General features: G+C 36.2%; 1 protein-coding gene across 1 annotated transcript; it reads right to left on the reverse strand.

Annotated features, from left to right (window-relative positions):
* Positions 1-29330: 29330 nt before the first annotated feature.
* Positions 29331-57099, reverse strand: LOC107189535. The gene is made up of 3 exons (XM_015578095.1): positions 57037-57099; positions 31754-31944; positions 29331-29472 (listed from the first exon to the last, which is right to left on the reverse strand). Exons 1-3 carry the CDS (start codon positions 57097-57099, stop codon positions 29331-29333), a joined length of 396 nt encoding a protein of 131 aa, XP_015433581.1.
* Positions 57100-72089: the final 14990 nt, after the last annotated feature.

Raw genomic sequence — 72089 nt, forward strand, 5'->3', positions numbered from 1 at the left:
TTGCTTGAAAACACGACGCGACGGTCTATTCTCAGAAATCCTGAGTTTCTCTGGGCACTCGTGCACTCGTATCTTGTGTACCATATTCTTCATATTATTTGAACTTTTCGCTTTAGTATCGGAGAAAGAAGAGATATGGTATGAGAAAAAGGCTAAATAAAAGGATAATAACAGAAAATATCCAGTTTAAAAACTAATCAAAACAATAAACGAACTTTCATAATGTTGTGTATACCTACATAATAATATAATATTTTTAATATTTTTAATACATTAACAATGTATGGGCTCCATGGACTCGACAAACGGAGCGGAGAAATGTACGATGATTAGTCGAAGAGTTCAATCGTCAACGACTGCCTAGAGAGCTGTCGACGAATAACATCTAGCTGGATCACCTCCACATTCACACGTATAATTTATTATTAACCGAAATGGTACACGCACAATCAGACTGCGTGGTCGGCTATAATGTAACCTATTGGTCGGCGAGAGCTTCGCAGGCGGACCACGCAGCCGAGTCGAGTGAGAAAAGAAGCTTTCTCTGTTTTTTACTGGCTTGTCCTTTTCTACGTTCGAATACTACAAAGGCGAGTGCTGAGGCTCGAGCTTCGAGCAAAAAACGTATTCATGAGGGTCAGAAGCGTTTTGCGTGATCCACGATTATAGTCCCTGCGCGGACCCGAGTTCGGGACAATAATCGAGAGAGCTCTGTAGCTATCTTCTAAGACAAAACTGTAAAAAAAAGTAGAGATATCTTTCTATTAATTTTCGAATACATTGAAGTGATGCTAATGTAACCAATTTTGAATACATATAGTACAAGTTTTCTCTGTTGAGACACTTATGCAAACAGTTTTCACACTTCCTTCTGGTATATACGGTTATAACTCAAGACTCGAATGAATTTTAATTTTTTGACGACTACATTCTCCAGATTAATCGACATTTATTGAAACGGTCACAACATTCATACCTGTTTTCAATAAAAATAGACTTGCACACAGTTATGTACATAGTTTAATTTGTATTTTAGTTATAACAATTGAACTGAAAAATTTATCGTCGTCGACACACGCTGCCACCGCAAGAGCATAAATATTAAGGATTACGAAAGCAAGATACGTAGTTCTTGTGTGAATAATAAATGTTTATTTGGAGGACTTTTACGAGATGAAAGAATATTTCTTGTAATTTTTCAACTAATCGGTTAAAAGTAAATGAAAAACTTTGACTTTATAAATAATCTAACAAGTAATTATAATATGTATTATAAATGTATTGTATTTCATTCTGATATTATCGTTTCAAGGGGAAAAGAAAGTTTTACGTGCAGATTCCTGCCATCTTCCTCCATCGTTCTCATCTCGATGACATGGACGTCTGCACTTGAGCCAACCAGCCGGCGCATGAACCTGCCCACGGGATATTAATTTTTCCGGAAGTTACCTCCGTCGCATTTTCCATCCGTCTATCTCTCTCCGTCATTCTCTAAGTTCCTTGTTTTTGTCCGGCGGTGGTTCATTTTTAGAAAAACCGCGAGGGAAACTGTCTGACATTTAGCAATGCCACCGTAGACTGCGCTGGTTTTAAATAATTACGTTCCCTCCTGTTCTCGATTATTTTAATATTTTCAAAACAAATTAGCGCGGGTGTTGTTGCATAAATTTAGCGTGCAAGAGTCGAGATATTCTGGGATGATTTTTGTAAAAATTCTGTACTAGTTGAGTTCTGTCCGAAATTAATGATCTTTCTTATGGATACGATTGGATTGCTTTTTAAACTCACCAGATTGCGTGCTTGAAAATTATTACTTGCACTAATATTCACTGTTAACAAAGGATACTAAGTATTTTTGACATTCTAAATATATGTACAAACGTTTTTATTTTAACATTAACCTTTAAATACGTATGATTGACGTATAAAGTGAATTATGAGATTTCAAAATTATTATGTACCTTGTTTCTTACAAAGGGAATATTATAAAATATTTCAAGGAAATAAGGAATTCGTGTTGAATAATTCACGTATCATACTTGTCTCGGGGGAGACCAGAAACAAACGTAACAATTTTTCTTCTTGAGTCTGTAATTTTTGAATACAGTAAAATGTTTTTTAAATTCTTAGACGACGAGAAACCTTGATTATTAGACAACATAATCAAATTTTAAAACGTAGAATATATTATGCAAGTTTTTCGAAATAAAACTTTCTTTAATATCACTTATTTCTTACTTTTGTCCCTATCCCTAAGGATAATTGTAATACCGTATGTAAATTGAAAAAAAACCAACTAAAAGGAATGATGCTTTTAAACGATAGTTAAAAGATAAACGTAACATAAACTTTAAAAGTGTTTAAAAATGCGAACATAATGTGCAAAACTATTTCCTCTTCGTTTGAGAACACCCTTCTTATCGATATATGTAGAACAAACAGCAGGTAGGCCAACCTTGAGCCTTAATAATGATATTTTTCAGATTTTTAATATGTCGAAACAATGTTATATAGCATAGTTTGATTTAATTGATTTTGAGGCGTGTCCGGGGGACACTGTTTTGTTTGTAATCTCTTTTGCAGCTAATTTATATAATTCTGCAGAAGGCAGCCCATGGGCTATTTTCTGTTTCCGAATATTTTTGGTATACTGGAATGAACCTTAATTCCTTACTTGTTATATGTAATAGCATACCCGGAAATCCAAATGGCATAAAACAAAGTCGATAGCTTAAATCAGGCCACAAAAGTAACAGCTTGTTACTTTTATCCGTACTAGCGCTATCTCTCATGAACACGTTACTATTTCATATGCAAACCTAACGTATTATCATGAAAAATGTTATATCTACCTGAAAATACATTATTTACTGAATATAACAAAAAGACTTTCAAAGGATTTGACGGAACTGAAACGAAAAAATAGACAATTGAAAGTTATAATGCAAACTCCCTTTTGGTATATTATTTCAATAGGATAGTCGTGTTGGGAAAACTGCTTACTGCTGCGTGTTGGCGACAACTGAGGTGGAGGATAGATGGAATTTGTGTATAAAGATGGGAGGGGAGATCTGTTGGTCAGTTGGCAGTTGTTTTCTAACAGTTGTTACTTTCGTCCCGTGTAATAGCTTTATTTTTGTTAAAACCCGTTGATTTTATAAATTTTTCGCCAGCTTTCTATTTTATATTTTTCAGTACATTCGATTCCATTACTTTAATTAATAATTAAGTTTCAGCGTATTATTAAAACAGGCAAACCCTCTTGTAATTAATGTATATTCATAATTTAAAGATATTTTCTTGTGATTACGATATCTATCAATAAGTAATGCAATATATGTATTTTGTCAATTTAGCCTTTACTTGATGAGAGACCTGATGCTTTTGTTGCTTCAATAACCTTAACATAGAAAAAAATGGGTACAATAATGATACAAATTCCAATTATGTATTATGTTCCCAGCCTATCAAGCAAACAGTGGATTTACTTATTTGTAGAGACAATAATTAACCTACATATTTCTACTGTGCTTCTCCGTAAACGAGGTGGAAAGTTACAATGTTTATGACTTATTTGCTTTTACAATTTATTCATTTACATAATATTAGCATTCACCACGAAATAATGGTTATGTAAAGTGTAACACTACACTCCTGTGCACGGCATTCTTGGCAGATTAATCGTTTCGTTATATCACCCCTGAACAAGACCAAAGACGGGACTGCAGCTGCATTGTCAACGACTACGTCCAATCAGATAAATCTACCCCTGCATCGGGAATCGGGAACACAAATATTCTACTGTGAAATTCAACACGCAAACATCCGGTAGTTGTAGATGATTATTGAGATTCAACAAAAAGTACTCAAGCTCGAAGAACGGATACGATGGCATCGTACGAAATCAAAAAAATATTTCGAAATAGATAGGAACGAAGAGTGGAACATCGCCTATTTCTGGTAGGTAATTAGTTGTATAAAATATTTAATTATAGTATCAAAAGTGGTAAAATATCAAGTTTCAAAATAATAATGTTAATTTCTTATAAGAGGAAATAATTAAACTTAGTGATTGTAAAAGTCTCATTGTTGACATGTCATCCATAAATACAAGCATAAGGTGTTAGATGTCACTAGTTGAAATTGAAATATTTCCTCAATAATGACTTTTTGGCATAAATAGCTTAATACAATTTATATGGAGTGACGAGTAGCATCAACTGCTCTATTAAATAATACACGATTCCGTTTAAAAAAATACAAATGTGACCATCATAGGTATGTTCTCTAATCGTTCACCTACGAAAATACTACTCGCATCAAATTATTTGCCCCTCGAAACCATTTAATTTTTATCTGAAACTTTCTTCGGTATCGTCAACGGTTTCGAAGATATTTGCAGACAGCAGTTCAAATTACCCACCTTGTATACATATAATTCTATCGGGATAGATAGGAATGGTGCTCGGCTATGTATTTTCCACTTAAGAGCAACATTATTCCACAAATTGTCGGAAACGTGCATTACACCCTCGCGAAGAGACACGCGAGCGTTGTCCGTAAGGAATTCTTATTTCTCCGTTCTGAGAAAAATATTAGTTTGGCTGCGTTCCCAGTTCCCACAGTCACTGCGGGGGCCTCCCGCTATTTCTCTGATCCGAGCGCTCACGGTGGCGAGACAAACGATTGAAAACAGTGAGGAGCGGGTGCCTGCGGCGCGCGAGACTACAGGACCGCACGACGAACGAGTACGCGCTACCCTTTTTTCTTGGCCGGTGCTCGAACTGCCTATACAAAGCAGGTCGAGGAACCGTAACCCCCGTCGATGATTCGTGCAGATTGACTTCCTCGACCGACCAAATCTCACCACCTCTGACCTCCAACATCTTTTCTTACCCCACGTTCCCTATTCTCCATCGTCGTCTCATTTATCGCGCTATAGTCTTCCCCGTGTTTGCGGGTGGTCGCTACTGGTTCTCATGATTCGTGTCACAAATCTGTAGAGCAGACCCCTCTAGTTCACATCTGATTTTCGACACTGAACATATCATATGATCCGCAATACTGTAGATTTTTATGTAAAATTACACATTTTATAAGTAAAATACATATAGAAGCAGGTAATCAAGCACAAAGGAAAATGGTAGAAATTGACCAATTTTTCATCTCCTTGTCAATGATATGTGTTTACAGAATATGTTTCTTCTACAGGTTTTAAGGAGTTCGGAATACATAATCATGTACAGGGTGATCCACGCAACTTGTTCAGCCTGAATAACTTCTAAAGTATGCATTGTATGAAAAATGATTTTTATAGAAAAGTTGTATGGTTTGGAGGGATACATTAAGAAATGCATATATCTTTTTTGTAAGTGGAAGCGTTTCAGAGATTTGAAAGTCAACTTCGTTTTTTTTTAAATGGAATGCTATATTTTTTATGCCAAAGTATCGAAGAGCGTTAACTTTTGAGTAAAGAAGCACTGACCCTTATTATCCATAATTCTAATAATTAACAAATAATTTCACTTTGTTTCTTGAAAATGGTCTGTGCGTAATATCAAGTTGGAGATTCAATACCAGCAAAGATTTCCAGTAAGACTTCTTCCATCTACTAACGTAAGTGTTCGACATTGTATTCATTCACATTAATACACTGATGTAATCTATTAATCAACGAGGAAACTGCACTCTGAATTGTTTCTGTAGCAAATGTATGCTACACGAATTCGTTCTTTCATATTCTCTGGTGTTGTTGTTGGTTCACGATATACCATATCTTTCGAGGTACCCCACAGAAAGTAGTTTAGCGGCGTTAAATATGATGAACGTGGTGGTCACAGAAATTTTCCACCTCGACAGATCCATCGATTGGGGAATTGTCTGTCCAGCACTTGCCTTGCTACATGTGCATATGCATAATATGCGGGGCAACCCCATCATATTGGTACCAGATGTCTGTGCGGATACTTAATGGTACATTTTCTAATAAAGTTTGAAAAATATAATCGTTCATTAATAACACATGGTCAAATTAATTGATTGCCGAGTATGCCACACCACACATTAACGCTCCATTGACGTTGATGGTGAACTTCTTTCATTCAGTGAGGATTTTCTGATGCCCAGTAGTGCATGTTTCTTAAATTAATTTTCCCGCGATTAGTAAATGTCGCTTCGTCGGTAAATAACACTTTTTGTAACAAAAAAACCTCATTGTACATTTGATGCAAGAACCACTGGCAAAATCGAACGCGGTATTCATAATCCGATCCACGCAACTCCTGATGAAGTATTAGGTGACATGGATGATATTTTTCATTATGAAGAATTCGAAGCACAGTTGTTTTGCTAATACCAGAACCTCGTGAAATCTGTCGTGTACTGATATGAGGATTTTCTATTACCGCTGCTAGGACCTCAATAGTATTTCCTTTAGAAGTAGCAGTTTTGGTTACGTTACCGTTAAAACTTCCGCTTTTTCGATGCGATGTACAAAGTCTATTGAATATCAATCGGTATGGTTGATTTCATTCAGGATAAATTTCGGCATACATAGTTATAGCTCTTGTTGCAGAATCGGTCATATTGATAAAGATTATCACGTAAACTCCGCAGTCTTACGGAAATCTTTGCTGGTATTGAATCTCCAACTTGATATTATTACGGCTAATAAAGATCGGTACTTTTTTACTCAAAATTTAACGCTCTTCGATATCTTGGAATCCGAATCTTTTCAAATTTCCGAAACACCTCCACTTACAAAAACATATATGCGTTACATAATGTATCCCTCCAAACTATACATCTTTCCTACAAAAAATTTTTTTATACAATGCATACTTTAGAAGTTATTTAGGCTGAACAAGTTGCGTGGACCACCCTGTATTTGGGATCTGATGGGGAAATTACAAAAAATACGCATATTGTTTAGAAGGTTGCCATCAGTAAGATTTCTCTAACTAATTTATTTCACCGTTATTTTCTTCGGACGATGATCCATCTGCGAAATAATTGTTCGCAGCGAAGTCTAAAATTAGCAAATTTTTACCCCATTGTTCTATATTTCTTCTCTTAAGGATTCAATTAAATTAAAGATAAATAAAGTTATTCTGAAATTTATATCGTAATTGTTAGCTGTACACCGACCAGCAAACTCGGCTTCCGCTGAAGGAAAATGTAAGGTACGCGAAGAGCCTCCTACCATTTGGTATTTCGAATTACTGAAATGTATGCCAAATTAACATTCGATTTAACATTTATTTTACTACCTCGAATAAATTATTATTACCAAGTAGTAGAAGACTTTTCTTCTACGCCGCTTTTTCCTCTAGCGGGGCCTAGCGGAAGCCGAGTTTGCTCCCGAGTGTACAAGTTTTTTATGTTGGCTACAAGGAATTCTATTATGTGAATTCATTAGTATTGATTTATTCCTTTGTTCTGAATAATCTCATTTAGTATAGTATATTTCCAACAAGAAGTGTATTGTAAATGTTTTCAAGTACAATAAAAGACAAAACTTTAATCAGGTCCAACGAGTTTCTATGTTCTTCTGAACCCAATAAGATACTTAAGAGAAGAAAAAACTTCCTACATTCACTCTTGTCTTTATGAATTACTTCAGAAAATGTTATTTTGCATAAAAATCCACAGTCCAGTTATTACGATGCCACTAATTCACCGACAACGACTTTGATCGACGTTAGGTATTTACAGTACCTAAATTCATATCGGTGAATCAGTACAATGTAATACATACATAACTGTCACTGAAACGATTTTTCGGTAAGTTTAAGATGGATTTTCCGTGGTTTGCACTGACAAATAAGCGTAGGGAATACATGGCAATATGGATCACTGTTTTATTTTAGAGAAAGTAATTAACTGTACATATACCCATTATGTCAACAATCATCAGTAGCGTTAATCAACATATCTCTTGTCATGTATTATTAATTCGTACGATACAAAATAAAACTGTTCGAAGAGTATAACGGTTTGTTTTAACATAGTGCAAAATGTGGGCTTATGGAAACAAAAAACTTTTATTCTTTGTTACTATAAGTTTGTTATTAAGTAAACAATCTTTGTTCTGCAAAAGTAAAAGAAAATCTTACTTTAGAAATTAAAATACAAAGTACACTTCATAATAAAGAGAAAAAACAGAATTCAAATTGTATTCATGTTCTTGATTACCAGGAGTTATAAAAAAAGTGTTCAGTATCACAACCACTGCACAAATTATGAGCCCAATCCTGACATATTTCGCACTCAATCAAAAATTCTCCAGATTTTTGCGTCTGGAACGTCTCACCACATTATTATTACCATTCGATATTACAACCAACGCCACTTACAGAATTATCCAAATAAACTTCAACAAAAGAACATTTCCAACGAACTAATCCTGCCATATTATACGTTCACATCGACGTAGTATAGATAATGTTTTATATTTCGTAATAAAGATAGTTAAATCATTTATCAAACTTGCTTTATGAAAAGTTTTGATTTTCGAAAAACGAGACGTTAATAGGATAAATGACCAACTGAGGACTTAATAGTTATAGCGAAAGAAAAAAAACACGAAGCAAGATATCTTCAAGCCTAAAAAGCCTGTTTCACTCGGACCCACGATACGTATTGCGCAGGTATTTGTGCCATTCGTCTAGAGAAGGTCTTGTCGGCGATCCCACGCGGTGCCATGCGATAGGTGAAACAATGAGAAGAGGAAAAGGAGAAGGGAAAAGAAGAAGAAAGGCGATAGCTGCCCCGTATGGTACACAGACACAGATAGCATAGGAACGGTAGTGATTGGAGATTCCCCGTCGACAGGCACGTCGAACTCTTTTTGACTCTTTCGAAGTCGGCGCCTACGCTTGCTTGGTTGGTTGGTTGGTTGCTTGCTTGCTTGCTTGCTTGCATGCAACGAGAAAAGCCTTTGTGATTCTTTCGTCTGAATATCCCTTATAGTTTTCAGAATCCACAGACACATGTCCGTACTGGTGTGTGATATGCACTGAGTATACGCATTGCGTCACAGGCCACGTCGATATTGAACCGGAGGGTAACAAAACAATGGGGTTCCTACTGCGCTTACATAGGTACGCTTTTGTACGTGAGAACTCGCTGCTTGATTAATATTGCCGAATTAATATGGCCGCAGTGGGAGAGCGAAGAAGGAATCAGAGGAAGAAAGATTCCTTGGTTTTTTCTGCTCGTCTTTTTTTTTAATTAATATTTTATTACATAACACAATATTTCTACAACACTGACATCTTGTAATCAAATTTACGTTTCTGCTAATGATACAAATGGAATAGTGTAGTTTTTCCGGGTTTGGAGTACGATCCAGCTTTGTTTGTAGTATACTTTTATAATTAATATCATAAAAATTCAGTTTACGTAATGCGAAATGTGGTTACAAATTTCCAAAGTAAGATCACTTGTGTATGTCTGCATGGTTTCGTCACAAAGAGTTTGATATATATGGTATAAATAAATTGCAAATAATATAAAAAATACAATTTCATCCATTTGAATCTTCATCAGTGCGATCAAGTATAAAATGGTATCTTCTGAGTTTGACTTCTAAAATTACTTGAGTCATTATTTAAACTTTATTAGATCCTAATTAAGTGGATATGTAAAATTGTTTGTTATGTATTCGTTAATTATTATCGTATGATAAGTGGAACGAACATAAGAAAAAGTGTAACTTCAAAACCAGATAATAAAATCATATTCAAGTATAAACCAAAAACTTTTACATCTATCCAAAATAACATACATAATAATACATAAATCAATATATAAATGTAAGTACTATACGAATTAGGGTTGCGACGAAGGATGAATATAAAAGACTGTTGATTGTCAAGTAACTTACTTGAAGTCTGAAATGTAAATCGAGAGTATTGGGTCAACTGACGAATGAAGTCGTCTGCTATTCTGCTCGCATGACGATCATAATTCAATCGTCCGTAGTACGATGAACATGCTTTGCTGATTGGGTAATATTACGTAATGCCTCCGGTGATTGAACTGTATACTAACGACATAGTGTCTTGTGTAATTGATAGCACACCGGGAGCTCTACAACAAGTATTACGCACCTATCAAGTTTTTCTTCAGTTTTTGTAATGTTTGTCTGTCTTTTGTGTTTATTAGAGAAATTCTTATGTAAGTTTGTCCCCTAAACTCAAAAATCAACATGAAACGAAATCCTAAGGATACATTTCTGAAATATTGCCCGTTGAATATTTTGGTCTTATCTTTATTTATTCTTAATGTTATTCGTCAATCATATTTCGAATTTGAACTACTGAAGTGTTTTTCGTTGAATTGCTTTTCAAAAATAAAGTAAAATAAAAGAATAAATTTGTTTTCATTCAAGACAAATACGTAATTTGCCAAGAAACAGGAAGAAATAGGGAAAAAGTTTAGAACAGGCACCCCCACACTATCGCCTATAACTTCCTTATTTATCCATGGATTTTGCACTGGTTGGGCTTCTTTTCTTTGTAAAGGTGTGTACTCTATGTAAAAAATAAATAACTGGACGTCACATAATAATTTCTACGTTTTCCAGACGATCTAGTGAATTTTCGATTTCAATTTCGGCCCCAAAAAATTACATTTTCCTTAAGATTCGCTCGATTTCGCCTAAATTATTGGTCCGAGTGCAAAACAATATATTAAAGAATTGCATATAATGTAATTATCTTTAATTTAAGAATTGTCGCGATCAAATCGGTTAACTCTAACGCGAGATATGGCCAACAACGTCGGGTCGTCTTTTTAAAAAATGTCCAAAATATTCAACGGGCAATATTTCAAAAACGTATCCTTAGGATTTCGTTTTATGTCGATTTTTGAGTTTAGGGGACAACCTTCTATAAGAATTTCATAGTGGAGTCTCGATCACCAAATGACTGTAAACTAGTGTAATTAGAATTGCCATTTAATTTCTGTGATGTTATAGCTGCTTTCTCATTAAAATGCGTGTACTGACAATGAGAGACAATGTACACCAATTTTAATGCTGCTGAACAAAGTAATTAAATTGAAAATTCTTGTTTGTAAAAGTGTGTTCTCAATTATCAATTTCTCTTTCAAATACAATTTTTTATATTTATCATTTCATAACGCGTCTGTTAAAAAATATTTGATGTTTGCCAATAATTCTAATAGCTTTTTCTAAATTGTATAGTATCTGTATCAAGAACGCTAATCCGTAAAGGAGTAAACTGAAGTAATATAAAAGTATGTGACACGTAATTTTGTTTAAAAAAAATGTATTCATTATCGTATAGACGTATGCAGTGACTACAGATATATTAAGACTACGAATGCCGTTGTTGTCGAGGGATCATGAATCTGTGACTCGAAAACGAGCGCCATTTGCTCTATATTTCCATAATAGTATGGAACACATTCAACACTGCTGCATACATGTAGAATATATGTGTATGGATGTATGCGATAGCACAGACAGACGAGAATCTGGTCTGTGGTGATAGAGACCTAATTTCACTCTGGGTTCCTCAAGCAACCAAATCCATGTCCACCTCGACAACAATAGCATCTGTAGTCTTATTATATCTGTAGTCACTGACGAATATACAGGGTGGGGCAATAACTATGTCCACTTTGAATAATGCCGTTATTTGTAATAATATGAAAAAATGTTATATACAAAACTTACACGGTACAGAGGGCGGCATATTGTGATAGAAACATTTTCTGCGTTGGTGAAGGCATAGAGGAGATTTCAAGGTCATCTCTTTTTTTTCTGGAATGGTATGTTTTTTTATCGCGATGTGAAAGCCGGTGTTCAGACGACTTCAGCGAGCTATCAGTGAAGGTCATGCAAGGTCAAATGTGGTAGTAAAATAAACTTTCTTACATTACTGGACATGCTCGAAGTGGTGACCATTTGCGTCAATGCAAAATTGCAATCTTCGTATCGCTGCATCACGTGCATGTCTTATCATTTCTGAAGTTATTCTAGCACATGCTGTATTATTTCATAGACCCTCACTTTTATATAAACGAATGGTCTTGTAACATTGTTTATGTTGTGGCAGTACATCGTGTATAGCTAGAAATGTAAACATCTCATCAGTTCGTAACATTAACATGATTGCTAAGTCAAGTATCTGCGTGATTATCAAAATGAAGTTTTCTTTCGAAGAGCAAGTGGAAATCCTTGTATTCTGAACGATATCTAAACCGTACACATCCTTCGCACCGAACATTTCGAAGATTGTGCAAAAAATTGAAAGAAATCGGAAATTTGGGTACTCGTTAGAGCAGTCGTCGTAAAAGAGCAACTGATGAAAGAAATGAAAATGGTGTTCTTGCAGTTGTAACTCATAACCTGCAGATTAGTTCCCGACAGATTGAACATGAGTCGGTTATCAGTAGAAGGAGCGTGCTACGAATACTTGCACAGCATAAATTTCATCCATACCATATTACTCTTCATGAAAAGTTACACGGTACGGATTTTATGAATCGTGTCGCATTGTGTCAGTGGGCCCTACACAAAATACAAATCGATGAAACATTTTTTTCTTCAATACTATTCACCGATGAAGCTACGTTTACTAAACATGGAAATTTCAATTTGCATAATATGCAGTATTAGAGTATCGATAATCCACACTGGTTACGACAAGCTGAGCATCGACGACAATGGTCAGTTGGTCAACTTGTGGTGTGGAATCGTTGGTGATCAAATAATCGGACCGCATTTTATCGATGCAAATGTTACTGACGAACGATATGCACACTTTATACGAAGTAGATTGGGGGACTTCATTAGAAAATGAACCACTAAACGTTCGCCAAATGATGTGGCTACAGCACGACCGGGTGTCCAGCACGTTATGCTCAGAGAGTAAGAGATGCACTGAACGAACTTTACTTAAATAAATGGACAGGACGCGGAGGATTAGTTTCTTGACCACCTTGTTCTCCAGATTTAACCCCGTTAGATTTTTTTTTCTCTGGGGAGCATTGAAAAATGCTGTTTATCAAGAACTACCCATTACACCAGAATATATGAAACAACGGATAATTGCAGCATGTGCTAGAATAAGTTCAGAAACGATAAGACATGCACGTGATGCAGCGATACGAAGATTGCAACTTTGCATTGACGCAAACAGTCACCACTTCGAGCATATCCTGTAATGTAAGAAAGTTTATTTTACTACCATATTTGACCTTGCATGACCTTCAATGATAGCTCGCTGAAGTCGTCTCAACACGGGCTATCACAACGCGATAAAAAAAACGTGGCATTCCATTAAAAAAAAAATAGAGATGACCTTGAAATCTCCTCTATGCCTTCAACCCACGCAGAAAATTTTTGTGTCACAATATGCCCCCCTTTATACCGTGTAAGTTTTGTATATAACATTTTTTCATTTTATTATAAATAACGGCAATATTCAAAGTGGACATAGTTATTGCCCAAAACTAAATTACCAACGGAAATTATAAGAAAGTGTACCAGAACGGGATCTAATGGATCACAGAATTAAATTTTTTGTGCCCGTGGGGGTACAACGAATAATTTTCATTCACCGGTACTTGAACGAAAGGAAGGATTTATTCAACTTAAGTTAGACTTCGTCGTTCGATGTCAATCTGGCCGCAGGGCGATGAGCGTCATTTTTATAAAGTCGCATTCGTCTGAAAATGAGGTGGTAGGGGTGTCGGGGTGCCATTCGGCAAGACATAGATTTTGCTTAACAGTTTGGCACGTGTTGGTGACTCTATATTCGTTACTCGTGCCTCGTGCCGAGTGACTTCAGACGGTCTCGCGGTGTGATATGCTGATGCATATCCGGGCACAACAATTTGCTGCATTATATTAAATTCGCCACTAATATTCATCGCAATGCATTTACGATTTCTTGCACAATTTTTTTAAGTATAGAGAACAATACTATTCTGAGATTCTTAAGAAGCGTTTAAAAGTTTCTATCTACACAATGTTTTGAAAACATTTTCATGATAGCACAGTGTTTCTAACATGAAAAATGTACTTGTATAGTTACAGCTTCTTTCACGTATCTACTTTCGAAATGACACTTAACGTAAAAATTGTTATGCAATCCCTACTCCTGCGTCTTCGTTAATTTACTTTTATCATCCTTTTGTGATAAATTATTCTGAAGTTTGCAATAAAATTCAGAAATAAATAACTGTGACAACCTTCTGTGAACAAATTTATGAGTCGTTGTACATACATAGTGTACATACTCTCACGTAAAACTTGTTTCTTTTATGAAGCACGTCGTTTTCGTCCACGTAAAAAAGCACAGTTCGAACTGAAAATAATGAAGATTTAGTTAAAAGAATAGAGAAGTGCGAGGATTAACGGCAGTTAAAGCATTTAAGAGTAAGAAACGATCGGACGCCTGCACCGCGAGAGTAGCAAAAATGGAAGAGTTGGCTGACGACCCTCGGAACACAAGGAAAAAAAGATTCCAAGGGGTTGTTAACGACTCCCCTTAAACTCCGGCGCCTTTTCCAACCCCGCCCACGCTTGAAAACGCGGAAGTCGCGCGGAGTGCCTTTTACCGAACGGATCTCACGCGGCTCTCTTTATACACGTAACACGTACCCGGCATTATTCATACGCGAGTCACGTTATATTCATTCCTTACGGTGTACACGCGAAACGCGAAGGGACAGCTATCCTACACGTCGTGTGAACGTTGCCTAAAAGAGTGCCAGCAAGCTTGATCCTGGAAAGAGAAAAGTGCTACCCGTTCTGGTATGCTGAACACGATGGAAGTTTTAGTGTCGCAGGCAAGATAATTGTTAGGTCATGTAATACCTAATGTCGAATTTTTCAAGGAGGAATGAACATCATTTTTTTAACACTTTGAGTGCCCGTCACCCATATCTCGGTGACGCATAAGTTTCCTGAAGAGCTTTGTCGTTTGGTATTTATAAATGTTGAATGAAAACAATATAACCTCATTTTTGTAATGCACTGGAGATAAAAACCGTAGATTAAAAATTACCTTAATTCTGAGTGATATTCTGAGAAGCAAGATGAGTGTAGTTCTGCCTTTGCCGGACATGTTCCGCAATATGTCACCGATTTTTATACATTTGTCTCTGAACGATAAAAGCATTTACAATTGAGAGACTTAAAATAAATTGTAATCGTAACTTACGGTACCACTTTCTAATTTTTTGTTGTACCACAGGGTGATCAGAACATTCTATACCAGACTTTCCATTATTGTAGTAGAACCCACCCAATGGTTTCAACTTCTGCGATGAATGACAACTAGTAGATGCGTTATCTTAACTTATATTTTGGGTTAGTGACTGTCATGCGCAATATGCTTAACCTTCAAAGTGTTAAATACAACAAGCCATGGTTGCCAAGTGTTTTACAACACAGCTCAAGTTCTTCTATGAGGGATGACAAAGTTCGAGAAGGGACAGCATCTGCCACTGCCAGTGCCTAGAGACGGTGAAATTTAACAGACCCCCTGCAGAAAGGTTTTCCACTTGGCTTAGTTTTGAAGTCACATATTTTTTTTAAACTACAAAACGGAATTTTTTAAACCATGTCTGTATATAATCTGTTCATTGGCGGTGAACATAGTCTGGAAATTATTACAAAGAGAGATTAAAAAAGTTGCGTTTGGTTAAACAATAATATGGAGACACTTTAATGCAAATAGGTCATGTATTTCCAAAATAGCATTTTATTTATGCATAAGCCAGGTAAAAATTAAAATATCAAAAAAATAATACGTCAGACGATAAACAACTTAGATTTATTTAATATTTCATTGTTCAAATTATATTTCAGAAACCTGCCGTTCGTCCGAAATCTATCGTCCAGCCGTATATGCCATGATATACTCTTGACCGCCAGCATATTTGTTATTAAAGAAAAATTTTAGAAATAAAATTTGTATGTACTATTTATACATATCCCTGTCTTTATTGGAAAACGTTAATGAAAAAAATGGTTTTTGTCTCTTAAAAATAGTTTCGTAAAAATGCGGTATTTTTGCACACATTGTCTGTCCAACATTTTATATCATATGACCTAAAAAACATCATCGAAGCACTTTTGTATGGGTATTCCATTAACACGAATATACCTAGATAGGTTAATAAAATAATACTTGTTATATATTTTCATACGTTCGTCCTCTATGCACGCAAGTTCATCACATTTGTCATGTCATAATAAAACAATGTTGTTGATTACATATAGAAACAAGTTTACACGATACAGTGGACTCTCACTATATTGCCATGATCGGGGCTGTAGGGGAGTAAAATGGCGATGAGTTCAGAGCCCCCTCGATGCTAAGTTCTGTCCTCATAGCCTCGACTTCAGCGCCTGCGCAAAAGCTGGATTGTGCTGGTGCGCCGGCGTACGCAACATGGTGGGAGAGCGAATTTGTGTACTCGAAAATACATGTGAAGGGGAAGTGCCTTACGTGGCAAAATGTTTAGTGGCAATATATTTAGAGTCCACTGCAGTAATAATATTTTTTGGCAGAGTTGAAAGAAAACTATTTGGACTTTTATGTCTTGGAAACACAATACCATATTCACATATCGGAATTACCTACAATTTATAATTTACAGCTTACAGCCTACGTAGTGCATTTTCAGTGAACCTGGCTATTACATGTTTTATTTACAATATAATCTCATGTATCGTTTATTCTATTGCAGTAATATGATAAAGGGTGAGAACTTTATAGTGTCATTATTATATTTTCTATTACCATTTGACGAATTCTTTAATCGAAGAGCATGTAACAAAGAAGAATTTCAATAACTGCGGCTTTAAAATTCAACAAATCCATGTTTTTCGATTCTCGCTGAACAGTAGGTACAGTCGGGTTCTGGTTTCAAAACCGTATGACACAATTAACAAAGTCAGAATAAGCTTTGTATGTCCTTCGTATAAATAGCTTGAACTAAAAAATAATTTCTGTGACCTACTGATGTATTCTTCAGTACTGAAATGCACAATCTTCGTAACTTATTTACCCTCACGTTAGAGATATGGGTATGTATTGAAACATGTATAATATGTGTGTTTTTTTTTTTTTTCTTGGAAATGAGGCCTCACGTGAGCAAACATAATTAAAAAATCTGAATCTACTTTTTAATGATAAATTATTGTAGGAGCGTTGGAAACATGAGAGGACCCAAGTGGGATTTGAACCCACGACCCCCGGCGACGAAAGCCGAGACTCTACACACGCTACTCCATGGAGCCCTCCTATTTTCCATTGATGTTCTTTTGCTCCTTTTGTTGGGTATGGAGGTCCCGATCCCACATTATCATGTACTCGCTTGCGCCAGCAATTTCGCAGCTACCCATATATCATTACGGGACAGATCAGTCAAGTTCGAAGTCCATACACATACACCCCTACCGCATCACTAACAAAACGTTGGGTAAGGAAAGAGATCTCTACCACCAGGCGCCAACACCAACCCCTCCTTCCTTCTTCTTATATCCGTTAGCGGCTGGTACACTTTGTCACCCTCTCACGCGCTTCCCTCGATTGAGCATGGCGGGGCCTGGCGGACGCTAAAGCCTCAGACGTGCCAAAAAGAGTTCGTGAGAGTCGACGGAAGACGAATAGATCTTTATTGGCGCCTTTGGTGGCAAGATCGCGTGTAGAAATGAGGCAACGTGGAAGATTGATTATTGTACCGACAATTAGAAGGGGAATGTTCGGTGCTGGTATGCATATTTTGATAATTATTTTCATCGAGGCAGACTCTAGATATACTCTACTCTCATTAGAAAGTATACATTTAAAGAATGTCATATAAGTTATATTTTTAATTGTAATAATTAGTATCAAATATTTGGCATAAAGAAATCAGGGCTATACTAACAAGGGCAACTTACGGGTCGGCTAATCGCTTTTGGAATGATACTGTATGTATAGATATTAATGTTGTACTGCAGATATAGTGTTGCTAAACACTCACTGGTTTCCGTAGAATGAGCCTTCGTTTTCGAGACATTCTGGTTTAAAATTTTGTAAAGAAAATAATTAAGAAAAGTAGAAGCAAAATTTTGTTTGCTCTAAAAAGGTATTTGCAGTGCAAACAATTTTTTTTTTATTTTAGATTAATTATTTTTCACAAAAATTTATTGCCCAAAAATTATTTTCTAATAAATATATACAATGTCACAGGGTTGCACCAACGGGTTACACTTGGGCGGTATTACAGACTCCAGAAAATGAAGGGTTCCTGAGATGATTTGAAATAACTTTTTCCTTCGTAAAAATGTTATCCGAGGCATTGTTAACGAGATACATATTAATGAAAAACCCCGAGCAATCAGAGCGCGAGTTTGCCGGCCGAGCTTCCGCGATAGCGTTGGCTACAAGGTACGCTGCGGTTGGTGACCAACGCTATCGCGGGAACTCCACCGGCAGACTCGCGCTCTGATTGGTCGGGGTTTTTCGTTAATATCGCGTTAACAAATCCTCGGATAACATTTCTACTGAGGAAAAACTTGTTTCAAATCATGAATCCAGAAACCCCTCATTTCCAGGAGTCGAAGTTATTTTGGGAAACCTTGTGTACACATATGTATATGTATGTATATGTATACTGGATCGCGATTATTCATAGTCTCGATCAATTAGGATCTCGCTCGCTTATCCAGAAAGTTAGCTCACTAACCTAAAAATAAGGATATAAAGAAGATTCGAGGGTTTCACACGAGTACCCTATTATTTCCGAGTAAACCTGGATTTTGTCCTAAAAAATGATGTCAAAGAGACCACCGCACCGTGCCAATGTTGAAAATTCTTCGCTGAGGAGTGAAGACTTGGTCGGAAGAAGAAGAAAAAAAATACCTCCAAATAATAAAAGTTATATAGGGGAAACGCATTTAATTTCACGTTTAAGAGAATCTTATCGACGATAAGCAGTTAGTCCAAAATACAAGTACAATAAAATGTTTCGGGGAAGACACGTACAGAAAATCCGGACGAGTCGCGAGCGACTGGCCAATATCTGACCGGAGGACTAAAAAACATCGGTGCATCAGATCACGTATTTGCTGCGACCGCGGAATTTCATCTCCGAATTTCGCCGTGTGTTTTCCAACTAGTTCGAATGAAAGAATTTTTCCTCGACCACCGATTTCGAGATACGGTGGGGAATTCGTGATAGCCGGCGGCGGCCACTGCACCGATCGGGATGATTGCGCCGCTGTACGTACAAGAATTGCAAAACTAGAGTGGAGGAAGATGCACGTTTGTTATTTCCCACGAGTGCACCGCAAATAACGTCCGACATACAATATAGGCTAACTTTTCTCTCTGCGGATGACCGCAGAGCTTCAGCGCGTATGGTTCACCGCGAAAGCTCGCCGATGCGTTTTGCACGATCATCCACTGTTATCTTACCTATCGACTTGGTGATGTTGCGGTGGATGTCGACACGAGGATGGTTTTACTGGCCAGAATTGTTGCTTATTGTGACAGTGCAACTAATCTCTAATAACTGTTGTTTTTATTTTCGGGATTAAAACTCGCAGAAATCCACTCTTAAATGGAATTCACCGCGCGCGTAAGTTATTCGTTGGAGTTACTTTCATGTAGACACGTATAAGGGAAGTTACCTAGATGTTGAATTAGTTTTGAAAAAGTAATGGTTAGAAACTATAAGAGCCTCCTAAAGACTGAAGAAAGTGCCACTCGAAAGTGTCAAGCAGAAAAATAGCATCGGAGTCCGTCATAAGGAGCTCTGAAAACGGATATACCTAAGTAAATTTCTTTTTGTAATCTTTTTCACGTTTTACGTATTGTTGGATTCATGTAAATCAAATAACGCAGAGAGAAACGAAAAACATGAACATGGGCATTTTCTTCATCACAACTAAAGTGTCTACGCTCTGTTAGTCGGACAGGGCAAATTTTCCGGATCTTCTGCGCCACCAGACTGGTGAAGTCGACCGGCATTTTGTTTCCAGCAAGTTCGGAAAATGGACTTGGAAAAGACATGTTGGTACATTTTATTTTTTATTCAGTTGTTTTATATACATTTATTAAAAAAAAATTATAAAAAGAAAGTTAGTTGTAGACACTTATTTTAGTTCTTGGGGGGTCCAGTTCTATAATTTTCAATTATTATTTTTTCAAAAGTAATTAAACATTTGGGTAACTTACCTTGGAAGTGAATACACGCTCAAAAGTTATTCTCTACAGTTACTCTCAAGTGGACACGTAGTAATATTTAAAGTGGCGTGTAAATTTCGAAATTTACCAGTGGAACGTTTGTTCATAGTTCACCCTTTAGATTCTTAATGTTTCTCTTTCTATCGCAACCATAATGCACTGAGGAAAAGTTTAATTGCTTGTCAATTCAAACGTCACTCGTTACAATACAGTACCGAAGATTTTTTCCTTCTTTCTTACGTTCGTTTATTTTTTCGTCGAAAATTCTTTAAAGTATTCAGTGCTGAATTAAAAACTACAATATTGTACCAAAAATATAAAGAAAGTATAGCTTATATGAACGTGTAAAATAGGCATCATGTAAGAAAGATGTCCAACAGGTAACTTATTTATGATACTGAGGATGCTTATGTAGACTAATTTACAAAATTGGTAACGAAGTCTTGTAATGTCTTTCAATAAGAATGATAACATGTCGAATAATAATAAAAATTCTTACATATTCACTTATACTCTAAATGCATAAAATTGCCAGTCTACTTAAAAACACGCCGTTAGAAACAAATATTCTCGTTCTTATTTACTCATTTCGAAAAATTCGCGGTGTCTACTGGTACAATGTCATTCATATGATATAATAAAACTTTTTTTCTGCACACCATGCTCCATAAACTTGACCTGCGTGATATTAAACAATATGTAAATATCGATAAACACGAGTATGCTTTGTAATTATTGTTATCGCTATAGAAATATGCATGTAAGTACCTACATATCCTTAAAACGAAGGATCGAACCTCGAGAAAATGTGCCTTGGTTGCGGTGGAGGCCTCGTGATCACGGAACGGTCCGGTTTTTAACGTTTGTTCGGTGGCATAGATATTCATCGACGTTGGCCGTTCATCGGCGTGGACACGAAAATAAAACGGAAGACAAAGGAGTGCACTGCGTTGTTGCAGGATAACGTGGTGACGGCAGACAGGGCAGGCGGCGCAAGACGTTGCCGTGGATGGTAACCCGAGCCGCCGCGGGAGGTCAGTCTTCCAAGATTGACGAACACGATAAATCGAGCGGTAGTGTGACACTGGTTTGAATGACTTGACGCGACAACTCACTGACCTGCGAATCCAATGCATAGAGTTTCTCTGTCGGCCGGCTCTGCTGCACCGCGAACGATCCGGAACGCAACACGTTCCGCGTTAAGGAAAACCTCGTAAATATTCCGGTTCATACAGGGCTGCCTGAAAATGTTTTCTCGGCCGTTCGCAAAATCTTCTACTCAATTCTAACGATGGAAGGAACTTTTATGGACGACAAAATTTACTTCAGTTACCCACATAACTGATAATTTCGATTAATGTGTAATTGCTAATTCAATTATGAATTACTTTCTACAATCATTAATTGTTACTAACTCCAGATAAGATTTGAATTACCAATCGTGGTAAAACAGTTACGAACGTATAATTATTACATGTAACAAAAATTACAATTAATAAGACGTAATTCATCAAAATAAATAAAAATTGTTTAGTTACTTGCCTAGATATAATATTGTACATATTGGAGGAATATGTCAAACAAAAACGGCAACGGTTTAGTTCATTTCAGATTGTGTAAATTAAAAAGAGTTTTATCAAGATGGAATTTTGCAACGACTCCCAACATAAAACGTAAGTATGAAAAATGTATTTTAATGAAAAACATAATTATTAAAACTCGCGTATTTTATTCTCTATGAAATTTGTAATATTGTTTTTTATTTTTCACATATTTTATTTCTAAATATTTATTTTATCTCCAGTATTTAAACCGAACTTTTGTCTCCAAAGATCACAGTAAGCATAATGCACGAAATGCGATGATACTTTATTAACATAAAAAATGAGAATAACACGACGACAGTTTATTCGGATGGTAGTTCCGAAAAGGTCCACCCTCCAATTTTCATGAAATTCAGTAAAATTATCTCATATACGTCGAAATGAACACATGTAAAAGGTGTTTTGGCGCAACTGAAAATTAACTGAGACGACAGTAAAATAATAAATATATATTTATATTCTAAACACACGAAGTGCCGTAGCATCTACAATAGAAAGACCCACATACCTTGCAGTTGAAGTGATGACATAATACGTCTCGTGGTAGGCACTGTAATGATTTGTTCTAAAATTGACCTAAACTAATTGCTGTGTGTGTGACCCATCGATCAGTCACACAATCCGATACAAAACATAACATACTTCAGCGAGGTACAGGGAGAGGAGCTTCGTCTAAACTGACAATGTATAATTGCCCCATTATTTTAGCGTTATCCCAGTTAATTTTCAAATGCGCCAAAAAACCTTTGACATACGTTCATTTGGAAGGATATGAAACAATTTTACTGAATTTCATGAAAATTGGAGGGTAGACCTTTTCAGAACAGCAGCTCAATGATATATGTATACATACTAGTGACAATTTGTTGCATAAACCAAATAAATCTTGAATATAACCCTCCATAAAGTGAGCAACACTATCGCAAGAAACAATAGTTACCGTGCCCTCAAACATGGTGTCCAAGTCGTGCGATTTAACCTTGAAACTTTGGAGCCAACACGGCACACGGTCGCTCGTCATTTCCGGAGGACAATAAAAAGTAAGGAATCAAAACCGGTGGAGGGAAAGGGGTGGGAGTTGGGGGGATAAACCGGTGAATTTCTCCCTAAAAACTTTTCGTTTCCCCTCCATAGAAGAGGATTCAATAGCAGGAGAGATGTTACAAAAGGTATCGGAGAACCATTAATATGCGGATCGCATGTTTCCGCGTTGAGAGGATTCACGTCGACAGTCGCGTGGTGCAACAAGAAGAACAACGATGGAGGATCACGAGAAGGATGCCGTACTCGACGACAACGACCACAACGATGACAACGACCACAGAGGTTCGGTATTGTCCTGGTCGACGATAAAAGGTTTCGCATCGTTGCAATGGCGCGCGTACCTACTAGAGCAGAGAGTTCGGAAAGAAGCAGTAGAAGCAACGAATGCGGAGCGAAAGAGAAAGCCAGACCCGAACAAAAAGTGAAAAAAAAAAGGAAGAAAAACCGAAGGGAGATCGGATGCAGCAGATAAAGAGGTCGACGATAATGCTCTCAGTACACCCCGGGTTTCGTAGCAGAGAGCGTACCAGGCGGACATTACATTGTTTTACCTCTGTATCTCAGTCAGAGATCAACGAGCACGCCGCGGAGAGTGTTTTGTATATACTGTCGACGACGACGACGACGACGACGACGACGACAACCACGGTGGAAGCAGCGATGACGACAGCCGCGGCAACCGGTGTGCCGCTCGCCGGAAGAACGAAATCGCAGGGGACGAGACTGGACAATACGAGCCAAGTCGAAACGGAGCTGTAAATGCTATGCCATGCTATGCTACGCTATGCTATGCTACGCGGGTGTTGCGCGCGGTGAAACAAGAAGCTTTGCAGGAGTAGGGTTGGAAACTGAAAGACGAATATACTTACTTTGAGACATGCTGAGAAATTAAACTGTTTAACTTCTCGATGTTTGCTCCGCGATATTATTCCGTTAAGTAATTAATCTTTCGATATAATTCGACAAGAATTACTTGACGGATCGGATGCACGAATTGCATTGATTAAATGTTAGGTTGTTGTACAATAAACGTCGTCTTTAAATTATGAGATATTTTGCAACAAATATTTTTAATCGAAATAAAATCCATCAGTATTTACACACTGTTACCAACAAGTTACAAGCTTTTTTGATCTCATGTTTAACGATTTTAAGATGGCTGAAATGAAACGCATTAGAGAATGAGATTTGTTATGCAAAACAACTTAATACCTATAATTCCAGCATTAAATTATTTATATCGGTCTATAAAACATGTTATATAACTGGGTGGTACTTATTAAATTCAGTAAGAAATTTTTAATGAATAATTTGAAAAATAAGTATTATTGGAAATAGAGGTAGTTTTAATTTTCTTATCTTTTTTCCTGTTATACAGCAATATAAAATCACAGTACCAAATGCATTAAGATCCTGAACATAGATATTAAATATATTTATTAAATTATAGGTTTTTACAATTAAAAGTAGAATAAAATTTACTATGTAGGTAAAATTTACATATTCGACTTTTAGAAAAAAACTTCGTTTACGCGCATAGAAAGTAGTAGTTAGAATCAAAATTAAAAAATCACGTAAACCATATTTCGCCTTGCCATTATATCTCAATAATTCAATTTGTTTACTCTTCCATCCGATACAATTACCTCTACGTCGTTGTTAAATAGTGGTACGTATTTCGAAAGTGAAAAATCAATTTACTAAAGTTTGTAATTGGATACACGTCGAAAAAAAAACTTGTGTAGCAGAATGTTAATGAGTAGATTACAGGATTGGACCCTTCATTAATCATTACTATACATATCTCTTCGCGTAATAATGTAATTTCCCTCATCGATCAAAATTTCTTCTCATCAAACGAGATCGATAGTTAATAAGTACATCTTCATAAAATTTCTGTTCAAAAGATTTTGTAAGAAGCATCATTCGCCATCGATTCGCAAAATCCATTTTTTTTTCTAATGAAGATACGAACGCGATCGTGTGAGCGCCATATCAGGGGTATGTATTGAGATTTCGTGATGGCATTCAGGACTCGCGTTCTCTTTTCTTCCTCCGTCGTTCCCTGTCTAAGCGCCGTAGCACGGGACCCGAGAGGTGAAAAAACAATAGCCATACGACCCGAAACCCTTTCGTTTCGATCAGTATGGAGTCTCTTTGCACCCTTGTCTCCTTTCTTTCTTGGTCTCTCTTGTTCGTTCCTGCCGTCGCTCTCTCCTTTTCCTTTATCTGCGTCCTCTCCTTTCTCGTCACCCTCTCATAGAATTCTTCTACATACCGCTGCGTCCCGTTCTGTTTCGTCCCATCCCGTCCCATCCCGTCCCATCCCGTCCCGTCTCGTCTCGGCCCCTCCTCTCTCCTCTTCTTTTCTCTCCACGCCTCTCGGCCCGTCTCGTCTCGTCTCGTGCAACGGCACAATGCAACTCACGGATGCATTGTGGATCCATCTCACCAGACACCCCACTGATACCGACGACGTCGACAGCGAGTGTGACGATGGCGAAGATGGTGACGGCGAACACAACCACGATCGGGACATTAATTTGTGATTTTGTTCTTTTCGCAATAATTGTGTTACGAATTCATTAAATTTGCTCGCAGTCGCTTGTATAATTTGTCTAGCTTTTATAATGGCAGTTCGTTGCGATCAAATTAGTTTCATTTTTATAATCAGATATCAGGGCCGTTCCTGGCGGAGGTACAAAAGTTGCATCTACACCTGGGCGGCCAAACCAAGGGTCGGCCGCAGATCGTTTATTACATGTGAAATTTTCGCTAGTAAGAATAATAATCAAACCTTTTTTTATAATTATGAAAATTTTAGGCAAACAGAAATAGTTTAGACCATCGAGACCTTTAAAATCTTCATATCGAGCCAAGACGTTCACGAAGAAAGCAATTTAATTGAAAAAATGTCCTCCCGAATTTCGACGTAACGCGTCAGGTTAGATGATTGACGATTTGCTTAAACAGATTCACGGTGTAGGTTCAAACGGGCTCCTTGCAGACAGATAGAAACCTAGAATTGGTGTGATGATTGCGCCGTAATCTGCTTTCGCTTTGCTTTTCGAAAGGGGGTGCCAGTTGTCGTTTCTGATTGGCCGGAGGCGTCTTCCGTCTCTCGAACCAGTCGCTATCGAAATCGCAAGCACGAGACAGAGAACATCTCGAAAGACGAAGACGAGCAAGCGAGCAAGCAAGCAAGCGAACGAGCCCGAACTGCTTTCTAGAAGGGAACGGCGAAACCGGCGGAACAGAGAGAAACGGGGAAAACAACCCTCCTGACACGGGTTATCCTATAAACGGCAGCAACCCTGCAGCAACGCGGAGATAATCCGGCCCCCGGGGCCTGCGTGTGGTTGAACGCTCGCAACAGTTACCATATTTGATTGTACCCCTTCTACTCTACTGGAATACAAAATAATACTTCGTGTATAAGTCGGGAGATCCGATCAACCAATGCCTTGCAACTCTCCCAGCTTCAATGAATTGCTAAACCTTCAGAAAAATTTAAGTCTGGAAAAACAAATGACCGACCATTATTCATATTCTGGAATGTTATTCTATTGTACAATATATTGTAGATCGTATACACTGCCGCTCATAATAGGTATAGGGACACCTCGACTATCGAGTATACTTAGCAGTAAATGTTACAAGGCATTATGGAATTGATCAAAGTCTGAAATAAATATTGTTTAAGAGATATTAAAGCCTGAAGGACAACGATTATGCTACTATGAAGTAATAAAATTGGCTTAAAATAAATATATATATATATATATATATATATATATATATCATTTTTGCGAAACATCACATTTTCTGTACACAGATCAGATGTCTTAATATTCCAAACGGTACTGTACTCTATAAAGTCTAATCTATCATTGTTTCATAGATGTATTGTTTGATTCATGTGAAACATGAAAAATGTTTCAGATAAAACTCCAATGGTTTCAAAGGGGAAGGAATTTGAGGCGAGCAATTTTGTTGCAGGTGGACGTATAGAGGCTATATGAAGAAAAATTGTTCGTTTCTTTTTAAATAGCATTACGTACAATATTTGTTAATGCTTTAATTGATATAGTTCGTCATTCCCTATAAAAAAAACTATGAAGCCATTTATGTCAAACAAATCATTAGTTTAGGAAATATTTCAATGTAAATATTCCAAAGTGGTAGTCAATTTCGATATCGCTAGTACGCGTGACATATAATACATCATATGCTTGTACGGATGGCACGTCAAGAATTTTCTTGTACGGTCAGATCACGTCAAATCAGGCAGCAGTATTTATCGCTCACACGTAATCCAATCAGAGATATACCTAGTCTAAATTCAGACGGATCGTGATCTGACTGTGCCTTTGGGCACTGGTGTGAATCTGGCGTTAGAGACTGAGTAAATCTCTGCATTAGACTGAAGGATGTACTTTTGAAAATCAACCTGACGAATGCAAAGATCGTATTATTAGGTACTACAACTTCGCAATTTTGACAATGAAATTCGACCGGACTATGACAGGAGATCAGAAACGGATATTATTCGACAAAATTAATTTTCTTGAACACAAGGGTAAATATTTATGCATGAGTGGTGGTGAATGGTTTGCAATTAATACCAGGAATAACAGTAACGTTTATACTTCAAACCGTCATTTTTTTTCTAATCAATGCGTTATTTTACTAAACCTTGATTGTCTCGGGTAATCATTTCTGAACTCAGTGTCATTAATAAAGACCCTCAAAAATAGGCGAATATGTGAATTAAAGAATTAAGTATTTTTCCTTTTCTTGAAAGGTAAATTGTATTTCGATCTCTTTTTATTTCCATTCTCCGTGTAAATGTATACAACATTCTGTGTACAAAGATCTTGTATTCGAAATATTGTATAGGATATTGTATACACATGTATTTAAGGTTCTTTTTGTATAGGATGTATCTTAATTTGCATAATTAGCATAACATTTGCCGGCTTCCCGAATCGTGAATCGCTAATTGATTAAAAAAGAGAAGTTATTCCTTGAATCCTGTTGATTCAAAGGGTCTGTTACTATGTAAACACTATATTATATCGTTATTGCGTACTATACTTATTTGCGTTTTTTCTAACACAAGTAAATTCCGTATAATAAATCCACGTACACATATACGAAACTTAACTTAACCATCTACTAAATGGCTCCTTTTAGGATCTCTTACTTAATCAGAATTTAATTAATTTAATTTTTTATCTTGATCCAGTACCCTGATGGTCAACCTATACATGACGTAGGTACTAATCGTCATAGACAGTTTTATTCTAGACAGTCAAAATGCAGAATCTAAGCCGTTGGAGAACAGTTTACAGTCGATACTACTGGACATCCATGAATGAATACCTTTATATTGATTTCTTCTAATCGCTATATTTCCTTCGCGATTATCCAAATCATCGTTTGTAACCTACTACATATCCATTCAACGCGCCGGATCAGTAAAAAGAAACGAAACAGCCGCGTGCTAAGCTCAGTTCTTGGCTGAGAACTGTCCCTGTCTCTGTCTAATCTAAATGGTCATCACCTGCCATTGTCGATAGTTACTGACTCGACTCGTTGAAAGAGCTGAAGATCCTCAGCACGCGTCACAAACCGACACACACTTTTGGGAGATTTCCTCGCCGGAATGTCTAAGATTCAAGGGAACCCGAGATACGAAGGAGAAAAAAAAACAGCACGAAAACGCGCCCGTACACAGTTTCACGCATACATGGGGGTTACTTTTCGCTGCTCGTGACACCGACCGCCACCCTGGCGGGAAAACGCCAGGGCAAAAGAAATCGCGCGTTTGATGTACCGCCAAAGGGAACGCGTGCATGGCCGTACGATGAAAGAGAGGCTAAGGGTTGGAGGAGGGGACCAAACCAGCAGGAGAGAGAATATTCCGTCGGTCGAGGTACAATTTCGTGTGGGTTGGACGGTCGACTGCAACCACGTTTCTCTACCCGTGCTTCTCCCTCCTCACTCTCTCTCTTTCTCTCTGTCTCTCTCGTTTCGCTTAAACGTTACAATTGTTACCGGAAAAGCTGCACACGCATGCGGTAAACCGCGGGACCCACCGACGGAATTACATTGATATTAGTATCGTTTCAACCAGCAGATTAATTAATTAAAACGTGCCTCCACGTGCCACTTCCCCTATTCTCCGATCCCACCGACTCCCACCCACTTGCCCACCACCATTTCTCACCACTGGTCATCACTTTTGCCAGATGTAAACGCTCATGTAAACCGACCATGGGTCGGTTTTCTGCGTGTCCGTGCACTCAATAGATTAGTATGTAGATTTTTATGTCTTTGAAATGAGAGGTGTTGATGTGCTTCTGTCGTCAAGTGACTAAGGCGTTTTAACTTTAAGCATGGATATGGACGGTACAACGTTGTCGATTGCAAGGAGCAATTTGTATTTATTTATCTATTATTTGTAATGGTGTAAGAGGTTTCCCCTACCTTTCTTCGCGTGCAAGATATCCGCAGGATCCGGTGGCAAAGTTGTACAGTGGCTTGGGCTTAAGCTGGGTTGCAGGGATGGAAATGGACTGCCTGCTCCCGATGGATACCTAATATAAATTTGTTTCACGATAGTACGACAAAACATTTAGCAGTGACACAAGCTTTAATAATGCGAATTATAAACGGAGATAGGTATAACTTTTTCAAGTGTAGATGATATAATTTTAATTTCATTGTGCGCGCTTATGATTAAGTGATAATTCTTTGTAGATATCCTTTCTTACAGGGATACCTACAGTTTTGACGTAGTATTAGCTGCTCGTAAAGTGTCAGAAAGTCTTTACTGTTATGATAATGGCAACGTCGTGATAAAATACAATGAATCACATATTTATCCAAACATTTTCGAAATGACAATTAAGTGTAAAATTTGCATGTAATTCCTGTTTATGTATCCTTATTATCCTTAATTTGATCATGATTTTGTAATCAAATTTCCTAATTTTTGCACTAAAATTCGCAGTTTGGTACGTAACTTTGCCAAAGAAATGCGACACACTTTCCTGAACAAATCTATGAATCACTGTGAATACCGTTAAGATTTAATTATTCAGAATAAATACACCCGAGTACTAACTTTATAGCTGTTATTAGACTGTGTATGTTTGTACATCCATATGAAATTTTAACATGCAAATTGTAGGAAAATGCAGACTTTAATTCTTGGAAGGCGAATCGTATTGGTGGCGTGGATTCGTTTAGACCCTTATGTATCATTCCTTCTAAATGCATTTTTGCAAAAATTTCTTTGTGACCAAACTTTCTGTTTATTTGAATTAACATAAAGAATAACTAACTCAAATTACTTATAGATAGCTGTTGAAATGGATAAAGTTCTTGAAAACTAAGGGTCAAAGTGACCCACTCATCGCTGCCCGAGGCTAATAAAAATTAATGACATTTAAATATCACTTTCAACATAATAAGACATCTAGTACAGAAAATAAATTTCTATCTAATGTTTGCATTTATAAATTAATGTCTAACATTGTGAATTTGCATACACATTGGTGATCTAGTCATTGTACCTATTCTACTACTTTGGTGATAATTATTAAATTTACTTCCGTTTTGTGGCCTCTATCATCGATACCAATATGGTACACAATGTGTTAATCATATTGTTCGTTGATTTCCTTTCTATCATTCTCACGTTTACCAAGTTTAGGCTTAATAAGTTGAATACTAATAAGTTACTGTGTTGCTGTTTAAATAAGTGTTGTTTGGAAAGATAAATTGGGAAGAATATTCCAAAACTGTGATGATTACCGGCTAACAACATATTAAGAGTAAAATGCATTTGGCTACCCTTAAATATATTATTACATGTATTACAGATTATACTTTTTTTCGCATGAAATTGAACATCACTTGCATATACCGCTGATTTGCTTCTAAATCTCATGATTATTAAACTGTTAGAATATCCTATAAAACATCCATAATATGCTTATATGTAGAAACGTATGGAACTTGTTTGAAAGTTTAACCGTTTGATTACGCACGAGCATGGCCGTGCTCCTCGTGTATTTCACTAAAACTGCTTATTCTATTTAAAATGTCGATTATTATTGTTGCTTGACGACTCAATTATTGACGTGGAGTCAAGAAAATCAGGTTGAATCAGGTCAAGAATCAGAGTATAATAAATGTTTCATTATGTTTCATTATACAATACATTATACTGCCTTTACTGTTTTTCCTACATTAACGTAAAAATTATGTTATTATTGAAAAATAACCGAGGAAACCCATAAATGTTACAATGAATCACATTCTGAAGTTCGAATGGATGTTCTTGAGTAACAAATGCTTGTCTTTCCTCTTGTCGATTTGTACGTGTGCATAGATGGTAGTAAATTTTTGTTATTTAAAAAAAAAATCAATTCTTAATACATATACAATATCTTAATAAAATAAAATGAAAACTTTTGATCAAATTTACATAAATCGAGAGCTCACATTGCGATTTTGTCACTGCTGAATCAAAGTTTGTTATCTGAATGACGTCCGCAGTCAAACGGTTAATACGGAAATTTTTCTAGTGTCTTTATATATGTTGTATATATAATTTCTTGGTATAACGAAAAACTATCTATATGTATAATCTTCTCCTGAAGAACAAAAGGAAACTTACTAGATCTATTCAAAACAGCATGGTTATAAAGCCATGTATGATTCTTTTTACACATCGTCTTTAGAATAGCTACTGTTAATAATTCCGTTTCTCTGTAAAATTTAATAAATAGGTATTCTGGTGTCTATATAAAACTTTAACAAACCGGAACATGGATTTCATCATAATTATTAGAAGTATGTTTTACTTACCACGGATTTGGCCTCGGCCAGCCTGTTGTTTGCCCATTAAGTATCCTCAGCTTATCGTAAACACTTTCGGCCGGACTTCCAGCACCGACACCGACACCAACAGTAGACACACCTTGTTGCTGCTGTTGCTGTTGCTGCCGTTGCTCCTTTTGTGCTGCCAAATTTCTCAGTACTCTATTGATAGATGACACCTGAAACAAAACACAAGGAAAGAGTTAATACACAATGTTGAGCACATTATAATCCTGTAAAAGAACATGTATTTATCGTTGTAGTTGTAGGATTTTGTTGGTACGTGATGTACATAAAAAAATATCACCGAGTCATAACGAACGTTTATAATGAATTTTATGATTGACCATTATATTGTAATATAATTAAATGATAATTCTCTAAATATCTTTTTCACTCTTCGGTTATATTATAAGTACATACACATACTTATGTAGTATTGTCTATCAATATAAATTACGTTCATCAATTTAAGAAAAATTTCTTCGTGGCTTTATTTAAAAGGTTATTTCAACCATTCATTGTAACAGCTCTCATTACGCTTGAAGCTGAATTCATAATACTTATTAAAGCTTGGTTCGTTTAAAATATACAGTAGGTAGGGGAAAGGTGTCTAAAACGATCCCTCGGGGTAAAATGATTCCTGGCTGCCCTGTGGTTATTACTGGTGCTATATCGTAATGTCGTTCTACAATAGTTCTCCCCGCACGTTACTAGTTGTTGCTCCAAGTGCCATGTGAATATTAGTGCTCTGTGTGTTGTCCACAAGAAAAATGTAAAATTACTGCAATTTATCTAAGATCAGGTCTTTTTCAATGTGTGTAACTTTTGTCATAAACGGTTTAATGTGACAGCTGCTTCTTGCGCGGATTTAACCACAATTCAATAATAAGTTAATTAATGTTTCGTTACAGCATGTAATAAGTTTATGTTATATTCAATCACTGAATGTGAGTTGGGTGCTTGGGGTCTTATGATTCCTCTCTAGTAGGATAAAATGTTATTGTATTTTGTTTTAGTTACAACCAGAGTTGGGCAGAATTTTATACGAATAATACACAGCGAAAAGCAACAGTATCTAAAGGTGTCGTTCTGAGCTTTAAACAGTTAATGAGATTAAATAATTGTTCGACAAATGTCGATTCATTCATAAAGAAGTATTATTTTATTATAAAAATTGAAATTTCCACGTTTAAACAATTATAAATGACGAAATACTTGTTTATGTTTTATCCGTTATTCGAAACTTTTTATCTAGATGATAAGTTTGCCCATCTCTGGTTACAATGCCCCATCAGTATGAGAGAAAAATAACGCGTCAAAGCTGTTTTTATTTAAACAAAATGTAATAACTGAAATGCTTTTTAATGTTCGTCGTATTCAGTACCAATAGGTACAAAATGATCCCCGGGTATCATTTTATACATATACATTACAAAATGATCCTTAAGTATGCCTTCAAAAAAACGTGAATAAAAAATATAATTGATAGATTAAATTTTATTTAAGCCAATGATAAGATAAATAGACTAACTTACAAAAACTACTTTACTTTTATTTAAATAATGAGGCTTTGTATTTTTTATATAAATTACGCCATAAAGGGATAGTTTTAGACACCTTTCCCCTAATTTTTGTAAGGTAGGTAGTATCTATCATATCATTGACTTAAATAAAATTTAGCTACGTGATCAATTATATTTTTTATTCACATTTCTTTGAAGGCATACTTAAGGATCATTTTATACCTATTGATAGTAAATACGACGAACATTAAAAAGAATTTGACACGTTGTTTTTCTTAGATGTTCTTCTAGAGATGGGCAAATTCATTATCTAGATAAAAAGTTTCGAATAACGAATAAAAGATAAAAAAAATGTATTTTCTCATTTGTAATTGTTTAATAATGGAAATTTCAATTTTTATAATAATATAATACTTCTTTATGAATGAATCGACATTTGTCTAACAATTATTTAATCTCATTAACTGTTTGAAGTCCGCGCGGCACCCTTAAATACTGCTGCTTTTAACTGTGTATTATTCGAATAAAATTCTGCCCAACTCTGGTTGTAACTAAAACAAAAACATTAATAATAAAAATTATTAAACAATAATATAGCATATGGGTAAAATGATTCCTGGGATCATTTTATCCTACTAGAGAGGGATCATATGACCCCAAACACCCAACTCACATTCAGCGTTTGAATATAACATCAACTTATTACATGCGGTAATGTAACATTATAGAATTTATTATTGAATTGTGGTTAAATCCGCGCAAGAAGCAGCTGTCATAATTAAACCATTATGACATTTTTCTTATGGACAACACACAGAGCACTGATATGCGCATGGCACTTCGAGCAACGACTAGTGACGTACAGAGAGAACTATTGTAGAACGACATTACGATATAGCACCACTAATAATCACAGGACAGCCAGGAATCATTTTACCCCAAGGGATCGTTTTACACACCTTTCCCCTACATCTCATAATTATAAAAACTATCTTGACATTTTCGATTCCAGTATTTTGCACTTATGATTCAATTAACTCAAGTATGCCCTGTATTGCAATGTATTGAAAGTCACTATTTCACAGTAAAGAGAAACACCCTACATTAATAAACCTGAAAGTGTAGTTATTGTTTCATAGTTATTCGGTCAAAACATATAAGAATAGACGCTTCAGATAGTTTTGTAGTTTTTAAACGTAGTAGACTATCAACTGATTGGATTGACAGATACTAATAATCCAGTTCGAAGTCACAAGGTGAAGTGAGTGTCTCGCGCGAGCCAACGAATATGTTAGGAAATTATGGTCGCGAGTTAACCGATGACATGTGTTGGCTCGTTGATAGACGGAAAAACGCAATGGGCGCATAACTTATCGTGTATGTATCATGCGTATTTGCATACACGTGTTTCCGAGTGAATCGCGAGTATCGCAGACGCGCGAGTGCGTACTTAGGTCGGCAGAAGCCGAAGTCCCCTTGGAGTGACGCGAGACGGATATAATTGAAGGCGGAGGTAATTAACTCCCTCGTGGAGCACATACCGGCAGCCGCTCACCGCATCGTTTTAATTACCGCTCTCATCGCATTTCATCGGGCAGAAGCGCTCCCTTGCGTTCCGACTGCTTCGCCTCCCCCCCCCCTCTTTCTCTCCATCCGCTCACCTATAGCCCTGTCTAACCCTGTTCCTCCTGTTTCCTGTTTATAATAAATCCGATGCCGCAGAGGAAGCGCCTCTTCAGCTACTCCGCAATCTCCTAAAGGCGTCCCTGGGAACACATTCCACGGCTGAACGTGATTGAAAACAACCGAGTGTTTTGTGTCTTTTGCGAACTTCTGTGCCGCTGCCACGCTTTGGCGGCTTTTCTCTTGAGATAATGCGGGAAAAAAGCAAACATGCGCGACTGTCTGTATGTAAAGCGGGCCAATAATCGGTAATACCTCCAGTATCCTGAAAATGTCATGGCTACTGCGGTTTCATTAGACAGGATAATATGTACCCACATGTTTAAGAGAAATAAACAGCAGTTTCCATTATATCGAAGTTATAATATTATCTGTTAGATACCGGTCCGTTTATCCTGATTCATACGGTTTGTTACATTGTGTCTGTTACGCATTCTTTAGTGTTAGCCACCAAGATAGGTAATGTATAAACTCAAAAACATTTCCGTAGGAATCGTCAACCCCTCCACCTTTAGCCTTAGTTTCCAGAATGTATATTAGAGAGTTGAATTACACTCTGTCCAACTTAACCTCGTTTCACGCATGGGATGGATCTAAGGAGGCGTTGCATCGTCCGAACCCCCACTTATGCACTGTTTTCAGTGGCGTCGGTGACTTTGCGCGCTTGGACTATACCGTTAATTGGTAGGAGATCGGCAGAGATAGCGAGCTACAAGCACAGACGAGATATTATTATTATATATATATATATATATTCTTATATATTTTTATATAACGGTAGCCAGTATGTAGTGGGAGCTGTGAGCTGTGTAGATCGGTCGGAAACTGGTCCGAGCCTGTGTGAAAACAAAAAAATGGATTTTTTGAAAATTTTACATGAGAATGTACCCTTAAGTTGGCCAGAATTTAAAAAGGACGAGAGACTTAATCTGCATTACTGTATATTAATGACTTAATACACTTGTCATGCAACCAGTAGCGATCATACTTGCAACGCATAGTCCCAATTGTTCGTACATACAAATTAAAAGAAGACAATTCTCAACTCTCATCGCTTAACGTCAGCTTTTAAACTCTGGTTATAAACTGTCATATTCAGAAAATTGTCACCGAAATGTAATATATTTATTATTGGATATCCAACACATCGTCTGTGCTATAGTAAACGAGTTGAGTTTCTTCAACCGTTTCCCTGTTGCGGCAGAGGTAAATTCCACATTAGATTCCACGTTGTTCTTGCATTCATGGTTTAATGACACAATGAAAAATTTGTATACAATAAGTTATCACAAATTGTTGGAGCATGGTAGTAAAATATAACATTAATATTTGCTGTGAAGCTGGCGTTATAGGTAAATTAAAAGAAAATAGGCCGTTACAAGGAACAGACAATATACAGCAGAAAACTCTTTTTCGATCATCTTTTTGGTTTTTTCAATTCTGTCTTTGTTCATAACACCGCTCCAAATGGAATGATATAGTATTTCTATTTTGAATGCTAGTTGAAAATCAAATGAATTGACATACAGGGTGTCCCGTTTTCATTGAACTTTTGAAGGAGCGGTGATCAAGAATATAAAATGGATGAAGCTCAACAAATGAAATATAAAAACGAATATTTAATAAGGAAAATTTATTTAATAAAGGCATATTCATTAATCACTGTCATGTCGAATTGACCATTACATTAATGAAAACTGTAGTTACCTTAAACACCGACTATATTTTTACGAGATCAGTATTACTAACAGTAAGTACCTATCCTTTGATAACGTTCGTCATAATCAGTACCAAATTGTTTTTGACACCATAAGGTTTTTCCTTCTTCTCGCCTTCGTAATCACTTTCTTTAAGGAGATTACTCAGTAATTCGACAAACTGTACGTGTATGTTGTGGTTTTCGATATTACGATCCCGAAACTTGCAATTGGAAGAATGTTTGCAACGTCTATAAAACGAAGTACCTACATCGAGGACGAGTCCGACTAGTCAGGAGAGAGTATCAGTGACGTATATTTCGTGTTTGGGACGTGTCTGGGATAGTGATGGGTGCGCGAGTGCACCGAGGGGGATGACACTGCTCCATTCCTAGGTCCGAGATGTCAGCCGGCTTCAACGCCGTGGAACCCTGACATCAGGTTTAACAAACCTCGGGGAAAGGAAGTCTCCCATGGCCAATCCCAGGACTCCCCGCGTAATCCTGGACACGCGGTTCTCCCTCTTTATCTCTGTCTCTCTCCCTCTCTCTCTCTCTCTCTCTCTCTCTCTCTCTCTCTCTCTCTCTCTTCTCTCTTTCTCGATAAAACGAGTTACAGTAGAACTTTTATTACGCGAAGTAATAGTAGACATGATCATTCGATTAAGAAAATGTCCAGAAAATAAAATTATTTAACGTAGCAAATAATGCGAATATAAACTGGCAATGATTTTCAAGTAATGATACTGCTACAGGGGGTTTAGATAATATTTTTTATTTTGTTGAAACAAATTTTTTTAGATTGCTTTTGCACTCTAAATAAGCCGACTAACTCACAAGAATATGTTCATTACTCGTCTGGCTGTTACATTTATCGTATATTTAAGAGTTGATTTCCGACATTAATCGTCAAATATTAATTGCCACCAATGTATATTATAATTGTTTTCATGTATCCTTTATAACTAGCTATTGAAATGCTAAATTTCATTAGATAATACAATACATACTTCAAATAAATATTATTACTTAAAATACAATATTTAATGTAAATATTATTACTTAAGTAAAATATTATATTTGAAGTAATAATTTCACTAATTATTTTAATTACACTGCTTAAAACAATTAGAAGATCATGCATTACAGTCACTTTGCTCGCCAATACGACGTATAATCTTCGAACATTTTTTTGTATAATTATAACTAGGTATTAATAGCGTTAGTAACGTACCAAAAAGATATCAATTTGGCAAATCTATAGCATTTGTTTTGTGTCTTTCGTGTAGTAGACCAAGTGCAACTGTTGGGTCTGTATAAATGATGTAGATAAAGTATTACCCCCATGTACTGGATGCATCGATTTCACACACACATTGCAACGGATGTATTGTCGCTACATTTAGAACATAGAGAGAGGTAACACTAAGGCATCAGGTTGAGCAATTTACTGAACCCTCTGGAGATCACGGTTAATCTGACAGGTACATGCATGGGTGTAGCCAGTTTATCAGTCGGGGTTGGGGGGCAAAAATATTAACACACCAACTGCCACCGTGAAAAAGGCTATACATAGCCAGACACACATTATTTTGTTTTTAAAGTCATAAATCATTGGTCGTGTTTCAAATTATACTACAATATTAAATATTACACAATAATTTTGTAACTGTGATGGGAGGGGGGGGGGGGTCAAAATCCAAGTTTTGTCTTGTAGGGTTAGGCAAAAGCCACTTTTTTCCGTTCAAGGGGAGAGGAATGGCCCACCCCCTCTGCCCCCCCCCAGGCTACCCGCATGGATACATGCAAAATGTTTTTATAACTATCTTTAAGTAGACATATCTAAGAACTAGCTGGCAAAGTGTTGTTGTTCTAGGATACTTTAAGTCTCTGTGTATACATCGTTCGCGATCGACAGGGCCATTGTACATCATATATGTATAGCGACAACATCACCTTCAAGGTTTTCCGAAAGCAGTACTCGACTGTCGTAGATAGCTTGTGCTTCCGATAAAAGGCAATTCTCCAGAGTTATGTATCCATAAGGAACTGAAAGGCAATAAAACCTCAGTTTCTCTGTGGTTTCGATTTATATTGGTTTATTAAATGGCGAAAATTTATTGTATTTTCTGTATTTTAATTCTATTGATATCGCGATCTTCTAGATATTTTTTTTCTTATTCCTTTTTTTTTCCTTTTTTTTTCGGAAATGGTGGCACAATTCATTCGATTGGACAATCTAAAAGATATTGAAGAGTTGCAGAAAATCTTATACATGAGTCTGATAAGGAAAATGAGAGAAATGAGTTTGAAAATGAAACTGTAGATGAAATCGATATTGTTGACTTGCATTCAGAAGATTCAAAATTCAAACGACTTAAGATATTTCTAATGATGAGAACCGAAGATGAAAACGAAGATGTTATGTATTTTTGTGGAAAAGATAAAATATCAGAATAGAGAAAAACCTATAAGTAATTCTCAATTATTGTATCTCTCAGATATACTGCGACCTCCTACAGAAGATTTAAGACTACGGCCTCAGAAAGGTTAAGAATATGTGAGTCGTATGAGGTACCAATCAACTCCACTCACTATTATTTGTTGTCTTCCAGAAAGTTTACCCATTACCCAATTTACATTTACACTTCTGTTGTAAATATTTATTACCGATAATAGAAATACCTTAGTGTGCGCGCGATGATGTTTATTTTACGACAGATCTATGCACACTCGAGAATATCCGGCAGTTAGACAGCGCATAATGCTGTTCGTTTCACCATCGTATCTTTTATTTATCCTGCGAGCTGCTTTCGTCGGTTCCGTCACTTACAGCTCGTATAAATCCCAGCCAAGTCGTAAAAGAATTCCTACGAACTAAAGCGGTACGTTCTCCTGCTGCCGATAGTTCCACAATTTATTCCCTCGAGTTCTATATTTTCTTCTACGCATGGCTAGGTATTCGCGCGCTGTTCTTGGCGTGAAGTTCTCGCCGTAAAATACACAAGACCTTCGCTTCACTTTTAAATGTATACAATCGAGTGATTAGAATTGTCCGCGAGTAGAAAAAGAATAGGTCAATCGAATTTATGGAAACTGTTTGCGTTTGATTTAACCCTTTGCGGTTCAATGCCACAGTACAGGAACCATGTATGCAGGTTGTGCTTGAACTGTTTTACGTGCTGCTATCTTTGAGACTTGTAAATAAAACTTGCTTGTGCCAAGAATAGTCCTTGTAACAATTTTTGCTTTTTTTTCAGGAGAATAAAAAGATATGACATTTTTAAGAATCTTAAGAATCGATGAATTTTCTTTTCAAAATAAATCAGAATATGAGTCGTTTGTGATAATATAGGTAGGTTCCACCGTGTTGTAAGTCTCGCTTCTGACTACTAAAATATATTGATATCACAAAAACCGAAATATTGGACATTAATCGTTTTTGTTATGAGCCCCTGAATTGATGAGTGTAACTCATATCTCTCTTTGGAGTGACAAGACGGACTTTCGACAAAAGTGACGTCCACTATTTTTTTTAGTAGAATAATACATAAAGGTTTTCTGAATTTCTAACGACGTATCTGAAATATCTTTTGTATGTTGCATCAATCAAAAAGATGTGGCAGAAACTAGTATAGATACACTAGTCCGACCTATCAATATGGTTGGTTGATCAATGGACGAAATTTTAGTAAACAGTCTTGAAATATTTAACATCGTTAGACAGTTCATAATCCCCGCGGATTTATATTATCCAGGGGGGTCTTACTTCTGATTTTTCGCTCTCTGCAGGTTATATGTGTTGTCATGTTTCCCCCATGTAACATAGGTCCCCCACAACAAAATATCCCGTTAAAATGCATGAGGAGGTAACACATCGACAGATTCACGCATCATATATGACACCAAATATACTTTTGTGTATAATTCGAGAAAACTAAAATCGAACATTCGTTAACTGTATAGAAAAAAGTTGTTCGAAATGATCACCTTGACAACATATTTCAGGGGCATCGAAATCGATCAGGATGTAGCTATTCGACAGGTTCACCCAAAAGTTCATATTAGTTACAAGATTTAGTATAGTATACATTTTCTCTACCATGTAAAAAATCTGCAAGTATAGTCTTGTTTCACGAAAAACATTCAATTAATTCGTACACCATATTCACAGATCACAAGTTAGAAACCGTAGATGAATTAATTTTTACAGAACGAATCCCACACAAATGAATCTCTACATTACAGATTAAAATATTTATTAGGCTGTTGATTTTTGCTCGAATTCACACGTTCAAAGATTGATTAAGGAAAAGTCGAACTAAACAAAGATCCCTTATTTAAACGTTTTATTAGAATGCAAATAAAATAATAATACCGTTAAAATTGAATAAAGTTACTACTTTCTTGTATATTAGAGATTACCGTATCCGAACACCTATTATCCGAATACCCTAATATTAGTTATAAAAACATACTGATTACATATAATGTATACTTTCTTTTTTTCAATCGAATTCTACTCACAATCAGTTACTTATGTTAAAAGTTTTGTATAATTTTTATTAGCGGCCGAAAAGCTATGGGATCCGTAAATACTTAAATAAATTGTCAATTTTCTTGATCTCTATTTAAATAGGTAAAGTTTGGTATCAGAAACATGATTACTCTATTACTCGAAAATTCCTTTATCGGAACCTTATGTTTCCCTATTAGTTTGGACACTGAATGTTCTACTGTATTTTGTGTATTCGCTTATGGTAAAAATGTATAAAATCCATAGTCTAATCATGATTCATAATACACTGCTCGAACGGTTAGCAAAAACTGCACCAAAGAATTGACTTTTCTGTGAAAAATTAAGTTGTGTCTACCATAACTGTCCCGTAATTTCTACAAGTGTAGCAGGGTCCTTGGTGGTACGCAGGAGGCAGCGATATCGAAATTACTCAACGTCCTGATCAGGACACAATGAAAAGTCGTTGCGGCAAGAAGGTCCTCCGGCGACAAAGCGTATCCCAAAGCACGGAACCGGTGCCAGTCAAGCAACAATCTCGGTTCTGGTGTGACATCGAGTGTCCTGGCTGTTTGACTGTTTTTTGATTGGCATCGACCACAAATATCGTCGTTCCACGGTTTTATGTTCAGTGACATTTGCCGCGTGGGTCACCCTTGTCATTACCGTGACAATCGTCGCGTACTAGAAATCGATCCCACAATGGCCGGCTTTGTCATTGCGAGCGAGCCACTTGCGGAACGCACAAACGCCGAGACACGCTCTGCTTTTTCTCGTCTGATCTCGAAGAAGTGAGTTACTCATTGTTAACGTACAGTTCGAATCGGTTGAATTACTCGTCGGTATTACATTTACTCACCCTTCGGTTATATGTCAACTGGGTCCGCCTCTAAGTTAAATGGAATCTCTGAAGTTCTTGCACCGGTCGAGATCCTATTCTAGGATTTATTATTCCTGCGTCTCGAAGAGATTTAGTTTATTTTTTGAATCAACGATTATCTTTTCATGTGCTGGTATGACTTCTGTGATATTTATAGCTACGGTAATTTAGTAGTTGGCTCCGTGTTATAAGTAGCATCATCATCAAATGTGTACGAATATAATCATTTGACAATTAATACTTTATATCGATGTGTAAGATCATTTTTTGTGTTTCATTCACTACGCACATCTTATGAATTCTTGCTGATAAATTTTATGCAACTACCCTTTACACGTTGTAACCCTAATAGCATTAATGGCTGGACAATGGTATTCAGCAGTTGGGAGTTAGTTGGGATATAGTTAGTATTTTTGCCTACAAATTCTCAAAACAGGGCCTACGACGAAAAAGTTATGACAATTTGTCAACGAATATCCAATGTTTGGCCTATAATCATTATAGTTGGTTCGGTAATTAACCCAAAGTTTGCCAACATTTATATAAATCTAATGTTGAAGACGTCAGAAACGTTGTTAGAACCAAAAACTTGTTATTATATTTCAAATTGATTTTTTTTAGGTCTTACTTATGAATATACTCGCAATTTGTTACTGTCGCGCAACACATTTGACATTTGAAATTTTGTGAAAATAGAGTCAGGGAACAGAAGATTGGAAATAACTTATAATAATTATTTGTAATAATTAGCTACATGTATACAATATATATTATACCTATTATTTTGTATCGATTACGTTACATTACGTGTAATGACGTCTTGCATTTGATTCCCTTCATTTCTACTATTTTTACTGTTTTATGTATGTATAATACTTATAAAAATTTGTTAGTTTGTATGCAGTACAAGAATTCTGTCAGTCATGTTACCAAGATAAAGTAAGGCCTCAACACTATCACATTCGAGTCATTCCACGCCAAGCGAATCACTTATGTACAAGATATCTGGGATTTTGCTCAAATTGAATTATGTTATACTTCATGTGAAAGTGGGAGTGGGGGTTTAAGTCATTATTTTGCTGGCTTCTGTATTGTTTCAAAAATGCACACCCTCAAAGTTGGAAATTTTCATTGATTTTTACGAAAGCTACCATCACAAAAGATTTTTATTTCAGTAACTATTAAAGATAAGAACTTGATTCTTCTTTCGTTTTGATAGTATACGATCATTCTTTGTACCGAATCTTTTGTCTGTATGTAACGTTACTTTTGTAGTGCAAAAATATTTTTAATATATTTGAATTACAAAAATAACTTTACATACAGAACAAAAATTCATTAGAAAGAACAATCTTTTACGATCAAAACGAAAGAAGAATCAAGTTCTCATCATTGTGAGACCAAAATTCGTTTATGATCGTAGTTTTCGTCAAAATCATTGAAAATTGCCAACTTTAAAGGCCTGCATTTTTTAAATAATTCTGAAACCAGCAAAATGATGATTTAGCCCCCCCCCCCACACACATACACACAACCCCACACAACATTCTCAGTACCGATAACAATTATGAACCCACTTTAACTAACTATAATTAAGAATTTTCCCGCTCCGTTGATACGCCTAACAAGAAATATAAGAGAAAAAGTAGGTAGCACCTCGTTCATATTACGGTTAATATGGCTTCCGCAAATTGTCAATAATTATAAATGTAGTTGAAAATTTAACAGAACATCCTTAGAAGCTTCAATTTTCGATTGCTGCCAAAAAATCGCATGGTCAATGATAAAATTATTAAAAAAGGAACGTTATAAAAATTTGTTTGTAACACGAGTCTTATAGAACTGTAGTTGATACTGAGAAGTTAATTACTTCTTATTTAGCTACAAAAAATTATATTTTCATAAAGAATGCTGTGGTTATAAATCTGTTTACGGATATTATGATGGCACGGAAAAAAAGATATGTTAACGAGCAAATAAAACTAAAAATTAAGATCAAAGTATGCAAAGTTAGGTTTCAATGCGTTTGGTAGGATCTTCTACGCATGTCTGCCATGAGCGGCAACGTCGATTGTTTTCCTTTGGTTAATTCGACGAACTTTTCAAAATAATATTTAATTAAAAATTAAAAAAAAAATTAAATTTCTTTACAATAATGAAAAAAGTGTTTGTTTTTTCCACTTATTTGAAAATTCTCTTTCCAGTTATGTATTTTGAAATAATTTAAAATATCAATCATTTAAATTAAATTAGTAAAATTGATAAAAAATATAAAGCTCCATATGGAGTCCCAGATACGTTACCAAATGCGGAAGCTACCATAATTCTAAAGTCATTCACTTAAGTAATAGGCAACGAAGGAAAATTATAAGTGCGTGCGTTTTATCGGTTCGCCTGCGACAATAGGAATTTTAACGCGTTTTTTCACGGTACGTCGACTGCGTAACGGGTCGCGATATACATAATATGCGATTGACATAAAAGGGTCCCAGATATTGTCCTTAGCCCGTGCGAGTCGCATAAAAGCCGACACGCGAAGGGAGCTTGAAATACGCTGGAACTACGAAGAATCCGGCGGATCGATGAAATTAGCATGTATCGTGAAGAGGCCGAGAATGGATGATTCTTGAAAAGGGTGCCCAGTCGCCGAATAGAGACGTCATAATACATATTATCCTCGCACGTTGCTTACGAAACGACTTGATAACGAGCACGATAATGATTTCAGAATCAGGAGCAGAATAATCTCGAAACGAGTAGATTATGAAATGGTGATACATTGAGATCTTCGACAAAAATGCTTACGTTTAATGAAAGAGATCAATTTTTTTTAGTTCATGCATTTATTCACTATTGGCGTCTTATGCATAGGAAATATGTACAGTTATTCAAGTTTGTACGTACGACACAATTTACATTTTTTGTTAAAGTTCAAATTACTATAATTAACAATTATAATTTATATTCGTATGGACTTTGACTAATATATTCTCTTTATCTACTTTAGTCTGAGAAAGTATGCAAAGTTTATTTGGAAAAGTATCGTTATATCTGGGAGTATCAGAAAAATGCACACAACGAACATTACTAGAAACTAGTTCCATCTATGCATAACGGATTAAAACTTATGTATGATCGCTCGAAAATTTAACAAAATATAAACTTATCGTGTGTGTTCGTTCATTTGCTTTTTTTACCGACCTACGATACTGTAGTAACGATATCGTGTATTATTTCTCATTTGAATAGATCGTAACCTTGATGATACTAATTGAGGTTTATTTTTTTTGAAGAGTAACAGCATAAAGATAATTACGTAGTTGAAAGGTGACACCTACTGATATTCCCTCTTATTGTTAGAAGAATTTTGGTATGTTCGACTTATTGATAATTATACAAACGGCAGTGACGAGGGAATATTCTCATTCTGTTACCATACAGTCAGCCATCGCTTATCGTTATCCCATATACGTGGATTATTCAAAACAGCATACAGATGGAGTTATTCACCGACAACGTTACTGTCACAGAATGTCGCACTTTACCGAGACTTTCATGACTTTCGAATAACCCTCGTAAAGTGACTGTGACCACGCGCCTCGAGTCACCCGAACCTACTATTTCAGGATGTTTTCATGATAATAAAGCCACTGTGTATGGGGCTCGTTCAGACCCCAGGATAACGGAAGTGGGCTGAATAGAGCGACCGAAAGAGAGTCGCACCCTTCGTTTCTTCCGTTCTTCGTGCTCAATACACTCGACTCGTAGTGCGTACGACCAATGGGGTGGCGGGCACGCGGGAAATACGCGACTACCGCGGATAAGCACTCGTAAAAATTGCACTCATATACAAGTAGAAGCGTAAACAGTATCTACGCTGGGGGATACTACGCGCGCTATTATTCACTCAGAAATCGCGCAGAAACGATATCCCGACATCTTTGGTCCGATCGCTAGCATCCCCCTATCACGCGATCCTGGTGTGACAGTTTGTTACGACAGTGTCAATGTCATCGGAGAATTTATTTGTATACGCCACTGCAGTAGAAATTCACGATTAAGAAACAACATTTAAACATTTTTTCTCAAAATTTCATTTACAAGATTCTCATTGAAGAAGATATTTCTAAAAGTATCCTATCAAAAACGTGTCGATATGATTATTGCAGAAAATATTTACACGTCTATTAAAGACGGTGGATGTTATATTTGGGTTAACAAAAATATAATAATAAACATAACTGTTCGGAGCAGATATTAGTGAAATGGAAAATGTTCCCGTGAATTTACCATGTATGGAATCATGTAATATTTACTAAGATGTGAAAATTGTAAAAAAAATTGTGTAATAAATATTACATAATACTAAAACAATTGCTCAATTTTCTCATTCTGTATTTTGTAAATAAATGAAGATGTTTATTTTTATATTAGTATTTCACTTAAATAAAGATGACTATTTCCATACATTTCTTTCTCTATTGGTAGAAACACGTTTACATTGAGTACGTGAATACCATTTACAATTTACAACATACGTTCAGTTTGTTCAATGATATTACAGTGTGAATATAGTATTATAATGATGTAACAATGATGCAAGTTGTAATATGTCTGACGCAGTGGGAAGTAGGTAAATCTTTTATCTTGTACCTCGTGCATCAAGTTTAACTTAATTTAACTCAACTTAGCAAAAGTGAATTAGAAACGTTGAAGTCAACGAAAGGCCTGAACTTTGACAGAATAAAATAAAAATAAAATAAAAGTTGATCATAAGTGCGTTTGGATCCATAAAGTATCCCCGAAGCATTTGTTTGCTCCGAATCAAAATACTGCTTTGTGGGTTCATTCATTTAAGAGAAGTTTATACGACAACCTTTCTAACTTAAATTAATGAGATTGCAATATTATAGTTAAAACATTCATATAAATTTATAGTAAACAAATGTATGACAGGTTGAGGGGACGTTTCTCGAAGATTGAAAGAAATTAATCTATGTATAGTAAGATCTCGTTATATGTATAAAACAGTTGACACCTTTGAGGTCGTACCTGTAAAAGATTTTGTGCTACGTGCACTTTCCATAACTATTCCTACAATAAATATTGCTAGGTTTAAGAAAATCACATCAATTTGATCTTCATTAGGTTCCAATTGCTTTATCATCTGAAATTTTATTCATGCGAAAATGTTTTTTCTATACATTTTAGAACTTTAACCTTTATGTACAATAGCTTTTTAAATATTCTGCTTGTATTTCATAAGAAATGTATCGTAACGTACTGATGATTAAAAAAAATGCTAGATACACATTTTGGTATCGCTTAATGTCGAGTTTTGGTATTGGTAACAGTGTCCTTTAACGAATCAGCGCAAAATGAGGCAGCTTCCAACAGGGTCTTGGGATTTTTGTATATTTATTACGTTGTTGCTCAGAATCTAAAAGCAAACAGGCTCGTAAAAGAAGATTCATGGTAACAGAAATGTTCATCGAGTGAATAAAGTTGAATGTTACATTTCATTCGTATTTCTGTACGAAATGAAACTGATTAAGCTGAACGAACGACCAAGCATTGTCACACTTAAAATTGGTCGAGTAGTGCTAATGGGATCTAACAGAGCTTTTTCCGGCATTTCTCGCTTTGTATATGCGAATCGGAACAAAATACAGGGGAGTGCGGTGATACGTGAGACGTGCTATCACGTCTCGTGCGCGCGCGAGAACAACATACACACACACACACGCGCGCGCGCGCAGAGAGAGAGAGAGAGAGAGAGAGAGAGAGAGAGAGAGAGAGAGAGAGAAAGAGGAATACGAGCAAAATGTCATAACCTGTCATTAAATCACCCTTCTGGGTGTGAGCGCACGCGCACCAATTCCAGCCGAGAACCACAAAGTCCCATGCGAGCGTCTATGTAAATTATAGGTTACGTGAATCACGTAATAAGAGTGTATCGTGACAAAATGTTTTCACTGTTTGGCACTCAGTAATCCAAATCTATTCAGTACATTGTCACGGACATAGTATGACCACCGAGCAGAACGATCAAATTAATTAATTATTTACTGCGATCATTATTAATAATTTACACTGTTGTTATTGTTGTTAAAAGTAAATAAATTAATTATGAGTCACGAAGAGGCGGAAAGTTGTAAAAATAGCATTATTTTATAGAGGATATTTAGAATTTTTAAAGAGAATAAACCGAGGCTCGAAAGGAAAGAAATACAGGGTGTCCCACCTAACGTGCGTGAGCACCTTTAGTATATCACTTGCTTTTGATTTGCAGAAAAAAAATTTAAAAAATTTTAATAAATCCTCCAAGTGATGTTCATCAACTTCGATACATTTTTGCACTAATCCCTCTCTTATAGTTTATTTTATTATTTAAATCTACTCTCATGCATTCGTGGATTTTTTGAATTCTAGGTCACATGAAATTCACGTTATTATAGGTCATTGAATTAATCTTGATTTCAACCATTACGCCACGCTGCTAAACATATGTAATCCCACTAAAAGAACATCGATGAACTTGAAATTTCGAAAAATATGACGTTTAGAAAAATGTTTGCTCCTTCTAACCAGGTAATACTTTCTCATCACATTTAGGTGAAACACCCTGTATACTAGACGATTGGTTGGTTAATCCAAAAACAGGTACAAAATACCGATTATAGTTCGTAAATTAAATTTAAAAAGTAAGTGTTTAACTTAAGTATTTGTTACATGAATAAATTGTGTATATACATATACATATTACGTAAATTTTTATAACTTGCATACAATGAAGTTATCGATACTAATCGTACAATATATTTCGAGGTACGACATTTATTATTAAGGGATCCCGAGGGGAATGTCGAACATTCTACTATATGTATAGGACATAGACGTTATTCCCATCGACGCTCCCAGGAATTTCGGACGAAAATATCCGTACAATGTTTCGGCGATTATTCCGAATTGAGATTGTAACGAATTCGAAGGCCTAATAACTGGAGCGAACTGGTACGCCACGTGCCGATACGCCGATTTGTAGTATAAATCTTACACCCTACGCAGCGGCGGTATCGTATAGTCACCCCATACCGCGTGGGAAATCCTGCTTGACCCGAGAGCCAAAGGAGAAAAAAAGACGCGAAGCGCGTGCAGAGCGATTGTTTAGTTAGGTGACAGCTCTATTATGTCCAGCGGAGACCGAGACTCGCCCAAAGTTGGACATTATTTAAATCAATTTTTATTTAAATAGTTATTTAAATAAAAAATTATTTTTTATTTGGAAAAATCTAAATAAATAAATCTAAGTAATAAAATTATTTGTTATTTCCAAATACAATTTTAGTTATTAGTTGTTAATTATTATCTATTACATATTATTTATTATTTATCAGTCGTTAAATAAATTTGAGTTGTAACTATTCTCCATGACTATTTTAAAGGTATCGTTTATTGTGTTTCTTCTTTGTGTCACTATACAGGGTGAGGTACTTGAAACCAACAACCTGAATAACTTGGCTGCTATTGGGGGCTGATCATTCGATGTTATTAGTTTCTTGATAGGTGGAGGCGCCAAGGAGATATGAAGGTCATCTCTGTTTTGTTAAATGGAACGGTAAGGTTTTTTTACTTACATTCTGATAGAGTATTTCAAGACGAATACAATGACCTATTGGAAAGGTCATTCGTGGTCTGGGTTCAGCCAATTATGATGGAAAATAATTCACTTTGAGGAAATGGTCGGACACTACCTTGCCGTCCCTGGTTGTTGATATTATTACTTCGTCTCTGTCTCGTAATCTCTTGTTATGGGTCGTTGAATAGAAATAAACATTCAATCACGCTGTACGCTTCATCTGTACATACTACGATTAGTCGTTTATGAGAATCTGCGCCGAGCGAAGTGTATCTCAAGTTTCCGAAATTGCGTTATTCAATAGCGGAGGAAGTAGATATGGTTTTTGTTTATGGGGAATGTCGCTAAATTGTAAGGGATGCAGTCCGTTTGTATGCTGGGCGGTTTCCCGAACGTGTCACACCATCACGATCTGCATTTACGAATGTTATTAAAAGTTTTCAAGAAACTGGACGTGTAGATAACAAAATACGAAGAAGATCCAAGATTCCAAGGCAGCAACTGATGATCGAAATACAGTGAACATACAAGGCAACTAGCACGTGAAAGTGGCATCAGTCAACGAAGTGTTTTGCGAATATTACATTTAAATAAATTCCACGCTTTTCATGTTTCACTTCACCAAGAATAACATGGGAATGATTTTCAAAACCGTGTAAATTTTTGTGACTGGGGTCTGCAGACATTACAGAGTGATGAGCTGTTTTTGACTAAAGTTTTGTTTACGGACGAAGCCACATTTACAAACTGTGGCCAAGTCAATCGTCATAATATGCATTATTGGTCAATAGAAAATTCACGGTGGCTGCGAGAAGTGGATAAACAAAGACCTTGGTCTGTAAAAACGTTTTGTCCGGACTTCTTAACGGTGAAATAATTGGTCCTTATTTTATCGATGGCACATTAAACACTTCGAGATATAAAGACATTTTAACGGAAATTTTATCACACCTGCTAGAAAATATTCCGCTTCACATACGGAAAATTATGTGGTTCCAACAAGATGGATGCGCTGCTCATTCTACACGGATAATTACTCAATTCCTCAACGTGACATTCGGAGATCGTTGGATTGGTCGTGCTATTTGTGGGGAAAATTAAAGCAGTAAGTGTATAAGTAAATACCGACAACCAAAGAAGATATGAAAGAGCGTATAAGAAGAGCTTGTGCCGCGATAAACACAATTGAAATTCAACATGCCGTATTATACGTCAAGCAACGCTTCAGAGCATGCATCAATGTTCAAGGTCATCATTTTGAACACTTGTATTAGTCGCGTATTACTGTTAGATAAATAAATCAACGGTGCTTGATCATTTTCTCAAAGCAAATTATTTTCCATCACAATTGGCTTAACCCAGACCACGAATGATCTTTCCAATAGGTCATTGTATTCGTCTTGAAATACTCTATCAGAATGTAAGTAAAAAAACATACCGTTCCATTTAACAAAACAGAGATGACCTTCATATCTCCTTGGCGCCTCTACCTATCAAGAAACTAATAACATCGAATGATCAGCCCCTCGATACCAAATAATTTTGGCCTGATGCATTTTTGCCTATCACCAATAGCAGCCAAGTTATTCAAGTGGCCGGTTTTAAGTGTCTCACTCTGTATACGTTACTAAATTTTGAAGAATTTTATTAGGAAAAGTATGTACAATCACTTACGTCCCACGTCCCACAATGAAATACAATATATTCTTAAAGTTAATATTAAATACCTAGGTTCTTGGAAACAAGTTTTCCGGTTTGAAACATATTCTTAGAAAACATTACTAACTGAATTCTTTTTGATCAATATTCTTTTTGTTTGAAAAATGATGTGTATCAAAACCGTAAATAAAATTTTATGAAGTTTATTTTTCAGTCTGACTTAACAAGTTTGTAGTGTACGTACATAAACAGATTTCAGACGAATTTTGTCTTAATCCATCATCCGTTTTTTCATTTATGTATTTTGAATAGGTACTTTCAAGTAGTTTCACTGGTAAAAGAAATAGTGTGTGTTCTTGTAAAAAGTACGTACCAAGTCCTAATTTAACATGCAAACGGTGAATACTTTTAATCATTTTCATTCATGAAAGTATAGCCAAACAATCCAATAAAAAGCCATTATACATATGCAACAACCTAATAACAACATTAATGCACTATTGTTTGGAAAATCTACTGAACTTCCTTCTTACCTTTTCAATCCACTGTCTTTCTTTAAATAATTAATTGCTGTTTACAAAACAGTGCATCGAATTGTAAGAACCATTAATGAATTTTTACCCGTGTGTTTGATTCATTGTCTATAGTCTATTCATAGTCTACATAAGTACATATGTATAGTCTATAGACTCTATACTATGGCCTTCAAAAGTATTTGTACATTATGTACATATAGGGACTCAAAAAATTCTTTGTATGACTATCAAACTTATTAATCGGAATTATGAAGACAACTAGAAAGTCATTCTTACAAAATCAATCGCAAAAAATAAAAGAACATTTTTAATATTGAACATTAGAAAAACATAAATTATACCTCATATGGAATAGATACCCAAATATAGAACACTGCCATCAGATATAATAATTTCATGGAAAACAAACAAAAAGTAGTTTTCTTCTTCTTAATGATTAAGACACTTTAGTTATAAAATCACAGTATTAAAAAATCATATAAAATCAAGTGTCAACATGGTAAAATAATAAATAAATACGAAAAATACATCTTTACGCACCGTCAAAAGTTTTCGAACAACAGCAAACCAAAACAGCACTGCCACAACACTGTTTGTTCGACTGAAGAATCACAACGTAAGCATGTGGTGAGCAAAATGGACGAGTGAAATAGCCTATAGTCATTTGACAAATATTCATTTGTCAGATTTTAAAAAATGCCACTATTTCATATTAGGCACATGTACTGTTCCATATTTGGCCACTCTCTTCTATATTTTTGCCGTTTTTAAATTTGCTAAAATGTTATGGTAGACAGATGTTTTTCATGTACATAGATACATCTACATTATATGTATGTATAATAAATGACTTCGAGAAAATATACGTGACAAAGTAATAATATAAGAAGACAATCCATACCAATTTTTTTAAATTTTGTAGCGGGATGAAAGAAAGAATTGTACTTACTATCAAATAACAACTAATAATTATAAAGATGCAGTGTTTTTTTTTAAACTTATTTTAGAAAAAGCAATTTTTAATGACATTGTTATGCTCATAGATTCTTTAAGCCAATATTTTAAAGAGAACCGATAGTATATTTTCAGGTCATTCATTTAAATTTTCATTAAAATGTTGAATATGTAATACGTCTTTAGTTTAACAGTAACAGTACAGATGTATACGCCACCTAAGCTCGGTACGGAATCGTGTGGCGCACGCGGAGCGAGCTGCGAAAGGAGCTGGAAACCAATTCCGAGCAATGAAGACGATCTTTTCCCGTGTATCGTTATCTCGCGGGCCATTATTCCAAGAGTTATCGCCGCCAGTTTGATTTATCGTTCCAAAACACCAAGAAACTTGGCTGAGCCCCCGATGCATCGTGGATCGCATTTCTGCGAAGAACAGTTCTATCGCTCCATGAAAACGACGTCAGAGAAAAGATAATGGCAGATGAGAATATAGGAAATCAAGGGGGTGATTTAGCGAGTAGATTTGCATTGCGAATTTCTTCATCATTAATTGTAAATGAAAATGACGGAAGTAAATATGTATGTTGTTTGTGAAACTAGTCGAATCTTCTATGGATTATTACTAATAATATTAATCATGGATCAGATCAATATGATTAATTTATTATTTTTTAACACTGTTTATTCATTATTGAATCATACTCGGCCAATTCGTTCAAAAACGTAGCCATAAGTCTAACCATACACACTCGTGTCTCCCCTTGGTTTTTTCAAACATAAAATTTGAAATTATTTCAAACCAATAAATGTTGGTCATTACGCGCTGAAATATTTCAAACACGTTACCATTTACACAGCAATGGGAGCGCACCTTAAGACCCTGTGGTTTAGGAATAAATTTGGAATCCGACCAAATTGTCTAATGCTCAACATTACTATTAATATTAACATCAGATCAGCTGTGTATGTTAATAATCGATGAAAGCCGACTTAAGGTACGATTTCTAGGTATGGCACAAGGTACATAGTAATATCTTGGTTGTGACATCAATTTAGGAAAACTTTAGAACTGCATTGGATAACAGAATATGAAAAGAACAAATATTAAATTTCAAAATATCGGGGCAGTGTATTAAAGAAACAAAATCGAACGAATAATATGAACTAGAAGGCATGGAAAATAGTTATGGAATGGAAAAACAATAGGGTTAACAAGACTGTGAATGAAAGAATTTAAACTTACATTGTTAGTCTATGATACATAATATGCAGCATAAAAACTTTAGTATAGCAGAGTGATAACATTTACATTAATTTTAATGAATACCTTTTTATTATATTCAGACTTCAGACTAATAAAAATTAGCTTACAACAATAGGAATTTTCATAAACATCTTTCGAATAATTATTCCATAAGATGAACTCATCTTTACTAAAAATTATCCTTAACATGAATTACCTACTTGCATTAAAAGATGCCGGAAATTAAATGTTGTGTAAATCGACATTAAATAAAACTACAAAGAAATCAATGAAATTATATGATAAAATCATTTATTCGAGCTAGTATACCAGTTTTCGCAAGTACAGAAACTACATAATTACATACATAGTACACAATATATTCTTCTGTTTCTTGACGAAGATTTTCACATAAGACAAGTTGAAATTTCTTTTATCGTCAACTGCGATACGCTTCAAGAAAAATACAGGTATCAGAAGAAATGGTCTGAACGAAGCAACATAACAACTATACCCAGCGGAACCAAAAAAATTAAAAACATAGAATAGGTACGGGGGAAAACGGAAGTGAAACACAAGGAGAGGGGCGGCAGATTTTGTCGGTAAGATACAAATTATATTTAAATAGAAGGTGAAAAGAACGCACGGCATCTGCATATTAAACAGGAACGGAGAAAAAGTTAGATGAAGTGAAGGTGAAGAAAGACCATGAAAGGATCGTTCTGAACTGCAGTGTGAAAATACAATACTCTTTGCTCTTTCTGTTTCTCCAATCTGAATCACTTTCTCCAATTCCATATCTATAGGTCATCGTATACTATAATTTTGTGCAGTGTAGTGTTCGTACTAGAGCTGTGACTTTATAAGATACCCGGGTACCTGGGTATCCATGAGATATTCGAATACATATATGAGACAGTCGAGAATTTGCGATTCGGCAGTCATACTGCGCTACTTAGCACTCGCGTTACACTGCAAAAACATGACTTACTCATTCTTATAACATAATAATATACTAATATGTATTATTAGTAAATAGTGCTAAGTAACGCAGTATACGCGGCTGCGATCGAATAATAATTATTGTAATATCATTTTGAGTTTTATTCAGTTTTCCAGTCATTGCCGATATCGATCGAAAATGGTCGAAATACAATCGATATAAAAATATAACCAAATAACCGAATAGAAATTCTCGACTGTCTCATTATTCGAATATCTCGTGTATACCTACATACACCCGGGTACCTGGGTAATTTTTGTTTACCCAGGTATCTCACGGGTACCCCGGTAAAAGTAATAGCCCTAGTTCGTACTAATACTAATCAAACAAAATCATTTCCGAAATCACTTTAAAACAATTAAAAATTCGTAACGTATGGCTTATACTTTAAGTGATAATTCACAAGAACGTATAAATATTTTCCTCCAATGTTATGAATAAGAATCACGTATCACGATTTGCATTTACAAAGTTCCGTGTTAATCGGACGTAAAACCGGTATGCAAATTTTCAAACATTTCATATTCTTAAATTCGCTTAGATTCTTACACGAAGGTAAATTATTTAATCGATTCTATTAATCTTTATTATTTACAACGACCTTCTATTTTTACTTACATTAATGTAATTTAAATGTGATTGTGTAATTACTAAGAAAATAAAGAAATGTTAAATGATTATAAACTCTAGAATCTGGAAGTATTTAGAGTTCTTTGAAAGACTATCAAAACACCAATGGCATTTCAAAAAGTTTTTAATTTTTATTTGTCTAACAGGCACAATTCGGTCTAACATCTCTATGGAGAAATTGTTTATAATAGACATTTTTATCGACCTCTCAATTTTAACTAATGATCCTAACAATTATTATTACTTGTTACTTTTTACACGTTCTGTTTTTATTTTTCATTCTTTTCCTTTAATTTACTGAAAATTGATAGACGTTTATTGAAAAACGTGTAAGTTTTTAAGTGTCATATATACGTAGTATTATTTAGGTACTGGAAAAATGGTCATACTTTTTAATCAACGGTAAATCTGCAGTAAATTTTGATCATTAATGATCGGTAATAACACTTACACGAGGGACAACGTAACTTGTGCACCTTAAATATTGCCATTACTATTCGATCATGTCAAATTAATCTTTTTCTAAATACACCTTGGTTAACCCACCGGCGGGCGCGTACGTGTATTCAGTACACGGAGGTTAGTTTTTAGTGAAAAAAAAAAAACATTTTACCGTGATGGAATCTATCTAGCACTCATATGTATTCCTCTGGTGGACATTTTTAGATCATATGACACTTTGTTTAGGTTGAAATACAGTTTGGAAGTGTCTGTAAACTGAACGATAGTGAAACCATGCTACGCATTCTACAGTGTGGCGGAGCGGTGCGGTTGTCGGTTGTCCCTAATATCGGTTTATGGTACGGTCACGGAGCATTTATTGCTTCGCAATTTTTTCCCTGGAGAAGTCTTAATTTATTTATCAGGTATACAAGTAGTGACCGAAGCAATTCGTACAGTTATTAATGCGTATTTCGGTTTCACGTTATCGTTCCGTCCGTTCTCCTCAATAGCGAATCATCGCACCATATAAATCTTGGTGTTTCTGAACCAATGTGGAAATTTGAAATTTACATATTTCGTTGTTTTGTAAAAAATTGTCTTGCATTTGATGTAGCGACGCATAGGTACTCTCACTTCCTCTCTCTCTCTCTCTCTCTCTCTCTCTCTCTCTCTCTCTCTCTCTCTCTCTCTCTCTCCCCCTCTCTTTCTTTCTGGAGATAATGTACTAACGGTACACATGAAGAGAAAATTAGGAAGGTTGCATAAAAAATAATTTTTCTAGAAAATATGAAAAATTAATTTGGGATTTTGACTAAATCATTTCAGAGTTGTCATTCAACATAGAATCGAATTTCTAATGTACGATATTGGAGTCGAAGTCCATTGGGTCATTCCACGCAAAATCGGATACTTTTTGGAGCACCATTTCGGATTTTGTTCAAATTTGGATATGTTGTAGCCTTTAGCAATATATAAACGTATCTCGAAGGATTTTTGAAAATTTGCAAAAATTGTTGATTGTGCAGCTGTTTGACATATGAGCCGCTCAATGCACACATCGATTAACTCCACTTTTTGAAAAATCTTAAATTTAAGTGTCAAAGCCCTTGGTATAGTCATAACTTTTTATATTTATAATAACTTTCCTGAATAATAAAGATTAGCACCGTTAAATGGCAAATTTTTTTGGCCATTGAATAATAAGTAATTTATTTCAGAAGCCATTTCGATTAACTCCATACTCTAATATAAATCGTTTCAGTAACGCTGTATCTGTTCTGGCCGTGCATCGACGCTTATTTGTTTTTAAACAGCCGAAGATGCTCTCTCCCTCTCAATAATATTCGTAACAAAATCGCATCGGTAAACAGATAAAAAGAAGCACAATGCAAACGGTAGTTAGTATAGCAGTGATCTCGCACGCTGAATGTTACTGTGTACTTCTTAGTCTTTTCAACATTACTCCCAGATTGTTTTTAAAGAAATAAATATTATACCGTTATAATCAAGATGAGTGAGACTAATAATGTGAGTGAGGAAAGCAGTGATGATTCTTCAATACGATTTATCAACAGAAAGTCTGGTCCAAGAAGACGTTTATCGTTTTCCTCGGATTCATCGGATTGCAACAGTACAAACCCAACAAACACATTGATTGGGAGGAAAAGAAGTCGTAATCCTGTTAAATGGATACGAAATTTACAAAAGCATAACAGGATAAAAGGTTTGGCATACAGGAATAGGGGAGGAAAATTAATACCTGCAAAAACATTTGTCGATATACAATGCAGATGCCGTCAAAATTGCAATCAAAAAATTATTTCGGATGAGAGAGAGGCTGCCATGAAAGAATTTTATAGTTTACATAGTCAACTTGACCAAAATATTTTCTTAAGAGGTTGTATCAAAGTTAACGAAATAAAAAGAAGGCGCCCTACGAATGAAACTAAAGAACGAAGATCACATTCGTTTACATATTACTTTCGAAAAGAGAGACTTGATATTCCCGTTTGTAAAAAATATTTTAGAGACACTTATCAGGTGAGTGACGGGCGGATATACGATTGTTGTTCTAAAGAACAAGTTACATCTTTGGTTGATAAGCGCAAAGGCCGCGTTGCAAGCAATAAAATAGATGATACAAATGTTATAAAGCATATAAAGTCATTTCCAGCCTACAGTAGTCACTACACCAGAGCTCATAATCCAAGACGACAATATTTAAATCCTGACTTAAATATTAAGAAGATGTATGAACTATACGTCACAGAATGTGAAAAGGAAAACGTAGCACCAGTGAAAGAAAAATATTACTATAATGTGTTCTCTACAAAATTTAATTTACATTTTAAACAACCATCAAAGGATACGTGTCAAACTTGTGATGCTTTTCAAATAAAAATTCAATCTTCAGACGATGAGGGAATTAAGATGGCAAAAATTGAAAAGGAAACTCACTTAGAAGAGGCTGAACGGGCTCGCAGTCAAATGGCTGCCGATCGAATGGCAACATCGGAAAAATTGTTCGTATTTTCTTTTGACTTGGAAAAAGCTTTAGCCTTTCCCAAGTTGACCACATCCGTAGCTTATTATAAGCGAAATTTATATGTTTATAATTTTGGATGTCATGAATTCAATAAAAATATAAGCCACATGTTTGTTTGGCCAGAAACTGAAGGATCTCGTGGGTCTCAAGAAATTTCATCTTGTCTAATAAAGTACATAAAGACTTACGCTGCAAACTTCGAAAAAATAATAACATATTCGGATTCGTGTACCGGGCAAAACAGAAATATTAAAACCGTCTTAAGTTTATTGAAACTTGTTCAAAGCACGGAAATCAAAGCTGAATCAATTGACATGAAATTTTTGGTAAGTGGACACAGCTATTTGCCCAATGACTCAGATTTTGCCATTATTGAGTCATGTGCGAAAAAAAATCAAAACATTTTTTCACCAGATGATTGGTACCATATAATCAAAACATGTAAAAAGAAAGCGCCATTTCATCTAATCCAAATGACTCACCAAGATTTTTTGTCAACAAAACCTTTAGAACAGTCTATCATTAACAGAAAAGTAACCGTCACAGGGCTTCCAGTAAATTGGCTTAAAATACGCTGGATAAAGTTAGAAAGGTCCAAACCCTATCTCATACAATTCAAATGTGACTATAATGAAGATACAGAATTTCAAGCCATTAATATAAGAAAATCTTTAGTGGGTAGACCGCAAAGTTTGAAAAATATAGATCAGCCTTTATTATATCCTAAAGGTAGAACTGTGACAAAGGAAAAATGGAGAGACATGATGGACCTGCTAAAATTCATTCCTCCTGTTAAACACGATTACTATAAGAACTTGTCAACAAATCGAAATGACGAATCCTCGCATACAGCTGATGAAGAAGACATTATTTATAATATTGCTGAATCATCCCAAAGAATAATGCCGCTAACATAAAGCTGCTATGAATTAATTACAAAAATTATATTATAACCGAACTGCCAACATTCATTTTTATGGAAAAGCTGTGATAAAAATGTATAATAACTAACTTTTTCTGTAATAAAAAACTTAAAAATGTAAAGACTAAATTTAACTTTATTACTTTTTTCAGTTGCCAAATCGATTAACTCCACCAGTCACATAAAAACTGTAACATTACTGACGATTGTTTGTTGGCTATTCTTTCTTATTAATTTTATATACCGTTAGATGAAAGCTATATCTGCAATTATGCATTCTACATTATATATTTGAATTCATATTATCAGAGGAATTTTTAAAAACAATATACATTACATCATCGCGTTTCTCAACTTTTCGTTTTATGGAGTTAATCGATGTGTGCACTGAGCGGCTCATATATAGGGTCAACCTTTTTTCAATAAATCATAACTATTGAACTAACAAACTGATCAAAATGAGCTTTACGGGTACTTACAGTGGAGACATAAGAGTACCAAATAAAAATTATTTCAGTTAAAAAAAAGATATGTGTTAACCATTTATCTTGCAATTGTTTTAAATAAATGCCCTGCTTTTATACCGGGGAACTAATTAAAAACTTAAAAAAATAAGAATATAGCCCTATTTGTCCTCTTTACGGCCATATCGTCAAAAATATGGACACTTTAAAATTGGCCGTATGAAAATTAATTGAAGTGAACTGAACAGTTATACTATATGCTGGCCTGTTTCATAATAATAACAACAGTAATAATAAACTAGTGGTTTGCGTTATAAACTGAACCGTGTTCTCACTGCACCCGTCTGCGCTCGCTAAAAAATTTATTTAATTAGTTTAATAGATATGAAATTTACATATTTGAAGTATATTTATTCTGTATAACATGTATTTTATATATCTGAATAAATAGTTTGTATTAATTTGGCCGTCAAATCAAAATATCAACATATTTATACTTTGTGTACTGAGTACACGACCCGCCCGCTCATATAACAAAAATTGACATATAGTATACTTTTTTTTTTGAAGTTTTTCAAAGTCACTTTCAGTTTTTTAAATGCATCTCTATATTTTGTTTCGTCTATCTTTTAGCGGGTAAAAAGACGAACTCAACAAGTGGCGCAACATACTTTTTTGTCATTAGGACAGTAGAAATGGTGAAAAAAAGGTAATTTAAAGAAATTCTGTCAGACCTTCCGAATACGTAATAACTCCGTGTTTTCATATGCCATTTCTTCTGTTTTAATTGCAAAAAGGTACGATGCGGTACTTGCCGAATTTGTCTCCTTTTTTGCTAAAAGATAGACGACAAAATCGTAGGGTACCGTTTAAAAAACTGAAGATGACCTTGAAAACTTTGAAAAATGTGACCTACAAGAAGCATATTACAGTCAGAATCTGTTTCTGTAGGCCTCTCTAAACCATGGTATTTATAAAAAGAATAATTAAAAGTGATTCTGCGTAACAGAAATAACTAAGTCGATCAATTTACGTTGTCCACCCTGTTCATAAATTTCGTTTTATTTAGTTTCTCTATAGTATTTTAATTTTGTATTTATTTTGTAAGGTGTATCATTAATACGAGGTAAAATATTGTTAGTCAAGACTTTAAGATTTTAGGATTTGTGCATTCTATGTTATTAAAATAACAAAGTTGTAAGATTTACCAAATTTTGTATATATTATATAAAAAGGGCCGTCTGACCCTTTTCCATTCTACTTTCCTATTACTTTTATTTAGATCTAATTGTTTGACACGCAATCGTATTCAAAATGATAGCAAGCAGTACTTACTGGAATAGTATAATTTTATTATATTAGAGTGTGCAATCTTATAAAGTGCTTAAAACAGCTGGAAAATTAGATGGAGTTACGTGATTGAATATAACTATATTTTGAGAAACTTATAATGTGTATCTCGAAGATTGAACTACAGAAACGCCCGAACATTTTCCGGCGCGTAACAATTATATCTTTGGAAAGATGCGATCGAGTGCAGCAATTTTTTGATCCACTGTAGATTTTCCCATCCTATATAATCGATGAAAAAAGAACGACAGAGCGTTAGATGACCGATGCCGCGTATAATCGCAGCTTTCAATCTTGAACGAACGAGGGTAGTTTTTGGCGGCGATATAAGGGGTGGTGCAGCCGACGCTGGTCGTCGGAAGGAGGGGGATGCGGTATTTAACAACGCACCAGGGGTTCCCTCGAGTAATAAAGCAGCGGCGTGGACGCCACGCGTCGCCCGTTATTGCCTTCTACACGCACGATGGTGGACGCACCACCAGTAACCCTCGCCTCCTCCAGATTCCTGCGATCCACCGCCGGTGGATCATAGTTTTTGAATCGAGGGTATGACCGAGTCACGTGCACAATTTTCTTCATTATCTCGATGTTTGTAAGTATTGATCGGTAGATAGCAGGTGATAATTGCTCACAACAATTTCTTATTACCATTTCCATGATTATCATTTCCATTATTAGTATATTACTTTATTTATACGAATAGTTGTAGAAGATCCGATCGGACGCTGGACTGGTTATCGTATCTGAAACCTTCTGTTGGTGACAGACAGCTTTCACCCGTATACATATAGCGGTTACTTTTGACGATTTCGAATATAAACGGTGTCCTTTTGGAAGAATGGTTCCAAGGTATCGCAAGAATCGCAACTAACTTCGTCAGGGATTCGAATGAACACACTGATACTGGTGTGTGTTCTATGGCGGTGCACTATTATATTGTGTCAGGTCGTAAGTTACGACTCGTAACTCGTAACATATGTATACATGTCTCACCTACACTTGCGTCACAAAGTCCTCAGCACGATTTCTTTACGCTTAACCTTAGACTCTATGTAACTAAGGCTTAGAGCTTCGTGACTGGAAAATTCTGGCTGGATGTGACGATGATAAAAATTGCAAAAGAGGGAGGCACTTTTTTTATTGGCAAGATCCTAACAAAACGATCGATGTTTCCCTTAGAACAAATTATTAGTAGATTCGTCGTTGTAGGTGTGGCACATTGAAGTGAGACAGAAAATGGAAAATGAAGTGTCCATCCATGGACTTGGTGCATTATTTTTGAAATTCTGTAATCAGCCTTTGTTAAAAATTAGGAAAGGCTCTGATAACGACCTAAGGGCATACGGCTTGCAGCTGTCCAGAAATCCAGGTTTCGCAGGGGTTTCAAGGCAATAAAACAATTTACATCTCCGAAGTAGTTTTGTAGCCGCTATTTCGCGACGCGACAACATGAAATGTTCGATTTTTCAGTTAATGAGAGACCGCATTTTAGAGTTTTTTTACTTTGCCGATTTCCTTCGAATGTTTTGATAGTATTATAGCACTTAAACTGTAACATACTATAATATATTATATTATACGGGTCACTAAGGCTGTCGATTTCGGTGATAATTTTAAAATAATTTTTATGAATTTTACACTTTCTTTGGAACTATATGCTCTCTGTTACCATTATAAATATGTTCATATTTTATGACATTTTACTTCTATTTTTATATAAAACTATGCGGGTGATATAAAGATTGCTTTGATTATATAAATAGCAGGTAATAAAATTAGTAACAACGTGTATTTATTGCACACGATAGCATAAACATACGATCAAAAGATAAGAGACATCGAAATTGTTGGTAGTAAGATAGCTTTAATGGAAGGACTTAGAAAAAGAAAATTAGTATTAGTAACTATAATAATGTTATAACATTTAGACCCAGAATTTCGATGAAATATCGGACAATTGTCTACAGTTACGTACAAAGAAGCCCAAGAACAGAATCCAGTGTTCTTTGAATAGAAAGAACAAGGTGTTCAGGATTCCGACGCAGGAAGAAAGGGAAGGAAGAACGAGGACGGTAAGGGGAAGAGTAACTACATAGTTACGAAAAATAAAAATCTTTCGAGACGATCGAAGTCTCTCATAGTCTCCTAAGAGGAAAATATTGAAGACAATCGGGCAACCTGTAAATCGATATCCTTCGACTACACCGATCCGTCCGCTTGTGGTTCGCGTAGGGGGCTCATCTTCAAGATGACACACACCTGTTTATAGACGAAGGACAGTCGATCGTTTCTGATTGGACGGGACAGCCGCTACACGGTGGTTGATCTTGGACAGTGACGAACAACTCGGTATAAGGTTGCCGGAACGCTCGACGGTTAAAGTGATGTTGACTGCCTCGACAGAGGTTACAAATGGGCCAAATTTTTATCTAGATAAAAAAATGTCAAATAACGAATCAAGAATGTAGAACATTCTACTTGTTGTTCCATGGATAAAGAGAAAAATACTATTTCCAAAAGTTTTCAGTGAATAAAAGGTACGTATAAATAAATTTCATCTGTTAAAATATTTGACACCAGTTCTTGCTATTATACGCCGAAATAACGTCGTTTGACTCTGTGATAAAAGAACATTTTTGATACTATCAATCTATTTTACTAACCCTATTATGTAATACTTGCTTGTTATCTTACTTCTAGAATGTGATGAAAGCATTGTAAACTGATTAAAAAAAAATACATTCAATACTTTTTTCGATGAGGATTTTGTCTTTCTTCCCGGTGGTTTGATCTCATCAGACGAATAACAATATTTTTTGTAGCATAAATAGGTGGTACGTGCTGTATAGTGTTAACACGGAGGATGCCGCGAATGCGAGTCATCATGACGGTAGAGGTACCTCTAACGATAATATTATTAATTATTAATTATTAATTAATTATTTAATTAATTATTATATTATTATATCATTATTATATCATTATTATATCATTAAGATATCGGTAAGTTAAGTTTAGCTTAAAATTTTAGTAGAAATGATACAAAATGCTATATTATATTACAATATTATTGCACATTACATCATGATAAATTACATAACATGTGCGAGTACGTACGTAACATTCTTACGTTTTTACACTTATGGGAATTTAAGCTTAAGTGTAATTTATAGAAAATATAATCCAATAAGGTCTGGGACCTGGGTTAGGTCTCCAATGGGACAACGGACCGGGTGGGTCCCGGGAGGTAGCCTGGGAGTGGCAAGGGCCCGGGATCCGAGGACCGTCCGTGAAGCGGGGAGGTAGAGGTATCCGTCTACGGACGGAGTACCAGATACAAAAATTCCCCCTTCGTCCTCGTGTAATAGAGTAAGGTAGGAGCCGGGGGATCCGATCGCCGACGTTGGCACAGGCATGCGTACACCGAGCGCACATACGAACACCTGTCTGTGCGAACGTTCGGTGGGCAAAGGACACCGGTACCGGAGAGCTGTCCGGTCAGCGGATAAGGACGCGTGGTCAACCACTGGACTCGGAGGATCCGCGAACGGATGCTCTCGGAACAGGCACAAGCTACTAATCTTCAGGATCGCTCATTCGGACCCGAGGGGAGGTGGGTTCAGGGACGTTCCAGGTGTATAACTGTTCGGAGGCCTGGTCGTCCCATTTTAATAGTTTCACGCGACGGGGTCCGAATGCGATACCGGTAAGCGGGGCGTATACTGGTAACCCGAGTCTCGGAAGGATGAAGAGCATCGCTTTGCGAGACATCGGCCCAACGAGCTCCACGATCATCGTATTCTGGAAGGCAGTTCATTACGGACGAAGCACCGGACGTATAGTACGGCATTACTAAAAATAGGCCTCGCGTGCCGGTAAAAAGCCATGACCTTGGAACACACATGTCGACGGGTCATGGGGGCGTTTGGCACACGCTGCAACGATCCGTGGTACGCCGCAGAACGCGAGCGGTGGTCCCTGATGAAGCTGATATTTACTCTTCGGAGAAATTTCGGTAAAGTCCGGTGGGCTATCGTCTCGCGTCGCGTTCCTTGCAGACTCTAGGGTGGGGGGGGGGGGGGCGCGATCTACTCTATTCCGTTTTTCTCACTATTAAACTCACACACTCAGCTTTCGATTAGACTAAATTCACATGGCGGTGGATTCATTTATGGTCCACCGCGGCTCCTGGGGGAGGTGATCGCCGAATCCGACCACGTCTCTCCTTGAGGTCGGCTAGAACGGCCTCCCCATGTATCGCTGTCGGAGTCCCGGGACTCCCTTCCTGTCCTTGAAGGGGGGTGGTAATTTTGAGAGGGGTAACCAGAGGAGGGGGGGAGGCTCCTGAATTATTCGGGACATAGGCAGGTAACTGACTAGGGGGTTGAAATAGGCGATACAGCTCTCTCTCTCTCTCTCTCTCTCTCTCTCTCTCTCTCTCTTGATGATGGAACGTACGCAAGCACGATGATTCCACCCCGGGTACAGACTCGGTCTGTGGGTGAAGCAAAGAGTGAGCCAGTACTCACTTTCGGGATGAAGGATCGGTTGCCCCGACGACCATACTCCTTTAGCAAATTTATTAGGTAGGGATGGGACGATCTTAGTGACTCTCCGCCCCCCGCGCGAGTACTGCCCCTGCCTCCATGTGGCCCGGGCCTAAAAAAGTTGGTCGGGTAGGAAAACTGGGGGAAACAGGCTCCCCGGGTAATGCCCACCGCAGTCCCTATGGCAGGGCTGTGCGAAATCTACCGGCTCTCATGGCCACTGATGGGCCTTGGGGGAGAGTAGCGAAACTCCCTCCTCCCGGGAGAAAAGTTCCAAACTAAACTAAACCAGGTCTCCAATGAGGTGGTAAAATACAGAAGGCGCCAGAATGTTTCCAAACCTTATGATTATGGTTGTCCAATACTCAATATTTATCTATAGCAGCGACGTCTGTTCCAAGTGAAAGATTATTTTCTAAAATAGGACAGATTCTGCCTGACAAAAGAACGATGTTACATGGCTAAAATATCATACACTGATACACTTTTTGTAATAAGTTTAAATAAGGGTAAATAGATCTGAATGATAAATTTAGTACATATTATATGTATTCTATTTCAGTCACATTCATCTTATAGATATCTTAACCATATTATTGATAGATATATTCACTTGTTTATTCAATTGTTTAGGTAAAATATTCTGATAAGGGAACAAAGAAATTCAAAGGATCTACAAGAAAGGTTGTCGTGGCACGCTAAGCACGCAGTTGAAACTACGTTGACCTACTGAAGCCCGTTCATATGTACTTATGGAGATTGTTCACGTATAAAGTCTGTGGATATCCGTAAACAGATCGCGTACATTCTGATATGTTTGTACTGTCCGCGGACAGGTGTCTGCAGAGTAAATCACATAGGAGTTGCGTCTGGATTTACACAACATGGTCTCTCCTCCACCAGCGAACTTCTTCTTCTTAGACTACCTTCGACTCAAGCTAAGGACTTCCGGACCTTTGCAATTTCGGTACCGAACTTTGTCACAAATAACGTGGGATCGACTATAACAATTTCCGTTTTCTTCTTTATCTCGTCCACAGTTTGGAAATGGATTCCTTTCAATTCGGCTTTTACCTTGGGAAACAAGTAAAAGTCACACGGAGCTAAATCCGGTGAGTAAGGTGGGTGAATACCAGCACACGGACAGATCATTGTTAGTGGGAGCATTGTCGTGATGCAAAATCCACGCGTCGTTTTTCAAAAACTGTGTGGCCTCTTCTTTCTCACTCGTTCTCACTCGTTCTCGCAATTTGGCCAGAACCTCAAGGTAGTAATGCTGATTAGCAGTCTGACCCGGTAGTACCCATTCAACCATGGCCACGCCATTAATGTCAAAGAAAGCGATCAGCATTGTCTTCATTTTCGGGTTGCTCATTCTCGGTGACGTGGGAGTTTTCCAATGCATCGATTGTCTCTTCGTTTCCGGATCGTATTGGAAACTTTATATCTCGTCACATATATCTAATGATTTTTTTCGGCAATCATTCCGCTGCGAGTCGTTCCATGCAGTCAGTGCAAATGTGCTTCCGGACGTCTTTCTGTTCCAGCCTGAGGTTTTTGGGAACCAGTTTAGCGCAGTCTTTGCACATGTTCACTTAGTCGTGTAAAATTTGTCGTGCAGTCTCTTTATCCATGTGAACCATGTCTGCTGTCATCCGAATGCTTAATCGGCGATCGTTGCGAACAATTTCATTTATTTTCGCAACTTCTTGTGCCATATACACTCGCGCACGTGACATCACATTATCAACGTACACCTCCTTCAACAGTATCAATCTAAGTAAGAAATTTTCAATCGAAATAAGAAATTTTAGATTAATGCGTTGCTCGATTTTAACATTAGCCACGATTCCGTCAACAAAATTATTCGTCTGTCTCTTCAATCGCTGCTCATAGACTGACCAGGAGCGACAGAGTCACCCGGGTTTTTTTGTCTGCATCAGGATGCTTAGAGATCGCTCACCGTATACAATGTAGCATACTGTTACGAATATACTGTCTACAGGAAGCCCAGCCTCGTTATTAATAGCCGCGCTTCGTACATTACGAAAAAATGATAATAAAATCGTCAGGTTTTTTATATACTTTAGAAAGCAATACATTACCGGAATATTGATGAAATAAGTAAAACAAAGAGAAATTTTCAATACATTAAAATACACAACAAAATCTCATTTTTAGTACAAATTTGAAGTTCTGATTTGAACTCCTTTATGAGTAGGTACCATCCGGTCGAAATTTTTTGAAAAATCGATTTTTTTTACTGTGTATTTTCATCGTATAACGTTTCAAAAATGCTATTTTAGCATTTTAGTCGAAAATTTGCGGAAGTATCGATTCTGCAAGCATGTAGCACTCGAAAAATTAAATTCAGAAGTACAAGTAATTGTAATCCCAGTATATGAAAACTTGACTTCTGATGAACTTTTGACACCTTGCATAGAAACAAATATTCAAAATTATAACGAAACTTCCAATAAGGGTAGGTATATGGGAGCTCGCTCCAAAATACAAGTTTTGTCGAACAAATGTTCTTAAGATTTTGGCCTGAGTTTTGGCATGTGTGTTTAATGATGCAAACCTTTATAAAACAATGATGGACTTATAGGGTATTAATATCAGTCATAACGCTGAAAAGTTATTCGCCAAGAGAGATTGAGAGCGCATTGCGGAAATCAACCGTCGTAACACGAGCGCGTCAAAATACTTGAAAATTAGTGACACCGTGACACAACATGTTCCTTAAAACTTCTTCTATGAATAGCAAGCGCAAATAAAATAAGTGAAAGAAACTATCTCAATGTCGTATTACACCGTAAGTGTTACGGATGTTGGTTGTTCCGGATCGGGAGAAAATTTGCCGGCATAAGAAATTAATTCCATAAGAGCATCGTCCGGCCGGGACGACGACGACGACGACGGTTCGGTGATTAAAAGGGACGTTGGCTCGCGCGGAAGAAAAAGACTTCAGCAACAGCGGGGGTAAAGGATCGGCCATGGAAATACGGGGGAAACGGTGAGGAGGAAAGGAGATGGAAGGCCGGGGAAAGAAAGCAGAGCGAAGAAAGAGGGAACGGAAGAAACGCTGGACGAAAGGGGATAAAAAAGGGTGAGAGTTAGTGGTGGTTCAGTGAAAAATACATAATGCAGTAGCCGGACGTCTCCAACACCCTCCCCTCTCATTGACGCCCCCCTCCCCCTCCCCGCCGCCATGGCCCTGTCTAGAGCCCAAGAAGAGGGCTGTTCTGTGAGAGAGGACATAGGAGGCCGAAGGGGAGAGGGGTAGCTCATGGCACCAGCCACCAAGGAGGGGTTGGTAACGCGAGAGGACGAAGGGGTGCATTGATTTACGTGGCCAAGGCAAGGCGAGGGTGTCTCCAAGGCGGACGTGCAGGGGCCAACAATTCACTCGCCTCAGATTCTAGCAGCCATCCATTACTTTGGCTCTTCTACGCCCGAGATCCACCGATCTTTCTAACCCAGTCTTCTTTCTCGCTTGGCATTGTTGCGGTTACTTACCGCATGTATCGTGAAACGGCGATAGTGTCGTGTCGAGAAAATCTCTGTGTGTCGATTATTCTCCCACCGATCAATTATATTACCGATGTTTTGCGCGTAAATGAGACCAATCCATTCCAGTTTATGATTTGACCGGAAATTGTTTGAATTTTCAAATGTGTAGTTTTGTTGGTACAGTAAATGTTAATGTTTCCGGCAATAATGGGCCAGTAAATGTGGGAGGTGTTAAGTTACAATTGGTAGATTCAATGGCTTGCACTTCTTTAATAATGGGCTAGAGAAAATTTTTGCAGTGTGAAATTTATGTATAATTTTTTTACTTAAAGATCTGTTGATATAAGCAAGCGATGACAACGGATTGATCAAGCGGAAATAAGTAATAACTAGCGAATTGCATTTAAGAATGTAGACGTTAACAACGGAAAAATCCTAATTTTTATGATAAAGTAACGGATTGAAGTAACATCTGACTTGCAATGAATATAGAAATTAATAAATGTAATAATAAATGTAAAAGTGGGTTTATAGTTCCAAAGGTGTATAACCTCAAAGTGTCACAACGCGACAATGGATAAGTAAATCACCCAAAGGTTAAATGAATTGCTTTGGTACGTTACACAGGATACAAATGAAAACCAAATGGTAGTGTTGGTTTTGAGAAGTTTACAATATACATACTTGATTTTATCATAATAATATGAAATAAGATTGAAAATGCAAGAAGGTCATCGAGAGTAATGGATATTATTCTTTTGATTTCAAGAAACTTGTATCAAATGTGAGCGACAACCTAATATTATGTTGAGTACACTACAATTTTCTTGATCAGATGGTAATATTCCTTAAACTCAACTCGTGTAGAAAATCTTTAATCGTATAGAATGTTATCATATAAGGTAAATGTCCCATTGACTGAACACGTCCTGGTGATTGGACACTATCGTGAATTTTTGTTAATATTAAATTTTTCTTAAATAATAGCGAACTTCAGGATAGAAAATAATTATCCTTAGTTATTTCCTGTCATAAATCATATAAAAATGTTCGCAAAAGCGCGATGTATTATTTAAAAAAAAAAAATCATTTTTGCAATCATGAACTTAAGGTGACATGAGTGACTTCGTAAATGTTTCGTTAACATTGAGAGCGCCTTTCTTAAACTCGTAAATAAGAAATAATTCGTGTGTTTAGTAAAGGTTTCTTGAACTTATTAAAGTCTCCAGAATTGATACCAACCATGTTTTAATAAAATCTTGTTCATTTCATGTCGAAATTACCGAGATTTTTACTGAAAATTACAGACATTTACTGGTACATGAGAATGCTGATTGCGTAGTCGTTGGACGCTTATCTACATAGTCACTGGAGCAGCATCGAGCAGAGAGTTAGGGTATAACTTAAAAAATTATTTTCCTTACATTACAGTAGGTATTTTTGTGTTTTTTACATTAATAACAATATTTAATTTTGAAAGCTTATAGTTTTTTTTTAGATATTTCATACATGAATATCATACGTTCCCAGGAGCCAGAACTTGTCCCCACCACCGTCCACTGTTACCATGGAGTGACAGATACAAGAGTCCGGGCTTCTTTGTTTCTACGAAGGCACACAGTGCGAAAGAAAGGTTGGAAGGGGAAACAGGCGCGTGAGGCTACGCTGCCCAGCGCTGACCTAAGTGATTCGCGTACTCAATATTTATTCAAAATTACCCTTCTATTTTATTTCTTCTGATTCGGGGATTTTTCATAACAATAAAATTTTCAAGATGCCAAGGGGTAAGGTGAGTAAAAAAAATTATTCACAAACAAGACGTGAATAATGTTGTCAAAGCTGTTAAAAATGCAAAACAAAAGAAGGAATAATTTTCATTTTCTGAATTTTGTTTAATTTTGTTTAATTTTGTTTAACTTTAATTTTGTTTTATTTAAAATATATATTTCCTATAAAATGTTTATAATAAACCAAAGTTAAATCCACTATGTTTGTTAATAATGCACAATGTTCTAAAGGTATAAAGATAAATGTTTAAAAGCTTTTACCAAATATATAACATATACAAAATGATAGAATGCAATTTTCCCTTAGTGTTATTTATTTATTAATTTATAATGTATACATTTATAGATTTAGTTCATAATTGTTATTATTTCATTTATTTATAATCTTGTTTCTATTATTTATTGAATTAAATTAAATTTGTTACGTTTTTATTTGAATTTTTACAATATAAAAGAAAAGTATCATGTTTTATTATTAAAAGTCAACTATGAATAATTTATTGAATGTTATGTCCAAACACTGGTCCAAATTTCGTCCAATCACTCGGCCAAATGAACGCTTTTAAATATATACATAAATTTTTAATTTTTTTTTCACGTGAACGTTTTCTTATAACGACTTGTCCGGAAGAAGTTCTTTTGCTAATCTGTATTATTTTAATATATAAAAAGTCTTCGTAACCGGAATCTTCGCCTTAAACGTCCAACCACTGGGACATTTAACTTAATACATATCATAGAATCTTGAAGAAATTGAACTATTAAACGAACAGACGATTTTGATTTT

This window comes from Dufourea novaeangliae, unplaced genomic scaffold (assembly GCF_001272555.1).
Source record: "Dufourea novaeangliae isolate 0120121106 unplaced genomic scaffold, ASM127255v1 scaffold167, whole genome shotgun sequence".
In the NCBI taxonomy this organism is placed as follows: Eukaryota; Metazoa; Arthropoda; class Insecta; order Hymenoptera; family Halictidae; genus Dufourea; species Dufourea novaeangliae.

Excerpts from the sequence above, each read along its gene's own strand:
- LOC107189535 (XM_015578095.1), bottom strand. The coding sequence starts at position 57,099 with ATGGTGCTCCAAAAAGTATCCGATTTTGCGTGGAATGACCCAATGGAC. Across the intron at positions 31,945-57,036 it reads TGGACTTCGACTCCAATATC|GTGTCATCTATCAATAGAGT; the intron begins GTACATTAGAAA and ends GTTTTGTTTCAG. Across the intron at positions 29,473-31,753 it reads TGGCCGAGGCCAAATCCGTG|GTATCCATCGGGAGCAGGCA; the intron begins GTAAGTAAAACA and ends AATTTATATTAG.